Source organism: Petromyzon marinus, unplaced genomic scaffold (assembly GCF_048934315.1).
Source record: "Petromyzon marinus isolate PM22_M1 ecotype Great Lakes invasive population unplaced genomic scaffold, UKy_Petmar_22M1.pri1.0 PM_G_Scaffold_114, whole genome shotgun sequence".
Lineage (NCBI taxonomy): Eukaryota > Metazoa > Chordata > Hyperoartia > Petromyzontiformes > Petromyzontidae > Petromyzon > Petromyzon marinus.
The window spans coordinates 459,298-520,687 of NW_027422667.1; the positions used below are offsets into that span (position 1 = coordinate 459,298).

A 61,390-nucleotide genomic window follows, 5' to 3' on the forward strand; every position below is an offset into this window, starting at 1 on the left:
CCTGCTAACAAAAGAAAATAAAAACTGCGTGAATATTTACAATAAAACAAAGTTACAAAGTGGCGAGCTGGGTGAAGACAAATTAAACTTAAACGAGATAATTAAAGTGAATGCAATCAGGCGAGGTCAGGAGGCAAGGCCCCGCGTGGCTAGGCCCCGCGTTGTAAAGTTCCAACCTGGACATCGATTCCCATGCTCGCTGCTACTCAACTGACATCCCTACGAGAGAGAGGCTCTACCTTGGTAAACAACAACCACCACCACCACAACCACCACCACAACGATGAGAATTTCTCACCTCGGATTTCAGTGCAAGCGCGCACACGGCAGCTTCCTGTTGCCTCGCGACAGCAGGTAGTATGACGTCACTTCCCTCCCACAAGCGGCTCTGTAACTGAATAAATTATGTTAATGTTACCGGACCATACGTCGAGGGATGGGGGCGTGGGCGCTGAACCCGTCGCAATATTATCGCGACGGCTTTAACGGACACATTATGTTAATGAGCCACCAATCACTAGACGTAGCTTTGCCCAAATAAGGATTGCCACTGGAACGATATCGGCAGTGACCCTGGCGGAGGTGACGTCACGCTCAAGAGCGCGGTGGACAGGGGAGGGGTGAATACCTTGGTGACATGACGTCACTAGCGAGGTACACCTCCACCTGGCGTTTCACGCCGATGAGGTAATGCAGAGTGGTGACGTCACAGAGTTGGAGTTTAAGTTGATTTAGATTCATTTTCCATTGCTCCCTCCCTTGGGTGTGTGAGCTCAGCAACAACGTGGACATTATTGTGTGTACACTGTGTGTGTGTACACTCTGTGTGTGTACACTATGTGTATACACTGTCACTGTGTGTCGCTGTGTGTCACTGTGTGTCACTGTGTGCGTGTCACTGTGTGTCACTGTGTGTGTGTCACTATGTGTCACTGTGTGTGTGTCACTATGTCACTGTGTGTCACTGTGTGTGTGTCACTGTCACTGTGTGTACACTGTGTGTATACACTGTGTGTACCCTGTGTGTGTTCACTGTGTATACACTATGTACACCGTGTGTACACTGTGTGTGTGTACACTGTGTATACCCTGTGTGTGTGTACACTGTGTATACCCTGTGTGTGTACACTGTGTGTGTGTACACTGTGTATACACTGTGTATACACTGTGTGTGTGTACACTGTGTGTGTGTACACTGTGTGTGTACAGTGTATGTGTACACTGTGTGTACACTGTGTATAAACTCTGTGCCACTGCGTGTGTGTACACTGTGTGTGTGTATATATACACTGTGTGTGTACCCTGTGTGTGTACCCTGTGTGTATACACTGTATGTACACTGTGTGTACACTGTGTGTGTACACTGTGTATACCCTGTGTGTGTACAGTGTATACACTGTGTGTGTACACTGTGTATGTGTGTACACTATGTATATACACTGTGTGTGTACACTGTGTGTGTACACTGTGTGTGTGTGTGTACACTATGTGTATACACTGTGTGTGTACACTGTGTGTGTGTACACTGTGTGTATAAACTGTGTGTCCACTGTGTGTGTACACTGTGAATACACTGTGTGTGTACATTGTGTGTGTACACTGTGTGTGTACACTGTGTGTGTGTACACTGTGTGTGTGTACACTGTGTGTGTACATTGTGTGTACACTGTGTCGCTGTGTGTGTCGCTGTGTGTGTCACTGTGTCACTGTGTGTGTGTCACTGTGCCTGGCACAAGCGTCGTGGTGACGTCACCACCACTTAGTTGCGAATGGCGATTGTTGTTGTGTCACTGTGCGTCTGTCACTGTGTGTGTGTCAGTGTGTGTACACTGTGTGTACACTGTGTGTGTATGTGTACACTATGTGCATACACTGTGTGTGTACACTGTGTGTGTACACTGTGTGTGTGTACACTATGTGTATACACTGTGTGTGTACACTGTGTGTACAGTGTGTGTGTGTAAACTGTGTATACACTGTGTGTGTACACTGTGTGTGTGTACACTGTGTACATTGTGTGTGTACAGTTTGTGTATACTGTGTGTGCACAGTGTGTGTGTACACTGTGTGTATACACTGTGTGTGTACAGTGTGTGTGTACACTGTTTGTGTGTACACTGTGTGTACACTGTTTGTGTATGTACACTGTGTGTGTACACTGTGTCTACACTGTGTGTACACTGTGTATATACTGTGTGTGTGTACACTGTGTGTGTGTACACTGTGTGTATACACTGTGTGTACACTGTGTATAAACTGTGTGTGTGTATACACTGTGTGTGTGTACACTGTTTGTGTCCACATTGAACCGAACCCCCGGCAAGGCGATCTACTTAATGACGAGAGAAAATTCACACGAAATGTCCCTTTCAATGAAGTCTTCCAGATGTAAATTGATACAAGCTTTTAATGAAGAAATAAAATCATCTAATTCAAAACACAACACAATTTAAAGATGTTTCATTTTAAAACTTCAAAACGGACATGGGGTACTTGTGTGAATGCGTCCTTCGTGTGCAAATGTTGTAACTTTCCTGGCCTGAAGGCCGTCAATGTGTTGGACCCTTATTGGTGCACAGCGTCTCAACAACAGCAGTGGGGTTTGCTTCAAGCGATAGGTAACGAACATCCAGACGTCAATCAGCAAGGAGCATTCATAGTCTTAGACAAAATCTACGTCAACACGTAAGACAAAACTACAATTCGTGTTGTAGAGAATGTATCTCCTCCTATACGTTTAACTTTCAAGTGGTATGCCTTGTAACTGATGAATGATCCGAGCGTGCTCCCTATTTCAAAGACAATGAGTTGCTCCAGAGGCAGACGCTTCGTGAACCACAAAAGTACCCTTTGACCTGTATCACAAGAACAACGGGTCTCACCCGAGTTCTCTGTACAGGTTACTTCCGAAACACACACACACTTTGTCTTAACATCACTTATTCAATATTTGACCCTCAGACAAAATGTTACATGCACGCGCACAATCAGACAAGCATTCATTCTAAATCCTTGACGGGCATATTAACAACATTGAATTACTGCAGCGAAATTGACTGCATCACATAACATCGTATTAATAAGAAGTTATTTTACAAATACGCACCGTCTGCTTAACAGTGTATGTACATTTTGATTTAAAGCTTTCGTGACTGCAGTAATTCATATTCTTAGTTTTTTCGGTAAAGTCACGTTGAAGAGAAACAACAAAATAACAAAATATATATAAAACAATAAAAAAAATTCTCACGACGTTTCGACCATAACTCAAACGGTCATCATCAGGTGTGTCGGTTTGCATAAATTTATTTTGAAAACGGCATATTTATTTATATATATAAAAATAACGTTTGCGTCACGCGCAACGATGGCAGTTTGCCAGGACTAGTCCATCTATTTTTTGAAAAGAGGAGGGGGGAGACGAAATTTGTTTTTATGTATGCTGTCTGAAAGGCACTGTAAGCGTGAACAATCAATCAAGAACTGAAATGATTTATCAAATCTTTCCAATGATTGCTAAGATAGAATCCATCTTCTCGGTTGAAATTGTCTCTGTGTTTGTATATGTGGATAGCCTCATGAACGAATCTCTCATGGAAGCCAGATGGCTTACAAAGAACCTCCGTCTTGGAAAAGTCAATGGCATGTGAGCCTACTGAATTAGAACAATGATCTGCTACGGCCGAGGTGTTGGTCCTACCGTGTTTAAGGTCTGCTTTATGTTCACGAATGCGGTCCGAGATATGGCGTTTGGTTTCTCCAATGTAACTACTACCACAGAGGCAACTTAGTTTGTAGACACCAGGGTATTGTATGTCCGGAATCACATCTTTTACAGACGGAACCAGATCACGGATTTTATGTAATGTGTTGAAACGGACCTGGATCTTGTGTTTATTCAAGATTTTGGAGATCTTTTTTGTGATCCCAGCAATGTAGGGTAAAGTGATGGTTTTGAAAGGCTCCTCAAGAGGGTTCTTCTTCATGGTTTGAGTGATAGCTTTGCGGATTGTATAGTCGGAGTAACCATTAGCCCTAAGAGCTTGGTGTACGTGCTTGAGTTCACTGCTTATGTGTTCCTGGTCGGATATGCATTGGGCTCTATGATACAGAGTCTTGATGAGAGAATTCTTCTGTGATGGATGGTGGTGGGAATCCGGTTTCAGATAAGCATCCGTATGGGTAGCTTTCCTGTAGACAGAGTGGCTCATTGAACCATCAGGTCTCTTTTTAATTAGGACATCCAAAAAAGGTATCATGCCATCTATTTCGACTTCCATGGTAAATCTGATGGCTGGGTGTATGGAATTGATGTGGTCGAAGAATTTGTCTAGAGCAGGCCGGCCATGTGGCCAGATGACAAAAGTGTCATCCACGTATCTCTTCCATAAGGTTGGGCGCAGAGTGGCAGTCTGGATGGCGTCAGTCTCAAATTTCTCCATGAAAATGTTAGCTATAACTGGAGAAAGGGGGGAGCCCATTGGGGTGCCCTCAGTTTGTTTGTAGAAAGTTCCATTCCAAGTGAAGTATGTATTGGTTAAACAGTGTCTCACCAGGGGGGGTACCTCAGTGTTTAGTCCTTGATGAACCAAGTCTTCAATGATTGCAATGGTGTCAGGTACAGGAACCTTGGTGAATAAGGAAACTACATCAAAACTGACAAGCAGGTCGTCTGGGGACAGGGAAATACCCTTGATTGTTGATACCAGGTGAGTAGAATTTTGTACCGCAGAGGTACAAAATAAATAAATATGCCGTTTTCAAAATAAATTTATGCAAACCGACACACCTGATGATGACCGTTTGAGTTATGGTCGAAACGTCGTGAGAATTTTTTATTGTTTTATATATATTTTGTTATTTTGTTGTTTCTCTTCAACGTGACTTTACCGAAAAAACTAAGAATATAGTGTATGTACACCGTACTAATGTTGCGTCATTCAAAACGAGTAGGCCGTTGCATGCTGGCGTCTGGGTCAAAATGTAGCAAATTCTAAACATTACGCTACAAATAATAGATCACGGCGTTTCGATGGCAACACAAGCAATCGTCATCAGGTGGGACAAGCACAGCAGCAATAAGAGGAAACTGCTGGAGTAGGCGCCTACTACTTCAGCAGTTTCTTTTGCTGTGGGTGTCCCACCTGATGATGATTGCTTGTGTTGTGATCTAAACGCCGTGATCTGTTATGTTTCTACCCACGTGGTGACTTTACCGAAAGAACTCAAGAGTGTGGATTCCTGCAGTCACGAAAGCTTCGAATCAAGATTACCTACAAACTACACAACTGAGATGACGCATCAATCATCGCCCCCTACTGACAGGCTCTTGTCCACATGCAGGCCGGTGCAGGGCCACCACCTTGTGCCACACAGGGGCAGCTGCAACTTGGGGATGCTCTTCGAGTGTTTCAGACGAGGTACGACACAAAACTCCGAGTTGCTGAGGCGGTTAAGCAAGCACCGTGTAAATGCAATTATGATAACATAGTGAATGCTTGGGGGCATATTGTCTCTCGCTCCTGGTTAAAGATCTACCCAACCCACAGGTCCACAAAGACTGGCCGCCCTTACTCTGCAGGTTGAACCTAAAAATTGAGTGTCCAACTTCACGTTCTTGTCATTAAAGGCCTGTGACAAAGGTGCATCTATTGGAGCAACATTATATCAAGCTTACACATCTACCGGGTCTTCACTTGACTTTGTATTGTCTAGGAGGAAGTCCACCCACACCTCCACTTCCACAAACTGCTGGGAGTTGCCTCGCTCTGCCTCACAGTGAGAATTCTCCTCCTGCTTCACGTTGCCTCCATCGATGTGAAGGTCCCATTTTGGAGTTGAATCATCTTCACAATTTACCTTCACTCCTTCGCTCTTCACCATCACCTCTTCACATTTCGCCTTCACCTCTTCATATTTCACCTCGATAACTTTAAAAGTGTCTAAGCTGGGATTTTCTTCTGGTTCTTGTTTCATGAGGGATGGGCTCATGGTGGCACTTTGACTTTCACAAGCTGATTTCAGACTCCACTCCTTGTGGATCTTCTGATGCTTCTGTGTTCTCTGGTGTACTTGAAGATTTGATGAATGTGCAAATGCCTTCCCGCACACACTGCACTTGAAGGGTTTCACTCCCGTGTGTGTTCTCCGGTGTGATTTAAGACCAGATGACTCTGAAAATGCCTTCCCACACACACTGCACTGGAAGGGTTTCTCTCCCGTGTGTGTTCTCCGGTGTGATTTAAGAGCAGATGACTGTGAAAATGCCTTCCCACACACACTGCACTTGAAGGGTTTCTCTCCCGTGTGTGTTCTGTGGTGTTTTTTAAGAGTAGATGAATCTGAAAATGTCTTCCCACACACAGTGCACCTGAAGGCTTTCTCTCCCGTGTGTGTTCTCTGGTGTGTTTTAAGAGCGGATGAATCAGAAAATGTCTTCCCACACACACTGCACAAGAAGGATTTCTCTCCCGTGTGTGTTCTCTGGTGTGTTTCAAGAGCAAATGACTGTGAAAATGCCTTCACACACACACTGCACTTGAAGGGTTTCTCTCCAGTGTGTGTTCTCTGGTGTTTTTTAAGAGTAGATAAATCTGAAAATTTCTTCCCACACACAGGGCACTTGAAGGGTTTCTCTCCCGTGTGTGTTCTCTGGTGTGTTTTAAGAGCAAATGACTGTGAAAATGCCTTCACACACACACTGCACTTGAAGGGTTTCTCTCCCGTGTGTGTTCTCTGGTGTTTTTTAAGAGTAGATAAATCTGAAAATTTCTTCCCACACACAGTGCACTTGAAGGGTTTCTCTCCCGTGTGTGTTCTCTGGTGTGTTTTAAGAGCAAATGAATCTGAAAATGTCTTCACACACATACTGCACTTGAAGGGTTTCTCTCCCGTGTGTGTTCTCTGGTGTTTTTTAAGACTCGATGAATCTGAAAATGCCTTGTCACACACAGTGCACTTGAAGGGTTTCTCTCCTGTACGAGTTCTCTGGTGCTGTGTCAAATTTCCAGTCCGATCCGTGCCGTATGCACGCTGGTCGCATTGTTGACTTGTCGTACCGAGCTGCGCTGAGTGCATTTGCTCCATCAGACCAGCGTCAGCTGCAGACAGAAAATAAGAATATCCACACCATCTACACGTCAGTATCGAGGCACAGAGGAATGAATATATACAGTCACATGTGCCTTACACGTCTATACTTATTCATATATTCACGACTAGCTGTACTACCCGGCTTCGCCTGGGACTTGGATCCACCACGTTCGGCCGCCTTTGTCTCCCCAGTGGCGATGTTCACACCACAACAGTTACTCGTTTGAGGCTGAGTCGACCTAGGGGAGGCCCAGAAGCGGTTCAAATAATCGTCGCCGGTGGTGGCCGTGAGCGGGAATCGAACTCGGGTCGCCGGGTTCATAGCGCGGCGTAGCGCTAACCGCTACACTACAATGCGTTACGCTTCCACACACACACAGACACACACAGACACACACACACACAGACACACACACAGACACACACACAGACACACACACACAGACACATACACAGACACAAACACACAGGCACAAACACACAGACACACACACACAGACACACACACACAGACACACACACACAGACACACACACAGACACACACACAGACAACGCTAACGGCTACACTACAATGCGTTACGCTTACACGTGCGCGGGTCACGTGACAGATTTGACGGCACAGCTCACTTGCCGTGCAAAAAATCTATACATTATTGAGCTCCCCTCCCCCCCCCCTAAAAACAACACAAAAGTGTATTTGCATAATGTGTGTACGGTGTACAGTCTGGAAAGTACCCACATGGCAAATTTACAGTTTGTTGCATGTCGGGAAGTACGCTAAACATTGTGAACAGACAACACACACAATCACAACTTTGCCTTTTATATATATTTGGAGATGCAGTGAAAAACTTTCACAAAATTCATCACGCGGTTTTAGTTTTTTGATTTTCAGTTTTATTTATTTTAGTATAGTCCTGTGAGCCATTCGGCTCTTGAATCGGGTGCAACCACAACAAGCAACAAAACAAAAACACGACCAAGAAAAACATCTTACAGTGACTATGTGTGACTGTGCAAACAGCACTGTCATGGCACGCAATGAGAGGGCAAATGTCATAAATATTCCTGTAAGCCCTCGCATCTTCAACATTAATGTTGCCATAGAAACGTTGTGGGGTGTTTTGCTTCATTTAAACAAATAAAATTTATTATGTTATTTTAATTTTATTTTCTATCTACGTGACTTTACCGAAAGAACCAAGAATATTAATTCCTGCAGTCACCAAAGTTAAGTCAAAACATTCACACACGTTGACAAAGCCTCACCTTGTGTTGTTGTGGGCAGGTCGCTTCTGATAAGAGCGGTATAGCAGCTCAAGCGGGTTTGGCCTGGTGAAAAAAATAAAAACTGCGTGAATATTTACAATAAAACAAAGTTACAAAGTGGCGAGCCGGGTGAAGACAAATTAAACTTAAGCGAGATAATTAAAGTGAACGCAATCAGGCGAGGGCAGGAGGCAAGGCCCCGCGTGATAGGCCCCGCGTTGTAAAGTTCCAACCTGGACATCGATTCCCATGCTCGCTGCTACTCAACTGACATCCCTACGAGAGAGAGCGAGGCTCTACCTTGGTAAACAACAAGAACAACCACCACAACCACCACCACAACGACCACCATCACAACAACCACAATCGCAATGAGAAGTTCTCACCTCGGATTTCAGTGCAGTTACATCGTGACGTCACGCAGCAGCAGGTGACATGACGTCACATCCGGGGAACGATACATGCTCCTCCAACAATGAGCGGCTCCGTAACTAAATAGAGAATAAATAAATTATGTTAATGGTACTCGTCCCATGTGTCGTGGGCAATGAACTCGTCGGCTTTAACGAATAAATTATGTTAATGAGTTGCCGTCACTGGGCGTAGCTTTGCCCAAATAAGGATTGGCACTGGAACGCAATCGGCAGTGACACAAGCGGAGGTGACGTCACGCTCAAGAGCGCGGTGTATTACCTTGGTGACATGACGTCCCGAGCAAGGTACACCTCCCCCTGGCGTTTCACGCCGATGAAGTAATGCTGAGTGGTGACGTCACAGAGCGGGATTGGAGTTTAAGTTGATTTAGATTCATTTTCATTTCTCCCTCCCTTGGGTGCGTGGGCGCAGCTACAACAACAACGTGGACATTATTGTGTGTACACTGTGTGTGTGTACACTATGTGTGTGTACAATGTGTGTGTGTACACTGTGTGTGTGTGTACACTGTGTGTGTATACTGTGTGTATATACTGTGTGTGTGTACACTGTGTGAGCACAGTGTGCACACTGTGTGTGTACACTGTGGGTGTACACTGTGTGTGTGTACACAATGCGTGTGTGTACACTGTGTGTGTACACTCTGTGTGTGTACACTGTGTGTTTACACTGTGTGTTTACTCTGTGTGTTTACACTGTGTGTGTACACTCTGTGTTTACACTGTGTGTGTGTGTACACTCTGTGTGTGTTTATACTGTGTGTGTTTACACTGTGTGTGTGTACACTGTGTGTGTACACTGTGTGTGTACACTCTTTACACTGTGTGTGTGTACACTGTCTGTGTACAGTGTGTGTGTGTGTACACTGTGTGTGTGTACACTGTGTGTGTGTACACTGTGTGTGTACACTCTGTGTGTGTACAATCTGTGTGTGTGTACACTGTGTGTGTGTACACTGTGTCTGTGTACACTGTGTGTGTACACTGTGTGTGTGTACACTGTGTGTGTGTACACTGTGTGTATGTGTGTACATTGTGTGTGTGTGTACACTGTGTGTGTACACTGTGTGTGTACAATCTGTGTGTGTGTTTACACTGTGTGTGTGTACAATGTGTGTGTGTACACTGTGTGTGTTTACACTGTGTCTGTGTGTACACACACAGACACAACCTCTACCGTCAGCAGTGGATGGGTGTAGCGAGGTGCAATGCCACCCCCCCCCCACTATCTCTGTGATTAAAACACACAAACACCACTAGCCTATAATAATAAAGTGACCAAAAAGGACAAAGAGTACGTTTGACCTGTCAACTGATATAAATTCCACATTTATATGGCGTAGCCCAGTCTCTCCATTGGATGACTCCTTTTAACCTCACACAGAGTAGTACTGAATTTATTGAGCTCTGATGCCCAAACTGTATTTTGAAATTGCAACCTTTAAAACTGCGAGACAAACGTTTTAACCACATCACTTTCCAGCCAGAAATCTCTGCCCAAGTTGGAGCACTCTACCAATGAATCCAGTCATCTGAAATTAACGTTATTGTAACATGCATTCGGAATTCCTTTGGTCGCCCAAATGAGCCTCCGCACCTTGGCATGGATAGCGAGTCCTGCACTCACGTCAGAAGCAATAACGTCCAGCTATTTTATTTCAGCATGGCAGATTTTAAGCCATGTTGACTTGGAATAAACCTCCCCAGGTACTTGGTCCGATTGAAACTGTAAAAATAAAATTGTACCCTTAGGGGTTAGCCTGAATTGAACCCATGAGATCGGATCCAAGCGTAATGCATCAAAGCAGCACTCCCATCTCACTGGGTTTGTACAAAATATCTGTGCTATACACCATACTACTTTACAGTAATATACTACTATACTTTAGCTGGAATGTAGCATGTTTATGGTAGAGTGGATTATTTGTAAATTTTGATTGAAAATCCGAAGTGTCTTCAGTTATAAGACTCCGTCATTCTTCAAGCTGCATACCAATGTTGAACAAACATTTACATTTTTTATATTGCTAAAGGACATTTGCAGATGATACATTATTAATGTTTGAGACAGAGGGACATGCCAATGCACGTGAATGTTTTTTCAATAAAACATATCAAAACTATACAGTTGCAATAATATTAAAATTAAATCCAAGCAACATTACCATTTTCCCTGCTCCTTGAGTTGTGTACAGGGCCATGGCGGTGTGGGGGCCGACGTCCACCCCACCGCCCTCGCTGGGCAGGTGGGGCGCGACGTTCGCCCCTTCCGCCGCCTCCTCCACCGCGTCGGTCGGCTCCCGCCGGGCCCCCGCCGACCGAGCGATCGGGCCCCCCGCGCCAGCGCCCTCTCCGAGGGACAGACTCGTGCTGCTGGCTCACGGCCGCACGGAGTAAACCCACGCACCCCCGCGCGCACCGCGGCTATCGCTAACGCAGCGGACAGCGGCACGCTAGCGCCTACACCGGCGAGCGATTACCTCCACGAGCATCGGCGCGCACCGCAGCCGTCGTTAACACGGGGCCCGAACGGTCTCGCACCTGCGGGCGATTATCTCAACGCGCGTCCGTGCACGCCGCGCGCCCACTACGGCTGACGCAGCACGCGGCGGCCCACTCGGGTCCACGCCGACGAGCGATGATCTCAACGCGCGAGCTCCGGCCGCGGCTCCGCCCTCGCTCTCGCCGCGCATCCGCCCACGCAGCCGCTCCGCACGGGAATCACACGCGCACCACACCGATGCTCTCTGCTAACTTTTATTCGTGGCGCAAACCCCGCACCGCCCGGAGGGAATATTCTACGAGCGGAGCCTAGGCCTACCGCTACCCAAGTCCGCAAATGCTCGCAGGCCCCATCACGTACCTCGCGGCCGTGCTCACGGCGTCTCGCGGACGCCGTGAGAGTCGGAGGGACGAAGACGAAAGGGAACTTTGCCTATCGCCGCCTCGTAGCGGCGCTCGCCGGCGTCGCAGATGCCGCGAGCGGCTCGAGAAGGCGGGGAGCGTCGCGCGCGACTCGTCGCCGCCGACCCGTCGAACCTTCGCGCGCCCAAACAATTTGAAGCCAACTCAGGGGCGCCGCAATGTGACTCGCTCTGCGAGGGTCGGCCATTCTCCTGGCACCGGGAAACCGCGGGACTTTCATCCCAGAGACCCTTCGGATGAAAACCCGTCGTGACGGGCAAACCCCCGCCAGGACGCTACGTGTGCGCGCTGCAGGTGCGTGCTCGGTGTGGGGGGCCACGGGGGAGTCGAGGCGATGGCGGAGTTGCTCCGAGACCGTGGCACCACAACGGATCGGGAATTGCGTTGAAATCCGGCTCACGCAAAAGCACAAAAGGGGCGACCCAACGGGACCTGAAATCAAATCGATTCGCCGAGTCGACAAATGTGCACATTGCCCCGGGGATGGCAACTGACAGTCGAGTATGGAAAATCGTGATGTGAACAGATTCTGTTTATGTGCGACACAACTTCACGCCACATGGTCGCACGGGGAAAGACGGTGGCATAAGTAAATACAAAAACGAACCAGTAAACCATTGGTGATTGAATTTAGATTTAAAGCTTTCGTGACTGCAGGGATTCATATTCTTGGTTCTTTCGGTAAAGTCACATATAAGGAAAACAATAAAATAATAAAAATATAAAACAATAAAATTCTCACGACGTTTCGACTGCAACACAAGCAATCATCATCAGGTGTGAAAACCACAGCAAGAAAATTTGAAAAAAAATTGGTAATGGATCAAAGCTATGAAGGTGATGATCCAGGAAAATTATATTATGATGCTGTGGGAAAAGGTAATAAGTTACTCTAAAGTGCCTGGCCATGGAAACGTTGGTAATGATTAGGAAAAAGTCTTAAATATGTTGACGTGTAAATCAGCAAATCAAATTAAATCCACAGAGGAGGGAAAGAAGGATCCCAAGCATGCGACACTCAGAACCAAAAGTGGCAGAGACTCGGCCGAGAGAGTGGAGAGAGAGGAAGAGACTTTTCAGGACTTTATTTCCACTAAAAAATGTACAAAAAAACATTACAGGAAAAAAACACCTAAATTGAAAATCAATAAAACATCAAACTCTTAACAGCGGTATGTGCATGAAATACAAATGGCACCGGGATAGAAGCTGTGGAAACGAGGCGGTGCACGGACATCTCCGTGTGCAGCAAAGTTGTTCAAGGGTTTTTCAATTTTATAAAGAATCAAATGTTTTGACATCAGAATGCGATGTGAACAATATATATTTTTCTCCCGTACAAAACGAAATGTCAAACACCTGAATTCGTTTTTTCTTCAAGGATTCTGTTGTCGTAGTTATGTATGCAGTCTGCAAGTTTTTTTAATGTGGGCACGTGCAAATATTGTCTGGGTACATTAAAATATATCTTTGAAAATGTGTCCTAGACACTATATTTGAAAGTTAATAAAAGTAGAATTGAAACATTAGCACAATGTAGATTTGTATATTGTAGGGTAGAAATATATTTATCATAGCGATGATCTAACATTGGTTTAATACAATTTATATTTTTACTTAGAATACTTTAGCCATGCAATAGACTAAATATAATGCTTGTGTTTTAAAAGAACAAAAATATATTTACCAGGATTAAAGTTGCGCGAAAGATTTTATAAAATCTGAGGCTTGGAGAATTGCATGCTGGGAATTAAATTGAGACAGAAAGGGGTTAATGCATGCCTTGCAGAGCAGGCGCACGTTACAGAGATTATTGACAAAACAGAATGCGATGTGAACAAAATATATTTTTCTCCGCTACATTTTCAAAACGAAATGGCGTCGACATGTCAAACACCTGAATTAGTTTTTTCTTCAAGGATTCTGTTGTCGGTTTTCATTAAAGTGTAATGACAGGGTGACACCTGCTGACATCACAGGGTGACACCTGCTGACATCACAGGGTGACACCTGCTGACATCACAGGGTGACACCTGCTGACATCACAGGGTGACACCTGCTGACATCACAGGGTGACACCTGCTGACATCACAGGGTGACACCTGCTGACATGACAGGGTGACACCTGCTGACATCACAAGGTGACACCTGCTGACATCACAGGGTGACACCTGCTGGCCTGGCAAGGGCTTAACAGGTACGGCCACAGAGGTAACAACCAATCAGGGAAGGAGGCGCATCTGGGGCAAAGGCAACAGGTGGGGCTAGCCGAGTTACTCCGGTAACCTGCTCGAAAGGTTCCACGAGAGGGCGTGGCCGGAGGCGGGGGATTCGCATTGTTGAAGATGTTGTAGGCAAGCTGACACGCCACTTCCCGTGCTCCCTCCTCGCTGGAGCTCAGAAATTCGGGGAAGATGCCGGCGCCTCCTCCCACCCCAGGAATCGACATCTTATAGAGGAGGCCCACGGGTATCCCGGGCTCCGAGTAAGCGTGCAGCTCGAAGATTGGGTAGCTGACGCCGGCGGTCTGGCACAGCATCCGCAGCCGCACCTCCCACGACAGCATGGCCGCCTCCGGCAGTGCCTCGAGAGCAATGGGCATGGGCCGCAGGTGGAGAGGTACCCACCACAGCTGCATGCGTGCCCCCCAGCCCCCAAATTGGCTTTGTGCGGCTTTGCCGGTGCCCGTGCACTCCGGCTGCAGCAGGTCTGGCACGGCCGCCTCCATCTCCACCGCCGCGGCCGCAGCCACCCGCTCCGAGATGGCCCAGTCCACCTTGATGGTCCGGCCCCATAGCTGCAAGGTGATTCGAAGGAGCTTCTTCCTGGCCATGGCGGCCGCGCGATGGCTCCCGTACTCGATGAACGCGTAGCCTCGGTTGAGAGTTTTGTCCCAGCGACAGACGCTCATCTTGACGTCCACCACGCCCTCCGTGGCACCGCTCATCGCCATCATCACCTCCGCTCGCTTCTTGTCCTCTGGCAGCCCCCCAATGAAGAGGCGGCGATTGTCCACGCTAAAGTGGACTCCAATGCGGTGTCCGGGACGGATCTCTAATTTGTTGAGTTTCTTGACGGCATCCGTGGCTTCGACGAGCGTCGCGTAGGTAGCGAACGCATAGCCGCGGTTCTCTCCGCTAATCTCCATCATGAGGCGGAGCTGGTAGAGCTTCCCCACCGTCTCCAGCACGGGCACCAGCTCATCCTCGTAGAGGTCGCGCGGGATCCTCCCCAGAAACACCTCGTAGCCACGGGCGGGAGGGGGCCCCTGCCAGTCGGGCGGTGGTCCGATCTTCCTCTGTCCGTTCTCCTGGACGATGTTGTACCCCGTGCGCAACATGCGGTCCAGCAGGACCTTCATACAGGCCATGCCGAGCGCCGATGGTTTGGCTACTACGGTGGTGCCGGGGCGGCGCCTTGGGGCCCGGTGGAGCCCTTGACACTCCGCGCAGTCGCCTCGTGCCGACAAAGCCACGGGGGGAATCAGCTCCTGAAGAGCCAAATCCCCGGCAGGAACTCGCTCGGCCCAAACCTACAGGCCAGCAGTGGAGAGAGGAAGAGAGAGAGAGTGGAGACGGATGGAGAAAGAGAGCCGCGTTTGTTCGGTCCATGGGCCTAAATGTGACGTTAGCGTAGCCTGTGCAGTATGCATACAGCGCTTTTGTCAATCCACTGCTGGATGAAGCCCTCCCGCACATTGCGCAGAGGAAACAAGAAACACAAACTCACACGGTTCCCGGCATGCGTTTGTTTGTCCTCGGAAATGTTCACCGAGCGATGATTTTGCGTTTCGAGCGGCGCTCACGAGGCGGCGTTTGACTTCGCGCGGTGAACTTCGCCCGTGATGACGTCACTGGGCACGACAGGAGAGGTCGGCGCTGACTTTTAGCGCCGGTTTTTTTCTCCCCATCCAATAGTCCATGAGACGCTTCAAAATGAGACCGTTTTGCCGGTATCAAAGTATGACAATATAAGAAGAGATTTGATCCTTTTTTGGCAATAAAACAGGTGTTTAGATGTTCAAACACCAAACAGAAACCTTCTTCAATGAATCTTAAGATCTGTTTTATTGCCAGAAAGGATACAACCTATTCTTATTTTTTCATAGCCCATGAGATGTCTCCTTTGTCGGTACCACGTGAGGTGGCCTACATTGAGCAGTTTCAATTTCTCTATGTGGCCAGTGATAAACAAATGCAATGAGTGAGACTATCAAGTAATTTACTTTCATTTTCCATCCAAATAAATGGGTACGACTGAAGTTTTGCTACCTTAGGTGGTACCGAGTTCTGCTCTGGACCATGAGTGGGCCGTTTAATCAATTTTGGCCAGTTTTCAACATTGTTAGGTCCCTAATAGCAACGTGAGCTGTTGTACTACAATTGTGTTCATATTGGATCATCTTTACAACAGAGCAGACATGCAGACAGAGCTAATGCTTAATGCTTTCAAACCCTCATTGTTGAAATGTGAGTTTACTTGCAAATGGAATCACAGTCCCAAATCATGACCGCAGAATGGTTGGAGCGAGTTGTTGGGGAGGGTGGTGGGTCGGGGGTTGAATTGCCATCATCAAAGCAGCACACGCCCCACCTTATGAACCACACAGAGTAATCACGTGAGACAGACGTTGTATAGAAATGAGTATTGTTGTTGTAGCGTTCACCAAAACGATCCAGGATATCTTCTTTGGTTCTTTCGGTAAAGTCACGTAGAATGAGAATAAAATAATAAATTGATAAAATAAAATAACACAAAAAATCCTCACGACGTTTCGGCCACAACACAAGCGGCCTTCATCAGGTGAAGGGACGAGACTGTCTGGAGGACAGCGCTGGAGCGAACAAAGCCAAGCTCAGATCGCGACCTTTAAGCTGTGTGAGAAGAAACAAAGCGCCTTGACAAAGGAATTAGCTTGGAATTTAGCATTGAAACGGCTGAGTGATTAGCTTGTGACTGGTCACAGAAATGGCTATGTTAAAGTCAGCATACACATTCACAGAGGCATCTATTACAAATCAAACAGGAGAATTTAGCATTGAAATAACTAGGAGAATTTAGCATTGAAATAGCTGAGTGATTAGCTTGTGACTGGTCACAGAAATGGCTATCTTGAAGTCAAAGCCTACACATCTGAGCTATTCATAGTAACTGGGTATACACTACACTATATAATGAATACTATATAGTGAACCAATAAAAAACTAAAATATAAATTACCTCAATGTTATCAATAAACTCTATATATTCTCCAATCAGCTAAGCTACCAACAATAAGTCGTTATATATCACAATTCTATATGGCGAAAAAATGGGTGGATTCTTACCCTCAACTTTAGCACGTACACCAGGCTCTCAGCCTCTCAGGGCTAATGGTTACTCCGACTACACAATCCGCAAAGCCATCACTCCAGTCATGAAGGATCCTCTTGTGGATCCACTCAAAACCATCACCTTATCCTACATTGCAGGGGTCACTAAAAAGATCTCCAAAATCCTGAATAAATACAAGATCCAGGTCCGATGCAACACAGTACATAAAATACGTGATCTGATTCCATCTGTAAAAGATGCTGTTCCAGACATACAGTACCTGGGCGTTTACAAACTAAAGTGCCTCTGTGGTAGTAGCTACATTGGAGAAACCAAACGACATATCTCGGACCGCATCCGCGAACATAAAGCAGACTTGAAACATGGTAGAACGAACTCCTCTGCCGTGGCAGATCACTGTTATAATTCAGTGGGCTCACATGACATTGACTTCTCCAAGACGGAGGTTCTTTGCAAACCAACCGACTACCATGAGAGATTTGTTCATGAGGCCATTCACATATACAAGCACAGAGACAATTTCAACCGAGAAGATAGATTCTGGCTTAGTAACCATTGGAAAGATGTTTCAAACCATTTCCGTTCTTAATTTTGGTACCGCCAAAGGTGGTCTAATGATGTAGATGACTTCCCCACGCTCAGATTTTAATCTGGCTGAAAGAAAAAAATCATCCAATCCAAATCGATGTTATATCTGCCGAGTTTCCAAATCCAGAGGAAGACCCAAAATCTGTTTGCAGTAGTGACCGCAAATATGATTCATGGACCATGCGGAAACCTTAATGTCAATGCAGCAGCATGTATGAAGGACATAGAGAGCAGCAAGAAATATCCGAGACAATTTATTAAAGACACACAAACTGGAGATGATGGATATCTTCGCTATAGAAGGTGAGCTCCAGCAGACGGTGGATACACAGCAAGACTGAAGATTAGAGGCAACACGGAAATCGAAATGGACAACAGGTGGGTTGTTCCGTATTCTCCGCTTCTTTCTAAAATGTTTCAGGCGTAGATGTGTTGACCACGCTCCACCTCCTCCAGTCAGTGTGTGTATCATGGTGTGTCAGTGTGTGTGTCAGTGTGTGTCCGGCAAAACAACCCCCTACCTCCTCGCGGTGCCGGACGGGCAACTCTGTCGTGGACAGTGCTGTGGGGGGAGATCCAATTTTGATTGGCTCCTCCCCTCATGGCATATGTGTCCACCACAGGGGCTAAACGGGGGCTCTGGACGGGTGCGAGGGGCTGGTAACCCCTCCACCTTCAATTAATTACCACGAAACCACGAATTAAACTGAAATATGTAACTAATAAGCTTGTGCCGGAGGCCCCGGGGGGCCAGGCGTCTATGACGTCTCCTGGCCAAACCCCAATTGGCGGAGCCAGGAGATTGAATACCTACCCTCGGGGCTACTCCAGAAACAACGAAAAGCCACTACGGGTGGCCACGTGGAATGTTCGAACGCTCACTGCAGAGGAGAGGCTGCCACTCCTCTGTCGGGAGCTGGACCGGTACCGCCTGGATCTATGCGGCATTCAGGAGGTCCGGTGGACCGGCTCTGGCTCCTGCCACCATGAGGGGTGGACAGTCCTCTACTCGGGGCAGCAGACTGCCAAACAACAGGGTGTGGGTCTTCTTTTGAACAAAAGAATGAAGGGGGCGTGGGAGCGTGGCGGTGAGGTGTGGGAAGCTGTAAGCCCCAGGCTACTTTGGGCTCGCCTTCCCATCAACCGGAGGCGAGGAATGGTGGTCGTGGTTACTTATGCCCCCACCGAAGATGAACATCCGTGGAGGGATGCAGGCAAAGCCGATGAGTCAGATGCCTTCTATGACCTCCTGTCACAGGTGCTGGCTAAAGTGGCCCCTCGGGATAGAGTCATCATGTTGGGTGACTTCAATGCCCGAGTTGGTCATGATACTGGCACCTGGTCTGGAGTGATTGGAGGGCATGGGCCAGATCAGCCCAATAACAACGGTAGGAGGCTGCAAGATTTTTGTGCAGCCCATGGGCTTGTAATTACCAACACGCTGTTCCGGCATCGGCGCATCCACACAACATCATGGATGCATGCCGGGTCCAAGCAAGAACATCTGCTGGACTACATAGTGACGGACCAGCGAATGCGAGCCCATGTCCTTGACACCAGGACCTACCGTGGAGCTGATCTGCCCTCTGACCATCGACTAGTCATCTGTAAGATGCGCCTGCCATTCTTCCACTCCGGTGGTGGGTGTACACCCAGGACCCCATTCCAACATAAAGTGGCCTGGTCTCAGTTATCTGATGAAAGTTGCAAGCGAGAATTTCATCATCGCTTGCGGCTGGGATTGGCATCGTCCCCGACTCCTCCTGATGTCGAGGGTAAATGGGCGAGGTTTAGGACTGTGACTCATGCAGCTGCAATGGCTGCTTTGGGTACGCGGTCCAGACCTCCCCAGAGACCCTGGCTGACAGAGGAGGTGTTCAGGATGGTTGAGAAAAAGCGACAGGCCCACTGTCATCGGCTACAGAATCCCACGTCAGAGAATGAGGAGGCTTACCGCAGCCTTCGCTCGGAGGTTCGGAGAGCCGTGAGGCGCTGCAAGGATGGGTGGTGGTCGCGGGTTGCTGAGGAGATGGAGTCTGCCTCAGTGGCCCGTGATCACAAATCTCTATTTAACTCCATCAAAAAAGTAACCTGCAGCGCCACACCTATTACCATCATTAGGGGAAAAAATGGTGATCCAATCTCCGACCCCCAGGAACAGGTTCGCAGATTTGCTGAGCATTTCTGTGAGGTCCTGGGGGAGGGAAAATCCCTCAGCCAGGAAAACATCGTGGCACAAAGTGAGGATGACCCTGCTGAGGCTGCGGTGCCTCAAATATTGGAAGAAGTCACCCCTGTGAGTGGCTGGCTGAGGTGCCATCCGTTGAGGACAGCAAGTTGGCACAGTAGGGGGCACAGGTGGTGCATCAGCCAGTCGTCTCAGTCAGTCGACCTGTCGCATCTGGGTCTGCCCCGTGACCTCCTGCCAGCGGGCGTTCGACAATTCACGTGGCCTCAAGGTGCACATCGCCTGGCACAAGCGTCGTGGTGATGTCACCGCCACTTAGTGGCGAACTGCGGTTGTTGTTGTTGATAGTGGAGCTGCTGGTAGTATATTTGGAGTGTGCGTGTCTCTGCCTCGTGGTTGCATGGATTTGTTTCTGGTTCCTCCAGTTTCCCCCCCTCCAGATTTAGAATTAACGTCACGCATTTAAAATATTTAACTGCGATACATTTCCACACGATGAAGTCACTTTGTGTTGAGCTTTCATTCGTGATGGCCAGGTCGCTTGTGAAAAAAAGCTACATAGCTCAGTGGGCCTTACCTTGTACAATAAAATAGAAAAACTAGTTTATAGTTTAAGAGAGATTAGTTGGATCTGTCACGTGGGTTATTTTAAAAAAATGTTATTCGTTTCATCAGGTCATGTGCACAGATTACAAAAACATTTGGAGGGAAAAAAAAACATGCTGGCCGTTATGTGACTTCACCGAAAAAGCCAAAGAGTACGTTATGGTCAAGTTTTATCAAAACATTTTTTTTAGGATATTTGCTCTTAATGTGCTTACTTTCCCCCAGCACATTCACTGCATTGTCTTGGTGAATGCGAGGCATCGCGTGGTCATAACCCACCGGGTTATTTTCCCCTTAAGTGTCAAGAGATTGACATTCTCAATGGAAATCATTTCAGGTATTCACTGAAAGTGTCAGAGCTGAATGTTCAGGATAAAACTGAACATTCGTGCTAAAGATTGGTGCCATATTGTACGATTATAATTGTGCAAAATGCAACCAAAACACAATTAGCACGGTTAGCTACGTACCGCTACAGTCTACATTATAGACTGCCAGTACACTCACTCAGCTTAATAACCATTGCTACAGTCAACATTATAGACTGTCAGTACACTCACCATACTTAATAACCATTACTACAGTCTACATTATAGACTGTCAGTACACTCATTCAGCTTAATAACCATTACTACAGTCTACATTATAGACTGTCAGTACACTCACCATACTTAATAACCAGGCTACAGTCTACATTATAGACTGTCAGTACAAACACCATACTTAATAACCAGGCTACAGTCTACATTATAGACTGTCAGTACACTCACCCAGCTTAATAACCATTACTACAGTCTACATTATAGACTGTAGTACACTCACCATACTTAATAACCAGGCTACAGTCTACATTATAGACTGTCAGTACACTCACCCAGCTGAATAAGCAGGCTACAGTCTACATTATAGACTGTCAGTAAACTCACCATACTTAAAAACCGTTACTACAGTCTACACTATAGACTGTCAGTACACTCACCATACTTAATAACCATTACTACAGTCTACACTATAGACTGTCAGTAGACTCACCATACTTAATAACCAGGCTACAGTCTACATTATAGACTGTAGTACACTCACCATACTTAATAACCATTACTACAGTCTACATTATAGACTGTCAGTACACTCACTCAGGTTAATAACCATTACTACAGTCTATATTATAGACTGTCAGTACACTCACCATACTTAATAACCAGGCTACAGTCTACATTATAGACTGTCAGTACACTCACCATACTTAATAACCATTACTACAGTCTACATTATATACTGTCAGTACACTCACCCAGCTTAATAACCATTACTACAGTCTACATTATAGACTGTCAGTACACTCACCATACTTAATAACCAGGCTACAGTCTACATTATAGACTGTCAGTACACTCACCATACTTAATAACCATTACTACAGTCTACATTATAGACTGTAGTACACTCACCATACTTAATAATCATTACTACAGTCTACATTATAGACTGTCAGTACACTCACTCAGGTTAATAACCATTACTACAGTCTACATTATAGACTGTCAGTACACTCACCATACTTAATAACCAGGCTACAGTCTACATTATAGACTGTCAGTACACTCACCATACTTAATAACCATTACTACAGTCTACATTATATACTGTCAGTACACTCACCCAGCTTAATAACCATTACTACAGTCTACATTATAGACTGTAGTACACTCACCATACTTAATAACCAGGCTACAGTCTACATTATAGACTGTCAGTACACTCACCCAGCTGAATAAGCAGGCTACAGTCTACATTATAGACTGTCAGTAAACTCACCATACTTAAAAACCGTTACTACAGTCTACACTATAGACTGTCAGTACACTCACCATACTTAATAACCATTACTACAGTCTACACTATAGACTGTCAGTAGACTCACCATACTTAATAACCAGGCTACAGTCTACATTATAGACTGTAGTACACTCACCATACTTAATAACCATTACTACAGTCTACATTATAGACTGTCAGTACACTCACTCAGGTTAATAACCATTACTACAGTCTATATTATAGACTGTCAGTACACTCACCATACTTAATAACCAGGCTACAGTCTACATTATAGACTGTCAGTACACTCACCATACTTAATAACCATTACTACAGTCTACATTATATACTGTCAGTACACTCACCCAGCTTAATAACCATTACTACAGTCTACATTATAGACTGTCAGTACACTCACCATACTTAATAACCAGGCTACAGTCTACATTATAGACTGTCAGTACACTCACCATACTTAATAACCATTACTACAGTCTACATTATAGACTGTCAGTACACTCACCATACTTAATAACCATTACTACAGTCTACATTATATACTGTCAGTACACTCACCCAGCTTAATAACCATTACTACAGTCTACATTATAGACTGTCAGTACACTCACCATACTTAATAACCATTACTACATTCTACATTATAGACTGTAGTACACTCACCATACTTAATAATCATTACTACAGTCTACATTATAGACTGTCAGTACACTCACTCAGGTTAATAACCATTACTACAGTCTACATTATAGACTGTCAGTACACTCACCATACTTAATAACCATTACTACAGTCTACATTATAGACTGTAGTACACTCACCATACTTAATAACCATTACTACAGTCTACATTATAGACTGTAGTACACTCACCATACTTAATAACCATTACTACAGTCTACATTATAGACTGTCAGTACACTCACCATACTTAATAACCAGGCTACAGTCTACATTATAGACTGTCAGTACACTCACCATACTTAATAACCATTACTACAGTCTACATTATAGACTGTCAGTACACTCACCATACTTAATAACCATTACTACAGTCTACATTATAGACTGTCAGTACACTCACCATACTTAATAACCATTACTACAGTCTACATTATAGACTGTCAGTACACTCACCATACATAATAACCATTACTACAGTCTACATTATAGACTGTCAGTACACTCACCATACTTAATAACCAGGCTACAGTCTACATTATAGACTGTCAGTACACTCACCATACTTAATAACCAGGCTACAGTCTACATTATAGACTGTCAGTACACTCACCATACTTAATAACCAGGCTACAGTCTACATTATAGACTGTCTACATTATAGACTGTCAGTACACTCACCATACTTAATAACCATTACTACAGTCTACATTATAGACTGTAGTACACTCACCAAACTTAATAACCATTACTACAGTCTACATTATAGACTGTCAGTACACTCACCATACTTAATAACCAGGCTACATTATTATTCACAAATTAAATCGTTTGTATTTGGTCAATGTCCCATAGCCTCAACACTGCCCCATAGACCCAACACTGCCCATAAATTCAACAGTGCATATTTAAACTATCTGCGAATCACGGGCTGGACATTTGAGGCCACTTTTTACCTCACGTTTTCCCTCACGAGAGGCGATCTCGCACCCCTGGGGGGTCGTCATCGTCGTTAATTTCTGCTCCGAAATAAAAAAAAATTCAAATCCGCACCTCACGACTCTCAAAATGGCGCCTGGCCGAGGAGGAGTCTCAAAAATTTGGCGGGAAAAAAAATCCCGCGTCACGTGGCTAGGGAGGAACCAAATCTGATTGGCTCCAAGTCGCCGCTTGGACCAATCAGAGAGCTCCAAGCGCCTCGCCTCACAGCAGCTCCGTTCCTGCACTGATAGATCACTGCAGAAGGTCTCTCGTCTATAGTTGAATAGTGTAAGTGTGTGTGTGTATCTGTGTGTGTCTGTGTGTGTATCTGTGTGTATATGTGTGTATCTGTGTCTCTGTGTGTATATCTGTGTGTACGTATGTGTGTGTGATGTGTGTGTCTCTGTGTGTGTGTCTCTGTGTGTGTGTCTCTGTTTGATGTGTGTGTGTCTGTGTGTCTCTGTGTGTGTCTCTGTGTGTGTGTGTCTCTGTGTGTCTCCGTGTGTGTGTCTCTGTGTGAGTGTCTCCGTGTGTGTGTGTACGTGTGTGTCTCTGTGTGTGGTGTGTGTCTCTGTGTGCGTGTCTCTGTGTGTATCTCTGTGTGTGTGTCTCTGTGTGATGTGTGTGTCTCCGTGTGTGATGTGTGTGTCTCTGTGTGTGTGTCTCTGGGTGTGTCTCTGTGTGTGATGTGTGTGTCTCTGTGTGTGTCTGTGTGTGTGTATGTGGGGAGCGGTAGTGTAGTGGTTAGCGCTACGCCGCGCTACGATTCTCTGAACCGGTCCTGGGCCTCCCCTAGGTCGACTCAGCCTCAAATGAGTACCTGGTGTAGTGGTGTGTAGTAAACATCACCACTGGGGGAGATAAAGGCGGTCGGGCGTGGTGTTGGCCACCCACCCCCTCGTGTGCCGTGCCGGCCCTTATAGGTGCTGCTACTCGCTTACAGCACTCGCCCCTACAGATTGTTAAGGCTGTACGGGGGGTCTTTGTGTGTGATGTCTGTGTGTGTCTTGTGTGTGTGATGTCTGTGTGTGTGTGATGTCTGTGTGTGTGTGATGTCTGTGTGTGTCTTGTGTGTGTGTGTGTGATGTCTGTGTGTGTGTGATGTCTGTGTGTGTGTGATGTCTGTGTGTGTGTGATGTCTCTGTGTGTGTGATGTCTCTGTGTGTGTCGTGTGTGTGTGATGTCTGTGTGTGATGTCTGTGTGTGTGTCGTGTGTGTGTGATGTCTTTGTGTGTGTGTGATGTCTGTGTGTCTTGTGTGTGTGTTGTGTGTGTGATGTCTGTGTGTGTCTTGTGTGTGTGATGTGTGTGTGATGTCTGTGTGTGTCTTGTGTGTGTGTGTGATGGCTGTGTGTGTCTTGTGTGTGTTTGTGTGTGTGTGATGTGTGTGTGTGTCTTGTGTGCGTGTGTCTTGTGTGTGTGTGTGATGGCTGTGTGCATGTGATGTCTGTGTGTGTCTTGTGTGTGTCTGTTTGTGATGTCTGTGTGAGTCTTTTGTGTGTGTGTGATGTCTGTGTGTGTGTCTGTGTGTGTGTCTGTGTGTGATGTCTGTGTGTGTGATGTGTGTGTGATGTCTGTGTGTGTATTTTGTGTGTGTGTGATGGCTGTGTGTGTGATGTCTGTGTGTCTTGTGTGTGTCTGTGTGTGTGTGATGTCTGTGTGTGTCTTGTGTGATGTGTGTGTGTGTCTTGTGTGTGTGATGTCTGTGTGTGTCTTGTGTGTGTGTGTGATGTCTGTGTGTGTCTCTGTGTGTGATGTGTGTGTCTCTGTGTGTGTCTGTGTGTGTGTATGTGGGGAGCGGTAGTGTAGTGGTTAGCGCTACGCCGCGCTACGATTTTCTGAACCGGTCCTGGGCCTCCCCTAGGTCGACTCAGCCTCAAATGAGTACCTGGTGTAGTGGTGTGTAGTAAACATCACCACTGGGGGAGACAAAGGCGGTCGGGCGTGGTGTTGGCCACCCACCCCCTCGTGTGCCGTGCCGGCCCTTATAGGTGCTGCTACTCGCTTACAGCACTCGCCCCTACAGATTGTTAAGGCTGTACGGGGGGTCTTTGTGTGTGATGTCTGTGTGTGTCTTGTGTGTGTGATGTCTGTGTGTGTGTGATGTCTCTGTGTGTGTGTGATGTCTGTGTGTGTCTTGTGTGTGTGTGTGTGATGTCTGTGTGTGTGTGATGTCTGTGTGTGTGTGATGTCTGTGTGTGTGTGATGTCTCTGTGTGTGTGATGTCTCTGTGTGTGTCGTGTGTGTGTGATGTCTGTGTGTGATGTCTGTGTGTGTGTCGTGTGTGTGTGATGTCTTTGTGTGTGATGTCTGTGTGTGTCTTGTGTGTGTGTGTGATGTCTGTGTGTGTCTTGTGTGTGTGATGTCTGTGTGTGTCTTGTGTGTGTGTGTGTGATGTCTGTGTGTGTGTGATGTCTGTGTGTGTGTGATGTCTCTGTGTGTGTGATGTCTCTGTGTGTGTGATGTCTCTGTGTGTGTCGTGTGTGTGTGATGTCTGTGTGTGATGTCTGTGTGTGTGTCGTGTGTGTGTGATGTCTTTGTGTGTGTGTGATGTCTGTGTGTCTTGTGTGTGTGTTGTGTGTGTGATGTCTGTGTGTGTCTTGTGTGTGTGATGTGTGTGTGATGTCTGTGTGTGTCTTGTGTGTGTGTGTGATGGCTGTGTGTGTCTTGTGTGTGTTTGTGTGTGTGATGTGTGTGTGTGTCTTGTGTGCGTGTGTCTTGTGTGTGTGTGTGATGGCTGTGTGCATGTGATGTCTGTGTGTGTCTTGTGTGTGTCTGTGTGTGATGTCTGTGTGAGTCTTTTGTGTGTGTGTGATGTCTGTGTGTGTGTCTGTGTGTGTGTCTGTGTGTGATGTCTGTGTGTGTGATGTGTGTGTGATGTCTGTGTGTGTATTTTGTGTGTGTGTGTGATGGCTGTGTGTGTGATGTCTGTGTGTCTTGTGTGTGTCTGTGTGTGTGTGATGTCTGTGTGTGTCTTGTGTGTGTGTGTGTGATGTCTGTGTGTGTGTGATGTCTGTGTGTGTGTGATGTCTGTGTGTGTGTGATGTCTCTGTGTGTGTGATGTCTCTGTGTGTGTCGTGTGTGTGTGATGTCTGTGTGTGATGTCTGTGTGTGTGTCGTGTGTGTGTGATGTCTTTGTGTGTGATGTCTGTGTGTGTCTTGTGTGTGTGTGTGATGTCTGTGTGTGTCTTGTGTGTGTGATGTCTGTGTGTGTCTTGTGTGTGTGTGTGTGATGTCTGTGTGTGTGTGATGTCTGTGTGTGTGTGATGTCTCTGTGTGTGTGATGTCTCTGTGTGTGTGATGTCTCTGTGTGTGTCGTGTGTGTGTGATGTCTGTGTGTGATGTCTGTGTGTGTGTCGTGTGTGTGTGATGTCTTTGTGTGTGTGTGATGTCTGTGTGTCTTGTGTGTGTGTTGTGTGTGTGATGTCTGTGTGTGTCTTGTGTGTGTGATGTGTGTGTGATGTCTGTGTGTGTCTTGTGTGTGTGTGTGATGGCTGTGTGTGTCTTGTGTGTGTTTGTGTGTGTGTGATGTGTGTGTGTGTCTTGTGTGCGTGTGTCTTGTGTGTGTGTGTGATGGCTGTGTGCATGTGATGTCTGTGTGTGTCTTGTGTGTGTCTGTGTGTGATGTCTGTGTGAGTCTTTTGTGTGTGTGTGATGTCTGTGTGTGTGTCTGTGTGTGTGTCTGTGTGTGATGTCTGTGTGTGTGATGTGTGTGTGATGTCTGTGTGTGTATTTTGTGTGTGTGTGTGATGGCTGTGTGTGTGATGTCTGTGTGTCTTGTGTGTGTCTGTGTGTGTGTGATGTCTGTGTGTGTCTTGTGTGATGTGTGTGTGTGTCTTGTGTGTGTGATGTCTGTGTGTGTCTTGTGTGTGTGTGTGATGTCTGTGTGTGTCTCTGTGTGTGATGTGTGTGTCTCTGTGTGTGTCTGTGTGTGTGTATGTGGGGAGCGGTAGTGTAGTGGTTAGCGCTACGCCGCGCTACGATTTTCTGAACCGGTCCTGGGCCTCCCCTAGGTCGACTCAGCCTCAAATGAGTACCTGGTGTAGTGGTGTGTAGTAAACATCACCACTGGGGGAGACAAAGGCGGTCGGGCGTGGTGTTGGCCACCCACCCCCTCGTGTGCCGTGCCGGCCCTTATAGGTGCTGCTACTCGCTTACAGCACTCGCCCCTACAGATTGTTAAGGCTGTACGGGGGGTCTTTGTGTGTGATGTCTGTGTGTGTCTTGTGTGTGTGATGTCTGTGTGTGTGTGATGTCTCTGTGTGTGTGATGTCTCTGTGTGTGTCGTGTGTGTGTGATGTCTGTGTGTGATGTCTGTGTGTGTGTCGTGTGTGTGATGTCTTTGTGTGTGATGTCTGTGTGTGTCTTGTGTGTGTGTGTGATGTCTGTGTGTGTCTTGTGTGTGTGATGTGTGTGTGTGTCTTGTGTGTGTGTGTGATGTCTGTGTGTGTGTGATGTCTGTGTGTGTGTGATGTCTCTGTGTGTGTGATGTCTCTGTGTGTGTGATGTCTCTGTGTGTGTCGTGTGTGTGTGATGTCTGTGTGTGTCTTGTGTGTGTGTGTGATGGCTGTGTGTGTCTTGTGTGTGTCTGTGTGTGTGTGATGTGTGTGTGTGTGTCTTGTGTGTGTGTGTCTTGTGTGTGTGTGTGATGGCTGTGTGCGTGTGATGTCTGTGTGTGTCTTGTGTGTGTCTGTGTGTGATGTCTGTGTGAGTCTTTTGTGTGTGTGTGTGTGATGTCTGTGTGTGTGTCTGTGTGTGTGTCTGTGTGTGATGTCTGTGTGTGTGATGTGTGTGTGATGTCTGTGTGTGTATTGTGTGTGTGTGTGTGATGGCTGTGTGTGTGATGTCTGTGTGTGTCTTGTGTGTGTCTGTGTGTGTGTGATGTCTGTGTGTGTCTTGTGTGATGTGTGTGTGTGTCTTGTGTGTGTGTGTGATGTCTGTGTGTGTCTTGTGTGTGTGTGTGATGTCTGTGTGTGTGTCTGACAGGTGATCCGCTCTTTTGAAATCGGATGAGGTAATCTCGCAGATCCTCATCGTTTGAGCAGCGTTAAGCCCCTCGCACAGATTTGAATATTCCCCAAGCTTCCTAATCACTGCCAGGCTCAGGCGTTAACATCTCCTAGCCACCGTGATGATGATGATGGTGGTGGAACACACGACCTCTTGCTGTATACCAGGTGAGGTAGTCAACATCTCGCTCACCCCCAGGCTTGGTTGCAGGATGTCCACGAAGGGTCCCAAGTACTCGTTTGGCCTACTGCTGGATTCTCCTCCCCGGCGCACAAAGACCAGAGCCAAGCTACACAGCACCACCGCCTCCACCTCCTCCGCCTCCTCGTCTTTGCTCAGCTCCACGCCCGCGGCACGCCACTCCAGGATGCAAGGTCAGAGAGAGTGCAGGAGGGCAATCAGCGGCGGAGCCAGGGGGCGGGGGGGGGGTGACAGGGTTAGACAATTGTCACCCCCGAAAAAAAAATAAAAAATCGAAAAATCTGAAACATTGTGCGTGTAAGTGCACGACACTCGGTCCGGCGGACTTCGTGTAACTGCACCATCAGAGCGTGTCGCCAAACCGATGGCGTCTGGTTCAAGCCTGACTCTCTAATCATCTTCTTTGGTTCTTTCGGTAAAGTCACCACCACGTAGAATGAGAATAAAATAATAAAATAAAACAATAAACTTATCACGACGTTTCGGCCGCAACGCAGGTGGCCTTCTTCAGGCCACCTGTCGTCCCAACAGGTCTGTCCCTTTAAACCTGAAGAAGGCCACTTGTGTTGTGGCCGAAACGTCGTGAGACTTTTATTGTTTTATTATTTTATTCTCATTCTACGTGGTGACTTTACCGCAAGAACCAAAGAAGATGAATCCTTGCAGTCATGAAAGCTTTAAATCGAAATCTCTAATCATTCTTGAAGTTAACATTTGTTGAATGTCACCCCGGGCTGAAAATCCTGGCTCCGTCCCTGAGGGGGATGACGCCTCTCCGCGGATTATTTTGATGTTGACGGATTACCGTACTTTGGCTCCTCTTGCTCCTTATCCTTTGGTTCTTTTGGTGAGGTCACGTGGACTGCTCCTACGTCAGCTCCTACGTCGGCGGTCCACCTGCTGTGTTCGTTTCACACCTGGTGACGGTTGCTTGTGTCGCGATCCAAACGTCGTGATCCATTAAAATGTTTTCGTACCTACGTGAGTTTTTGCCGAAATAACTCAACAACATGAATTCCTGCGGTCACGGCAGGTTTAAGGAACAGATTGCATTTCGCTGCTCTCCGCTCCCTGCGGAGCATTAAGGCCCCGACAAGCCCACGGCTTTCCATTCCGGGCACCGTTCTGTGATGTTGCGTCGAGCGAATGTGTGGCCCTACGCAGCCTCTCCCCCCCCTCCCTTTAGAAAATCAGCTCGCTCCCTCCACTAGGGTCTTGTAAAGGGGAGCACAATTAATCCTGCCAAACAGGATTTCGCACAAGACCTCGCTGGGGTTGGTGGGCGGTGGGGGGGGGGAGACGAGAGGGAGGCGTCGTTCCTCGCCAGCTGTCGAAGTATGCAAGCTCTCTCGCTTCTGTTTTTGGTGAAGCCTCTCTCTTGAACGATGTCGGCCTTCTGGTGCCATCGCGCTCCCCCCGTGCCGCGTTGGAACAGGGCCGTGAGCGCGAGGAGCCCCGAAGAAAACGGACCGCTTTAATTAAGTCTCCGTCCGCCCCCCCCCCCCCCCCCGTTTCTCTTGTTCCCAGAGTCGGGATTGGCCGACCGGAGCGGCAACGCCGACACCGCCACAACCACCAGCGGCGGCGGCAGGGCCCGCGGCGGTGGTGGCGGTGGCGGCTGCGGTGATGCTCCCACCGTGGTGATGCCAGGCTTCTCCTCCTGGGCCCCGCGGGCGCCCCTCCCCTCTTCCCGGTTCCGTGCGGCGCCAGGCGGCTCGCGGCGGCAACGCCAGCGGCATGCGCCCGGCAGCAGCAGCAGGGCCACCACGTCCACCGGTAGACTCACACAGAGACCCGTAGACTCACACAGAGACCCGTAGACTCACACAGAAACCCATAGACTCGCACAGAGACCCGTAGACTCACCACCCTTCATAGACTCATACAGAGACCCATAGACTCACCACCCTTCATAGACTCACACAGAGACCCGTAGACTCGCACAGAGACCCATAGACTCACACAGAGACCCATAGACTCACACAGAAACCCATAGACTCACACAGGACCCATAGACTCACACAGAGACCCATAGACTCACACAGAAACCCATAGACTCACACAGAGACCCATAGACTCGCACAGAGACTCGTAGACTCACACAGAAACCCATAGACTCACACAGAGACCCGTAGACTAACACTGAAACCCATAGACTCACACAGAGACCCATAGACTCGCCACCCTTCATAGACTCACACAGAGACCCGTAGACTCGCACAGAGACCCATAGACTCACACAGATACCCATTGACTCACACAGAGACCCGTAGACTCACACAGAGACCCGTAGACTCACACAGAGACCCGTAGACTCACACAGAGATCCGTAGACTCACATAGAGACCCGTAGACTCACACAGAGACCCGTAGACTCACACAGAGACCCATAGACTCACACAGAGACCCATAGACTGACACAAAAACCCATAGACTCAGACAGAGACCCATAGACTCACACAGAGACCCGTAGACTCACACAGAGACCCGTAGACTCACACAGAGACCCATAGACTCACACAGAGACCCATAGACTCACACAGAGACCCGTAGACTCACCACCGTTCATCGACTCACGACAGGAGGCAGCACCCCGTCTCTCTTGTGGCCCCGCAGCGACCTCGTTCTCCACGACTGACGACGCCGACGCCGGCGACGAGGAGGAGGAGGAGGAAGTGGAGGCGAGGTCGGTGGTGGTGGCGTTGGCAGAGGGCCGAGGTATCGCTCGGGGCGAGGTCGGCCTGGCCAGCATCGACCTGCGCTGCCCCGAGCTGGTGCTGTGTCAGTTCCCCGACAGCCAGCCCTACGTCAAGGTCAGCCTCCGCCCCTCCTTCTCTCTCCGTGCACGAACACAAAGGGCCCCCCCCCTCCTGTGCAGTGCGTGTTATGAACCGGGCCCTGAATTAAAAACTAAAACACGCACATTCTTCACCTGCGCGGTAAAGCGATTGTCATTTTTGTCACTTGCTGTACGGCCGGATAATGCGACACATCTCTAACCTAAGTTTTCTTTGTGGTTGTGGTTGTTTTGATTTGAAGCTTTCGTGACTGCAGCAGTAATTCATATTCTTAGCTCTTTCGGTAAAGTCACCACGTTGAAGGGAAACAATAAAATACTAAAATATATATAAAACTATAAAAATTCTCACGACGTTTCAACCATAACACAAACGGTCATCATCAGATGTCAAAACCAACGGCAAGAAACATTTGAAAGAAGTGGCGGTTCACATTAATTTATTTATTTATAATCGGTGCATTTATTTATTTATAAAAATACGTTGGCGCCACGATTTGTCAGTTTATTTAGAATGACGAGTCCATCTATGTTCTGAAAAGAGGAGGGGGGAGACGAAAAATTAATGTATGCTGTCTGAAAGCCACCGTAAGCGTGAACAATCAATTAAGACCTGAAATAGTTTATCAAATCCTTACAATGATTGCTAAGCCAGAATACATCTTCTCGGTTTAAATTGTCTCTGTGCTTATTATTTTATTGTTTCCCTTCAACGTGACTTTACCGAAAGAGCTGAGAATATGAATCACTGCAGTCACGAAAGCTTTAAGTCAAAATTTGATGCTTTTCTTGGTCGTGTTTTTGTTGGTTTGTTGGTTTGTTGCGGTTGCACTCCGATTCAAGAGCCGGATGGCTCACAGGGCTATACCCAAAATAAACTGAAAACTGAAACTGAACCTTCAACACACTCGGCCGTTCGTAAAAGCTGAAGGGTGGTTTCGTACTCTGGTAAGAGAGCAGAATCACCGAACCGGAATTGATCGCTTGAAAGCGTTTAGCGCGGGGCCCTTGAAAGTGCGGGACCCAGTAGCCACGTAAGTAGCTACGTGCCAATGTGTGCGTGTCGTTATTCTGCAGGTATGCAGTATATTTATATACATTGACAGGTTAAGTTAGTATTAAACTATTAAACACTAGTTTTTTAATTTTACCTTACCTCATGCACCTAGCTTGGCACAGCAGTCAACCCACTGCACCTGGGTCTGTCCCGTGACCTCCTCCTGGTGCACCTAGCCTGGCACAGCAGTCAACCCATTGCACCTGGGTCTGTCCTGTGACCTCCTCCTGGTGCACCTAGCCTGGCACAGCAGTCAACGCACTGCACCTGGGTCTGTCCCGTGACCTCCTCCTGCTGCACCTCAGCCTGTTATTCTCGTTGCTGGCGCTGCTGCTGCTGCTGCTGTTGCTGCTGCTGCTTGTTCAGGCGATCACCAAGCTGCAGGTGCTACGCCCGCTGGAGGTGGTGATGCCCCAAACGGCCTGCAACCCAAACGCCAGCAAAATGTTCACCCTGCTGAGGGACTACTTCCCTGTGAGCACGCACGGAGGGCATCGCCACTACTCACCACGCGGAGACTCCTAGACTCATCACACAGAGAGCCATAGACTCACCACGCAGAGACCCATAGACTCATCACACAGAGACCCATAGACTCATCACACAGAGACCCACAGACTCATCACGCAGAGACCCACAGACTCATCACGCAGAGACTCCTAGACTCATCACACAGAGACCCACAGACTCACCACACAGAGACCCATAGACTCATCACACAGAGACCCATAGACTCATCACATACAGAGACCCATAGACTCACCACACAGAGACTCCTAGACTCATCACACAGAGACCCACAGACTCACCACACAGAGACCCATAGACTCATCGCACAGAGACCCAAAGACTCACCATACAGAGACCCATAGACTCACCACACAGAGACCCACAGACTCACCAGAGACCCACAGACGCACCACAGTGGGTGCTGCCACCTCGTGGTGAGTGCGTGTGCAGGAGGCCCACGTGACCACGGTGCTGAGGAAATATTTCAACGAGGAGCGGGGCATGGACGCCGTGCGAAGGCTCTGCGTGCCCCACATGGCCACCGTACTCATGGACGTGCAGGGGAAGTGAGTGGGTGTGTGTAGGTGTGTGTGTGGATGTGTGTGTGGGTGGGTGAGTGGGTGGGTGAGTGGGTGAGTGAGTGTGTGGGTGAGTGTGTGGGTGAGCGGGTGAGGAGCTCACCGGTGAGCTCCTCCGGCAGGCAAGGCTGCGTTGGCTGGGCCATGTAGCCCGCATGCCCAGCCACCGCATGCCCAAACAGCTTTTGTTCGGCCGCATCGAGGGGGCTAAACGGGCACGGTACGGGCTAGAGAAGAGATGGAGTGGTTAGGGTTAGGGTTACCCACTCACTCACCCACCCACCCATCCACTCACCCATCCATTCATCCACCCACTCACCCACCCCCCTCTCACCCTCCCCCCTGCCGACCACCCCCAGATACTACTGCCTGGCTTCGCCGGCGGCGCTGCTGCAGTATGTGGAGTTCATCCAGGGCGTGGTGCTCGCCCCGGCCTCCGTGCGCGTCTCCTTCTGCGGCAGTGAGCGCACCGCCATGATCGACGGCACAACGGCCGCCAACCTGGAGCTGCTGCGCAACTCCCACGACCCCCGGTAGACGATGCCTCCTCTTCCCTCGCTAGCGGGGATAGCCGCTCCCCCTTCTGTGTGTTGGTGTGTGTGTGTTGGTGTGTGTGTTGGTGTGTGTGGTGTGTGGGTGTGTGTGGTGTGTGTGGTTGTGTGTGGAGCCAGGAGATTGAATATCTACCCTCGGGGCTCCTCCAGAAACAACGAAAAACCACTACGGGTGGCCACGTGGAATGTTCGAACGCTCACTGCGGAGGAGAGGCTGCCACTCCTCTGTCGGGAGCTGGACCGGTACCGCCTGGATCTATGTGGCATTCAGGAGGTCCGGTGGACTGGCTCTGGCTCCTGCCACCATGAGGGGTGGACAGTCCTCTACTCGGGACAGCAGACTGCCAAAAAACAGGGAGTGGTTCTTCTTTTGAACAAAAGAATGAAGGGGGCGTGGGAGCGTGGCGGTGAGGTGTGGGAAGCTGTAAGCCCCAGGCTACTTTGGGCTCGCCTTCCCATCAACCCGAGGCGAGGAATGGTGGTCGTGGTTACTTATGCCCCCACCGAAGATGAACATCCGTGGAGGGATGCAGGCAAAGCCGATGAGTCAGATGCCTTCTATGACCTCCTGTCGCAGGTGCTGGCTAAAGTGGCCCCTCGGGATAGAGTGGCCCCTCGGATAGGTCATGTAACCCGCATGCCCAGCCACCGCATGCCGAAACAGCTTTTGTTCGGCCGGATTGAGGGGGCTAAGCGGGTGCGGCACGGGCTAGAGAAGAGATGGAGTGATGTGGTACAGGAGGACGTGGAGCTGAGTGGACTTGCCGATGACTGGTACCAGCGGTGTCAAGATCGGCCTCTGTGGAGGAGGCTCATGAAGGACGCTACTGGGCAGTTGGAGGCAGTCGCCCTCCAACAACAATGGAGGGCAGAGGAGCGACGCTCACAACAACGAGCGGAGCGCCGGGTGGCTAAAGCACAGCAGGTTGCCACAGTAGGGGGCACAGGTGGTGCATCAGCCAGTCATCTCAGTCAGTCGACCCGTGGCACCTGGGTCTGCCCCGTGACCTCCTGCCAGCGGGCGTTCGACACTTCACGTAGCCTCAGGGTGCACATAGCCTGGCACAAGCGTCGTGGTGATGTCACCGCCACTTAGTGGCGAATGGTGGTTGTTGTTGTTTTGTGGTTTGTGTTGGTGTGTGTGTGTTGGTGTGTGTGTTGGTGTGTGTTGGTGTGTGTGGGGGTGTGTGTGGGTGCAAGTGTGGTAGTGTGTGTGTGTTGGTGTGTGTGCGTGTATGTGTGGGTGCGAGTGTGGTGTGAGTGTGTGTGGGTGTGTGTTGGTGTGTGTGTGACCCTCCTCCACCCGTGTGTGTGTGTGTGTGCGTGCGAGCGTGCACCCAGGAGCTCCCACTCGCTATTCGGGGTGCTCAACTACACGAGGACGCGTGGAGGAGCGCGCCGGCTCAGAGCCAACATCCACGAGCCGCTGGTGGACGAAGAGACGCTCAGAGGCCGTCTCGACTGTGTGGATGAGCTGATGCAGGAAGACAACTTCTATAGAGTGCAGGCCGGTGGGTGGGTGGGTTGGTGGGTGGGTGGCTGAGTGGGTGGGTGGGTATGTGGGTGGGTGAGTGGGTGAGTGAGTGGGTGGGTGGGTGAGTCGGTGAGTGAGTGGTTGGGTGGGTGGGTGAGTGGGTATGTGGGTGATGGGGCAGTTGTGGAGAGAGTGGAGAGTTTCCCATACCTGGGCAATGTGCTCATGACCGGCTCCGGTTTAACAGCAGAGGTCTCACTCCGAATCAGTCGAGCGGCATTATCTTTTAATCGGTTGCGTAACGCTGTGTGGAAGTTACCTGGTCTGTCGCTCCGCACGAAGCTTCGGGTCTTCCCTCCCTTCTCTACGCTTGTGAAACGTGTACCCCCCTAATGGAACATCTTCGCCGGTTAGAAATATTTAGGCTGGCCTGCCTACGATCAATCCTGGGTTTAACCAGGCTGGATTGTGTAAGGAGCTCACAAATCCTCGAAAAATTTGGACAAAGTCCCATCGGTGAGCTCCTCCGGCAGGCAAGACTGCGTTGGCTGGGCCATGTAGCCCGCATGCCCAATCACCACATGCCCAAATAGATTTTGTTCGGCCGGATTGAGGGGGCTAAACGGGCGCGGCACGGGCTAGAGAAGAGATGGAGTGATGTGGTACAGGAGGACGTGGAGCTGAGTGGACTTGCCGATGACTGGTACCAGCGGTGTCAAGATCGGCCTCTGTGGAGGAGGCTCGTGAAGGACGCTACTGGGCAGTTGGAGGCAGTCGCCCTCCAACAACAACGGAGGGCGGAGGAGCGACGCTCACAACGACGAGCGGAGCGCCGGCTGGCTAAAGCACAGCAAGTTGGCACAGTAGGGGGCACAGGTGGTGCATCAGCCAGTCATCTCAGTCATCTTAGTCAGTCGACCCGTGGCACCTGGGTCTGCCCCGTGACCACCTGCCGGTGGGCGTTCGACACTTCATGTGGCCTCAAGGTGCACATGGCCTGGCACAAGCGTCGTGGTGACGTCACCGCCACTTAGTGGCGAATGGCGGTTGTTGTTGTTGTGTATGTCTGTGTGTGTGTGTCTGTGTGTATATGTGTGATGTCTGTGTGTATGTGTGTGCAGCTATCAGTCAGTTTCTGGATGTAGACCACCTGCTCTCAATGCTGATTCAAATCCCTAAGACAGAGACGGTGAGATGATCACTTTAATCATCATCAGCATCACCTCGCTCAGCACCACACAGTACCCCTTCATCACGTTAAACAGGGGTGGGGAACGTCCGGTCTCTGGCCCTGCCAAGGCAACCGCAGGCAGGACTCGAAATTCAATAAATCTAGGTAGAGCAAACCTGGAAGAGCAGTTGCGAGTAGCAACAACATCGTCAATACCGGCTAACATCACCAAACGCTTCGCCAAAGAGAAGCAGTTCCAGCCCATCGCATTAGGGGCGAGTTAATTAAACGTTTGACCGGATATAACGGGCTAATTTTTAAGTTGATCAATTTTGTATGGCCCGCGAATGATGTTGTAAATATCCAAATGGCCCTTGGTAGAAAAAAGGTTCCCCACCCGTGATGTAGAGAGAGAGGCTATTTAGTGATCTATTTATTTGTCTATATTTATCTCTACATGTATCTATCTATATTCGGTAAAGTCACGTAGAAGGGAAATAATATAAATATAAAACAATACAATTTTCTTGCTGTGGTTTTCACACCTTGATGATGATTACTTGTGTTGCAGTCGAAACTTCGTGATAATTTTATTGTTTTATATTTTTATTATTTTATAGTTTCCCTTTCTACGTGGTGACTTTACCGAAAGAACCAAGAATATGAATCCCTGCGGTCACGAAAGCTTTAAATCAAAATGTATCTATCTATGTATCTGTCTATCCATCCACCCTGTTCCAGTTGAGAACTTCTGAGTCTAAGATCAACTACGCCATCCACCTCAAGCATGTCCTGGAGTTGGTGTCTCCACTGCAGGTTACATCGCCTGCCCAAGATCACTGTCATCACTAATTATTGTTAATCACTACCATCACTAATTATCATTAATCACTGTCATCACTAATTATTGTTCATCGCTATGATCACTAATTATCATTAATCACTGTCATCACTAATTATTGTTAATCACTACCATCACTAATTATCATTAATCACTATCATCACTAATTATTGTTAATCACTATCATCACTAATTATTATTGATCACTGTCATCACTAATTATTGTTAATCACTATCATCACTAATTATTGTTAATCACTATCATCACTACTTATTGTTAATCACTATCATCACTAATTATTGTTAATCACTGTCATCACTAATTATTATTGATCACTGTCATCACTAATTATTGTTAATCACTGTCATCACTAATTATTATTGATCACTATCATCACTAATTATTGTTAATCACTGTCATCACTAATTATTATTGATCACTATCATCACTAATTATTGTTAATCACCATCATCACTAATTATTGTTAATCACCATCATCACTAATTATTGTTAATCCCTGTCATCACTAATTATTGTTAATCACTGTCATCACTAATTATTGTTAATCACTGTCATCACTAATTATTGTTAATCACTATCATCACTAATTATCGTTAATCACTGTCATCACTAATTATTGTTAATCACTATCATCACTAATTATTGTTAATCACTATCATCACTAATTATTGTTAATCACTGTCATCACTAATTATTATTGATCACTATCACCACTAATTATTGTTCATCACTGTCATCACTAATTATTATTGATCACTATCACCACTAATTATTGTTAATCACCATCATCACTAATCATCGTTAATCACTATCATCACTAATTATTATTAATCACTATCATCACTAATTATTGTTAATCACTATCATCACTAATTATTGTTAATCACTGTCATCACTAATTATTATTGATCACTATCACCACTAATTATTGTTCATCACTGTCATCACTAATTATTATTGATCACTATCACCACTAATTATTGTTAATCACTGTCATCACTAATTATTATTGATCACTATCATCACTAATTATTGTTAATCACTGTCATCACTAATTATTATTGATCACTATCATCACTAATTATTATTGATCACTATCATTATCATTAAGCTGCCACTGGGGGTGCCCCTAGGCCACAGCAGACTCACACACAGAGACAGCTGCCACTGGGGGTACCCCTAGGCTACAGCAGACTCACACACAGAGACAGCTGCCACTGGGGGTGCCCCTAGGCTACAGCAGACTCACCCACAGAGACAGCTGCCACTGGGGGTGCCCCTAGGCAACAGCAGACTCACACACAGAGACAGCTGCCACTGGGGGTGCCCCTAGGCAACAGCAGACTCACACACAGAGACAGCTGCCCCTGGGGGTGCCCCTAGACCACAGCAGACTCACACACAGAGACAGCTGCCACTGGGGGTGCCCCTAGGCAACAGCAGACTCACACACAGAGACAGCTGCCACTGGGGGTGCCCCTAGGCAACAGCAGACTCACACACAGAGACAGCTGCCACTGGGGGTGCCTCCACAACACCCACAGGTAGGGTGAGTGGCAGGTGAGGTGAGTGGTGAGGTGAGGGGTTGGTGAGGGGTGGGTGAGTGTTGAGTGAAGGGTGAGGTGAGTTGAGTGGTGAGGTGGTGAGTGGTGAGGTGGTGAGTGGTGAGTGACAGGTGCAGGTGTCACCCTCACCTATCTCTCCCCTGCTGTGTTCCCAGCGAGCGCTCAGCCCCTGCAAGACTCCACTGCTGACAGCCTACCAGAGCTCCCTGTTGGACTGCAGGTGACGAGGAGACCAGGCTGGTGGTGGTGGTGGAGGTGGTGACTGTGGTGACGGTGGTGGGGGTGATGGTGGTGGAGGAGGTGGTGGTGGTGGGGGTGGTGGTGGGGGTGGTGGTGGGGGTGGTGGTGGTGGGGGTGATGGTGGTCGAGGAGGTGGTGGTGGTGGTGGTGTGGGTGGGGGTGGTGGAGGAGGTGGTGGTGATGGTGGGGGTGGTGACGGTGGTGGTGGTGGTGGTGGGGGTGGAGGTGTGGGTGGTGGTGGGGGTGATGGTGGTGACGGTGGTAGTGGTGGTGGTGGTGGTGGTAGTGGGGGTGGTGGTGTGGGTGGTGGTGGTGATGGTGGTGATGGTGGTGACGGTGGTGAGGGTGATGGTGGTGATGGTGAGGGTTGTGACGGTGGCAAAAACAACCCCCTACCTCCTCGTTGGTACCGGATGGCAACGCTGTGGTGGGCAGTGCCATGGGGGGAGGGCCTATTTAGATTTTTGGCTTTTCCCTTAATGACGTTTGTAGCCACCACAGCAGCCAATTGGGGGCTCTGCATGGGTGCGAGGGGCTGGTAACCCATCTACGTTCAATTAATTATCACCAAACCATGAATGAAAAATGTAATTAATAAGCTTGTGCCGGAGGCCCCGGGGGGATAGGCATTTATGACGTCTCCTGGCCAAACCCCATTTGGCGGAGCCAGGAGACTGAATCCTTCCCCTCGGGGCTCCTCCTTTAACAACGAAAAGCCACTACGGATGGCCTCGTAGAATGTTCGAATGCTCACTGCGGAGGAGAGGTTGCCACTTCTCTGTCGGGAGCTGGACCGGTACCGCCTGGATCTCTGTGGTAATCAGGAGGTCCGGTGGACCGGCTCTGGCTCCTGCCACCGTGAGGGGTGGACAGTCTTCTACTCAGGGGAGGAGACTACCAAACAACAGGGAGTGGCTCTTCTTCTAAACAAAAGAATGAAGGGGGCGTGGGAGCGTGGTGGTGAGGTGTGGGAAGCTGTAAGCCCCAGGCTACTTTTTGGGCTCGCCTTCCCATCAACCAGAGGTGAGGAGTGGTGGTCATGGTTAGTTATGCCCCCACCGAAGATGAACATCCGTGGAAGGATGCAGGCATAAGTCAGATGCCTCCTATAACCTCCTGTCACAGGTGCTAGCTAAAGTGGACCCTCGGGATAGAGTCATCTTGTTGGGTGACTTCAATGCCCGAGTTGGTCATGATGCTGACACCTGGTCTGGAGTGATTGGAAGGCATGAGCCAGATCAGCTCAATAACAACGGCAGGAGGTTGCTAGATTTGTGTGCAGCCCATGGGCTTATAATTACCAACACGCTGTTCCGGCATCGGCGCATCCACACAACATCATGGATGCATGCCGGGTCTAAGCAAGGCCATCTACTGGATGTCATAGTGACGGAACAGCGAATGCGGGCCCATGTCCTTGACACCAGGACCTACCGTGGTACTGATCTGCCCACTGACCATCGACTAGTCATCTGTAAGATGCGCCTGCCATTCTTCCACTCCGGTGGTGGGTGTACACCCAGGACCCCATTTAAACCCATAGTGGCCTGGTCTCAGTGTGGCTGGGGTTGGCATCGTCCCCCACTCCTCCTAATGTCGAGGGACAATGGGCGAGATTTAGGACTGTGGCTCATGCAGCTGCAATGGCTGCTTTGGGTACACGGTCCAGACCTCCCCAGAGACCTTGGCTGACAGTGGAGGTGCTCAGGCTGGCTGAGAAAAGCGACAGGCCCACTCTCATAGCCTACAGCATCCCGCGTCGGAGAATGAGGAGGCTTACCGTAACCTTTGCTCGGAAGTATGGAGAGCCGTGAGGTGCTGCAAGGATGGGTGGTGGTCGCGGGTTGCTGAGGAGATGGAGTCTGCCTCAATGGCCCGCGATCACAAATCGCTCTTTAACTCCATAAAAAAATATAACCTGCAGCGCCACACCTATTACCATCATTAGGGGAAAGAACAGTGACCAAATCTCCGACCCCGAGGAACAGGTTTGCATATTTGCTGAGCATTTCTGTGAGGTCCTGGGGGAGGAAAAATCCCTCAACCTGGAAAACATTGTGGGCCAAAGTGGGGATGACACTACTGAGGCTGCGGTGCCTCAAATATTGGAAGAAGTCACCCCCTGTGAGTGGCTGGCTGAGGTGCCATCTGTTGAGGAAGTACTGAAGGCAATCCAGAGTCTGAGACCAGGAAAGGCACCGGGTAGAGACGATCTCCCATGCAAAATGCTGAGGAAGGGTGGCGTTTGTGCACAAACTGTCCTACATGACATCATAACAACAGTCTGGACCACTGGATGGGTTCCGCAGGATTGGAAGAATGCCCTGGTGGTCCCCCTCTTTAAGAAGGGGGACCGTACAGACTGTAACAACTACAGGGGTATCTCACTCCTCAGTGTGCCGGGAAAGGTCCTGGCAAGGATTATTCAACATCGCCGTGCAAGGCACGCTTAGAAGAGGCATGCGGAACCCCAATGCGGTTTCAGGAAAAGGCGTTCCTGCACATGTCATATTTTCTGTCTGTCTGCTACAGTATAGGTATAGGGAATTCCAACAAGACCTACATCTCTGCTTTATTGACCTGACCAAGGCCTATGACACCATCAGTAGGCCTGGGCTCTGGGTTGTTCTTCGTGCTTTCGAAGTCCCTGACCCTCTGCTCATGATCATTAAGGACCTTCATGATAGTGAGCGGGCCCAGGCAAATCTACGTGGCCGGGAGTCGGAGCCATTCCCTGTACACCTTGGGGTGCGGCAGGGATGTCCTCTGGCTCCCACATTATTAAACATCTATTTTGACCACGTAGTTCGTGAAGTCTTCAGTAGCTGTACCGGAGGAATTCCCATCTGGTACAGATAGAATGGGAGGCTGATCGATGCCCGGGTGCGGTCAAGGGATGGCTCCCGATTGTTCAACCATGTAATGTATGCCGATGATCTGGGAATTGCTGCTCACTCAAAGGAGGAGTTGGAGGCACTGCTGCTGAACCTGGAGCTTGCCACTAAGAGGTGGAGCCTTACCCACTGAAACTAAGCACTTGCCTGGGTATTTTGTGCCATCGGACACTCCACCCCCACAACTTCCAATTGGTGATGGGATAGTTGTGGGGAGAGTGGAGAGTTTCCCATACCTGGGCAGTGTGCTCATGACCGGCTCCGGTTTAACAGCACTCGGAATCGGTCAAGCGGCATTATCTTTTCATCGGTTGCGTAATGCTGTGTGGAAGCTACTTGGTCTGTCGCTCCGCACTAAGCTTCAGGTCTTCTCGGCCACAGTCATTCCCTCCCTTCTCTATGCCTGTGAAACGTGGACCCCCCTAAGGGAACATCTTTGCTGGTTAGAAACATTTAGGCTGGCCTGTCTACGATCCATCCTGGGTTTAACCTGGCTGGATTGTGTGAGGAGCTCACAAATCCTTGAAAGATCTGGGCAAGGTCCCATCGGTGAGCTCCTCCGGCAGGCAACACTGCGTTGGCTGGGCCATGTAGCCCGCATGCCCAGCCATCACATGCCGAAACAGCTTTTGTTCAGCCGGATCGAGGGGGCTAGAGAAGATGGAGTGACGTGGTACAGGAGGACGTGGAGCTGAGTGGACTTGCCGATGACTGGTACCAGCGGTGTCGAGATCGGACTCAGTGGAGGAGGCTCGTGAAGGATGCTACTGGGCAGTTGGAGGTAGTCGCCCTCCAACAACAACGGAGGGCGGTGGAGCGACGCTCACAACAACGAGCGGAGCGCCGGGTGGCTAAAGCACAGCGGGTTGGCACAGTAGGGGGCACAGGTGGTGCATCAGCCACTCATCTCAGTCAGTCCCCCCCTGGCACCTGGGTCTGCCCCGTGACCTTCGTGCCAGCGTGCGTTCAACACTTCACGTGGCCTTGAAGTGCACATGGCCTGGCACAAGCGTCGTGGTGACGTCATCGCCACTTAGTGGCGAACGGCGGTTGTCGTCGTCGTTGTTGTTGTCGGCGACGGTGGCGGCGTCGATGGCGGCGGCGACACCACAACCCCCACCGCGTCTCCTCCCCCGCTGTCCCCGTGCCAGGTTCCCTGCGATCCTGGGCAAGCTGCGCACGGTGCTGACCGACGATTTGCCCTTCCGCAAGGGCAACCTCCTCTCGGCCAGGACACGGCGCTGCCACGTCGTGCGCCCCGGCCTCAACGGCTTCCTGGACCTCGCTCGGCGCATCCTCTCCGAGGCTGTCGGAGACATCGAAGGCACGGCACGGCTCACCCACCCGTAGCCCTCCCCGGCCGTCTTTGTATCTCTCTCTTCCTCTCTCTCTCTACCGCCTGCTGCTGTACGTTTGGAGTTTGCGTGTCTCTCTCATCATCGTCATCATCACGGTGGCTGCGAGATGTCAAGTACCTCGCCTGGTACGCAGGAGGTCGTGGGTTCCACCATCATCTCCCCCCCCCTCTCCTCCTTTCTCCCCCACTCTTCCCCCTCTCTCCCCTGCCCATTCTCTCTCTCAGAGATCATCAAACAGCTCTCCGTGATTCACAGCCTGCCCATTCTCTCTCCCAGAGACCATCACACAGCTCTCCGAGATTCAGAACCTGCCCATTCTCTCTCTCCCAGAGATCATCAAACAGCTCTCCGTGATTCACAACCTGCCCATTCTCTCTCTCCCAGAGATCATCAAACAGCTCTCCGAGATTCACAACCTGCCCATTCTCTCTCTCCCAGAGATCATCAAACAGCTCTCCGAGATTCACAACCTGCCCATTCTCTCTCTCTCAGAGATCATCAAACAGCTCTCCGTGATTCACAACCTGCCCATTCTCTCTCTCCCAGAGACCATTACACAGCTCTCTGAGATTCAGAACCTGCCCATTCTCTCTCTCCCAGAGATCATCAAACAGCTCTCCGTGATTCACAACCTGCCCATTCTCTCTCTCCCAGAGATCATCAAACAGCTCTCCGAGATTCACAACCTGCCCATTCTCTCTCTCCCAGAGATCATCAAACAGCTCTCCGTGATTCACAACCTGCCCATTCTCTCTCTCCCAGAGATCATCAAACAGCTCTCCGAGATTCACAACCTGCCCATTCTCTCTCTCCCAGAGATCATCAAACAGCTCTCCGTGATTCACAACCTGCCCATTTTCTCTCTCTCCCAGAGATCATCAAACAGCTCTCCGAGATTCACAACCTGCCCATGTCCATGAGCTACAGCGCCCTGCGTGGCTTTTACATCCAGACGTCCGCTCACTCCCTGCAGCCCGAACAGCGTCTGCCAGAGGTCTTCATCAAGGTCAACGCACAGAGACTCACAGACTCATCACACAGAGACTCACAGACTCACCACACAGACTCATAGACTCATCGCACAGAGACCCATAGACTCATCGCACAGAGACCCACAGACTCACCACACAGAGACTCATAGACTCATCACATAGAGACTCACAGACTCATCGCACAGAGACCCATAGACTCATCGCACAGAGACCCACAGACTCACCACACAGAGACCCATAGACTCACCACACAGACTCATAGACTCATCGCACAGAGACTCACAGACTCATCACACAGAGACTCACAGACTCACCACACAGACTCATAGACTCATCGCACAGAGACCCATAGACTCATCGCACAGAGACCCACAGACTCACCACACAGAGACTCATAGACTCATCACATAGAGACTCATAGACTCATCGCACAGAGACCCATAGACTCATCGCACAGAGACCCACAGACTCACCACACAGAGACCCATAGACTCACCACACAGACTCATAGACTCATCGCACAGAGACTCACAGACTCATCACACAGAGACTCACAGACTCACCACACAGACTCATAGACTCATCACACAGAGACCCATAGACTCATCGCACAGAGACCCACAGACTCACCACACAGAGACCCACAGACTCACCACACAGAGACTCATATACTCACACAGAGCCCATAGACTCATCACATAGAGACCCATAGACTCATCACACAGAGACCCATAGACTCACCACACAGAGACCCATAGACTCATCACATAGAGACCCACAGACTCACCACACAGAGACCCATAGACTCACCACACAGAGACCCATAGACTCACCACGCAGAGACGCATAGACTCATCACACAGAGACTCAGACTCACCACTCACAGACTCACCACTCATAGACTCACCACTCACAGACTCACCACTCATAGACCCAGAGTCTATGTGTGAGTTTATGTGTCTAGGTGTGAGACTATGTGTGAGTCTGTGTCTATCTGTGAGTCTATGTGTCTTTGTGTGAGTCTATGTGTCTATGTGTGAACTATGTGTGAGTCTATGTGTCTACGTGTGAGTCTGTGTCTATGTGTGATTCTATGTGTCTATGTGTGAGTCTATGTGTCTATGTGTGTGTCTACGTGTGAGTCTATGAGTCTATGTGTGAGTCTATGTGTCTATGTGTGAGTCTATGTGTGAGTCTATGTGTCTATGTGTGAGTCTATGTGTCTATGTGTGAGTCTCACCCCTCACCCCACCACTCACCACACCCCTCACTCACCACCCCTCACTCACCACTCAGCGCACCACTCACCACACCCCTCACTCACCCCTCACCACCCCTCACTCACCACCCTCACTCACCACTCACCACCCCTCACTCACCACTCACCACCCCTCACTCACCACCACTCACCACCCCTCACTCACCACTCACCACCCCTCACTCACCACCCCTCACTCACCACTCACCACCACTCACTCACCACCACTCACTCACCACTCACCACCCCTCACTCACCACTCACCACCACTCACTCACCACCACTCACTCACCACTCACCACCCCTCACTCACCCCTCACTCACCACTCACCACCCCTCACTCACCACTCACCACCACTCACCCCATCACTCACCACTCTCACTCACCACTCACCACCCTCACTCACCACTCACCACCCTCACTCACCACTCCCCACCACTCACTCACCACTCACCATCCTCACTCACCACTCACCACCACTCACTCACCACTCACCACTCTCACTCACCACTCACCACCCTCACTCACCACTCACTCACCCCTCACTCACCCCTCACTCACCACTCACCACCCCTCACTCACCACTCACCACACCCCTCACTCACCACTCACCACCCTCACTCACCACTCACCACCCCTCACTCACCACTCACCACCACTCACTCACCACTCACCACCCCTCACTCACCACTCACTCACCCCTCACTCACCCCTCACTCACCACTCACTCACCACCCCTCACTCACCACTCACCACACCCCTCACTCACCACTCACCACCCCTCACTCACCCCTCACCACACCTCACTCACCACTCACCACCCTCACTCACCTCTCACTCACCACTCACCACCCCTCACTCACCCCTCACCACACCTCACTCACCACTCACCACCCTCACTCACCCCTCACTCACCACTCACTCACCACCCCTCACTCACCACTCACCACCCCTCACTCACCACTCACCACCACTCACCCCACCACTCACCACCCTTCACTCACCACCCCTCACTCACCACCCCTCACTCACCACTCACCACCCCTCACTCACCAGGTGAGCAAACGTGGGAACCTTCTCAGCTACACCACCATGGACCTCATGAGGCTGAACTGCCGCAGCCAGGAGGCCGTGGAGGAGATTTACCTCATGTCCAACGTGTGAGAGAACACCCCTACCCCAGGCAGAGTGTGGTGGACTAATCTCCATCTGTTCCTCCACTCACTGCCCCGTCTACCTGTGGGGGTTGCAGAGGAACCCCCTGGCTATGCCCTGCACTACTATACACTACACTATACACTACACTATACACTACACTATACACTACACTATACACTACTATACACTACACTATACACTATACACTACACTATACACCACAATATACACTACACTATACACTACACTATACACTACACTATACACTACAATATACACTACACTATACACTACACTATACACTACACTATACACTACACTATACACTACTATACACTACAATATACACTATACTATACCCTACACTATACACTACTATACACTACACTATACCCTACACTATACATTACTATACACTACACTATACACTACACTACTATACACTACACTATACACTACACTATACACTACTATACACTGCACTATACACTACAATATACACTACACTATACACTACACTATACACTACTATACACTACACTATACACTACACTATGCACTACTATACACTACACTATACACTACTATACACTACACTATACACTACTATACACTACACTATACACTACACTATACTACTATACACTACACTATACACTACTGTACACTGTACATTACACTATGCACTACACTATACACTACTATACACTACACTATACACTACTATACACTACACAATACACTACACTATACACTACTACACTATACACTACATTATACACTACTATACACTACACTATACACTACACTATACACTACTGTACACTATACACTACACAATGCACTACACTATACACTACACTATACACTACTGTACACTATACACTACACTATACACTACTGTACACTATACACTACACTATGCACTACACTATACACTACACTATACACTACTGTACACTACACTATACATTACTATACACTACTACACTACACTATGCACTACACTATACACTACACTATACTCTACTGTACACTACACTATGCACTACACTATACACTACTGTACACTACTCTTTACACAACACCCTTTGGGGAGGGGAGGGTGACCCCCGCTCTGTCTCCGTGCCCAGGGTGTTGTCCAAGCTGTTTGCGGAGATCCGGGAGGACATTGTGTGTCTCTACAAGCTTGCTGACGCAGTGTCCATGGTGGACATGCTGCTGGCATTCGCTCACCGCACCACGCTCACCAAGTCCGGTACGCGGTGGGTGGGTGGGTGAGTGGGTGGGTGAGTGAGTGGGTGGGTGGGTGGGTGAGTGGGTGGCTGAGTGGGTGGGTGAGTGAGTGAGGGAGTGAGTGGGTGAGTGAGTGGGTGAGTGAGTCGGTGGGTGGGTGGATGAGTGAGTGGGTGAGTGAGTGGGTGAGTGAGTGGGTGAGTGAGTGGGTGGGTGAGTGAGTGAGGGAGTGAGTGGGTGAGTGAGTGGGTGAGTGAGTCGGTGGGTGGGTGAGTGAGTGGGTGAGTGAGTGGGTGAGTGGGTGGGTGATTGAGTGGGTGAGTGGGTGAGTGAGGGAGTGAGTGAGTGAGTGGGTGGGTGAGTGGGTGGGTGGGTGAGTGAGTGGCCTTCACCCCCCGTGACCTCCCCCCGTGATCGTCACCCCCGTGACCTCCCCCCGTGACCTCCGCCCCCGTGACCTTCACCCCCCGTGACCTCCGCTCCCGTGACCTCCCTCCTGTGACCTCCCCCCCTGTGACCTCCTCCCCCCCCGTGACCTCCCCCTCCGTGACCTCCCCCCCGTGACCTCCCCCCCGCTGTCTGTGGTGAGCTGCAGTCCGTCCGGAATTCTCTGACACGCTGGCCCTCAAGGGGGCTCGCCACCCCATCCTGGAGCGGGTGCTGGGCTGGCCGCTGGTGCCTAACGACGTCTTCCTGTCGGACGCCTCAAACTTCCTCGTTGTCACGGGGCCCAACAACAGCGGCAAGTCCACGCTGCTGAGACAGGTGGCACTCTGCCAGGTGATGGCACAGATCGGTGAGTGGGTGGGGGGGGGTGAGTTGGTGAGTGAGTGAGTGGGTGGGTGAGTGAGTGAGTTGGTGAGTGGGTGAGTGAGTTGGTGAGTGAGTGAGTGGGTGAGTGAGTGAGTTGGTGAGTGGGTGGGTGAGTTGGTGAGTGAGTGAGTGAGTGGGTGGGTGAGTGAGTGAGTTGGTGAGTGGGTGGGTGAGTTGGTGAGTGAGTGAGTCGGTGGGTGAGTGAGTTGGTGAATGGGTGGGTGAGTTGGTGAGTGAGTTGGTTGGTGAGTGGGTGGGTGAGTTGGTGAATGAGTGAGTTGGTGAGTGAGTGAGTGGGTGAGTGGGTGAGTGATTGGGTGAGTGAGTCAGTGAGTTGGTGAGTGAGTGGGTGAGTGATTGAGTGGGTGAGTCAGTGAGTGAGTGAGTGAGTGGGTGGGTGAGTGACTGTTTGAGTGAGTGGGTGAGTGAGTGATTGAGTGGGTGGGTGGGTGAGTGAGTGGGTGAGTGATTGAGTGGGTGGGTGAGTGAGTGGGTGAGTGATTGAGTGGGTGAGTAAGTGGGTGAGTGATTGAGTGGGTGAGTGAGTGGGTGAGTGAGTGAGTGGGTGAGTGAGTGAGTGAGTAGGTGAGTGAGTAGGTGAGTGAGTGAGTGGGTGATTGAGTGAGTAGGTGAGTGAGTGGGTGAGTAAGTGAGTGAGTGGGTGATTGAGTAGGTGAGTAAGTGAGTAGGTGAGTGTTTGAGTGAGTGAGTAGGTGAGTAAGTAAGTGAGTGAGTGTTTGGGTGAGTGAGTGAGTAGGTGAGTAAGTAAATGAGTGAGTGTTTGAGTGAGTGAGTGAGTAGGTGAGTAAGTAAGTGAGTGAGTGTTTGAGTGAGTGAGTGAGTAGGTGAGTAAGTAAGTGAGTGAGTGTTTGAGTGAGTGAGTAGGTGAGTAAGAAAGTGAGTGAGTGTTTGAGTGAGTGAGTAGGTGAGTAAGTAAGTGAGTGAGTGTTTGAGTGAGTGAGTGAGTAGGTGAGTAAGTAAGTGAGTGAGTGTTTGGGTGCTACCACTGCTTCAGGTTGTTTCGTACCAGCCGACTTTGCCTGCGTGAGGATCGCTGATCAGATCTTCACTCGCATCGGTGTGGACGACGACATCCAGCCACTCTCCTCCACCTTCACCATCGAGATGAGAGAGGTGGGTGGGGAGTGAGAGGGTGGGTGAGTGGGTGGGTGGGTGAGTGGATTGGTGAGTGGGTTGGTGGGTGAGTGTGTGAGTGGGTGGGTGAGTGTGTGAGTGGGTTGGTGAGTGGGTGGGTGAGTGGTTGGGTAGGTGGGTGAGTGGGTTGGTGAGTGGGTGTGTGAGTGGGTGGGTGAGTGGATGTGTGAGTGGGTGGGTGAGTGGGTGGGTGAGTGGTTGGGTAGGTGGGTGATTGGGTTGGTGATTGGGTGTGTGAGTGGGTGGGTGAGTGAGTGAGTGAGTTGGTGAGTGGGTGGGTGTGTAGGTGGGTGAGTGGGTGGGTGACCCCCGGTGACCCCCATGACCCCAGGTGAACTACATAGTTCGCACAGCCACCGACCGCTCTCTGGTGATCATCGACGAGCTCGGGAGGGGCACCGGGGTCCACGAGGCCCTGGGGATCTGTCACTCGGTCTGTGAGTGTCTCCTGCAGCGCAAGGTGGTGACCACTCACACTCACCACAAACACTCACCACTCACACTCACCACACTCACCACTCACACTCACCACTCACCACTCACCACCCTCACCACCCTCACCACCCCTGTGTGTCTCCCCCCCCTCCCCCAGACGTTCACCATCTTCGCCACCCACCACCTGGAGCTGAGCCACCTCTCCACCCTCTACCCCAACGTCTCCAACAGCCACTTCCTGGTGGAGTCGCGCAATCAGCAGCAGCAGCAGCTGCCCTGGGCCGGCCGTCGTGACGGTAAAGCCGCTGGTGCCGACGACTCGCGGACGGTGCCACGTGTGACGTGCACGTACAAGCTGGTGCAGGGGCACACGCCGGACACGCACTACGGTACTACGCGTGTGTGTGTGTACGTGTGTGTGTGTGTACGTGTGTGTGTACGTGTGTGTGTGTGTGTGTGGTCCGGAAAAACAACCCCCTACCTCCTCGCGGTGCCGGATGGGCAACTCTGTCGTGGACAGTGCTTTGGGGCAGATCCAATTTTGATTGGCTCCTCCCCTCATGGCAAATGCATCCACCACAGGGGCTAAACGGGGGCTCTGGACAGGTGCGAGGGGCTGGTAACCCTTCCACCTTCAATTAATTACCACGAAACCACGAGTTAAACTGAAATATGTAACTAATAAGCTTGTGCCGGAGGCCCCGGGGGGACAGGCGTCTATGACGTCTCCTGACCAAACCCCATTTGGCGGAGCCAGAAGACTGAATATCTACCCTCGGGGCTCCTCCAGAAACAACGAAAAACCACTACGGGTGGCCACGTGGAATGTTCGAACGCTCACTGCGGAGGAGAGGCTGCCACTCCTCTGTCGGGAGCTGGACCGGTACCGCCTGGATCTCTGTGGTATTCAGGAGGTCCGGTGGACCGGCTCTGGCTCCTACCACCATGAGGGGTGAACAGTCCTCTTCTCACGGCAGGAGACTGCCAAACAACAGGGAGTGGCTCTTCTTCTAAACAAAAGAATGAAGGGGGCGTGGGAGCGTGGCGGTGAGGTTTGGGAAGCTGTAAGCTCCAGGCTACTTTGGGCTCGCCTTCCCAACAACCGGAGGTGAGGAGTGGTGGTCGTGGTTACTTATGCCCCCACCGAAGACGAACATCCGTGGAGGGATCCAGGCAAGGCCGATGAGTCAGATGCCTTCTATGACCTCCTGTCACAGGTGCGAGCTAAAGTGGCCCCTCGGGATAGTCATCTTGTTGGGTGAATGCCCGAGTTGGTCATGATGCACCTGGTCTGGAGTGATTGGAAGGCATGGGCCAGACCAGCTCAATAACAACGGCAGGAGGCTGCTACATTTTTGTGCAGCCCATGGGCTTGTAAATACCAACACGCTGTTCCGGCATCGCCGCATCCACACAACATCATGGATGCATGCCGGGTCCAAGCAAGAACATCTGCTGGACTACATAGTGACGGACCAGCGGATGCGAGCCCATGTCCTTGACACCAGGACCTACCGTGGAGCTGATCTGCCCACTGACCATCGACTTGTAATCTGTAAGATGCACCTGCAATTCTTTCACTCCGGTGGTGGGTGTACATCCAGGACCCCATTCAAACCCTTAGTGGCATGCTCTGCCGGCTGGGATTGGCATCGTCCCCCACTCCTCCTGATGTCGAGGGTAAATGGGCGAGGTTTAGGACTGTGACTCATGCAGCTGAAATGGCTGCTTTGGGTACGCGGTCCAGACCTCCCCAGAGACCCTGGCTGACAAGAGGAGGTGTTCAGGATGGCGACAGGCCCACTGTCATCGGCTACAGAATCCCACGTCGGAGAATGAGGAGGCTTACCGCAGCCCTCGCTCGGAGGTTCGGAGAGCCGCGAGGCGCCGCAAGGATGGGTGGCGGTCGCGGGTTGCCGAGGAGATGGAGTCTGCATCAGTGGCCCGCGATCACAAATCTCTATTTAACTCCCATCAAGAAAGTAACCTGCGGCGCCACAACCGATTACCATCATTGGGGGAAAGAACGGTGACCCGATCTCCGATCCCCAGGGAACAGGTTTTCAGATTTGCCGAGCATTTCCACGAGGTCCCGGTAGTGGGAGGGGGGAAACCCCTCGGCCCGGAAAAACGCATCGCGGCACAGAGCGGGGATGGCCCTGCCGAGGCCGCCGGCGCCTCAAACATCGTGAAGAAGAAGCCGTCGCCTTCCCCCCCCCCTCCTCCTCCCTCTCCCCCTCCTCCTCCCCCTCCCCCTCCCCCCCCGCGTGCCCCGCGTCCAGGTCTGGAAATGGCCACGCTGTCATCGCTGCCGCCCTCCCTGCTGCGCGACGCCACGGGGCTGCTGGCGCGGATCGGCGGCAAGAGCTGGGTAACGACGCTGACCCCCGCTGACACCCCCGCCGCGACCCCCCCGAGACCCGCCCGTGACCCCCCGCCGCCCGTGACCCCTCCGCGACCCCCCCCAGATGGAGCGTCAGGCCGACTCCGCGCCCGTGCTGCACCGAGCGGCCGTCCACCGCCTCGCGACGAGGCTGGGCCAGGCGGCGCGACACTCGCGGCTGGACGGAGCCGGCCTGGCCTCGTACCTGGGGTCGCTGAGACAGCGGTACCTCGACGAGCTGGAGCACATCGCTGACGCCACCGCTAACACCCACTGAACAACACCACCACGAACACCACCACCGCTAACACCCACTGAACGACACCACCACCACCACCACCGCTAACACACACTGAACAACACCACCAACACCACCACCACCGCTAACACCCACTGAACAACACCACCAACTTCACCACCACCACCGCTAACACCCACTGAACGACACCACCACCAACACCACCACCGCTAACACCCACTGAACGACACCACCACCAACACCACCACCGCTAACACCCACTGAACGACACCACCACCACCACCGCTAACACCCACTGAACGACACCACCACCACCACCGCTAACACCCACTGAACGACACCAACACCACCACCGCTAACACCCACTGAACGACAACACCACCAACACCACCACCACCGCTAACACCCACTGAACGACACCACCACCAACACCACCACCGCTAACACCCACTGAACGACACCACCACCAACACCACCACCGCTAACACCCACTGAACGACACCACTACCAACACCACCGCTAACACCCACTGAACGACACCACCACCAACACCACCACCACTAACACCCACTGAACGACACCACCACCAACACCAACACCGCTAACACCCACTGAACGACACCAACACCGCTAACACCCACTAAACGACACCAGCACCAACACCACCACCGCTAACACCCACTGAACAACACCACCACCAACACCAACACCGCTAACACCCACTAAACGACACCAGCACCAACACCACCACCGCTAACACCCACTGAACGACACCACTACCAACACCACCGCTAACACCCACTAAACGACACCAGCACCAACACCACCACCGCTAACACCCACTGAACAACACCACCACCAACACCAACACCGCTAACACCCACTGAACGACACCACCACCGCTAACACCCACTGAACGACACCACCACCAACACCACCACCGCTAACACCCACTGAACGACAGCACCACCACCACCGCTAACACCCACCCACTGAACGACACCACCACCAACACCACCACCACCAACTGAACACCACCACCAACACCACTAACACACACTGAACGACACCACCACCACCACCACCACCGCTAACACCCACTGAACACCACCGCCATGATGCACCAGCAACACCACCACCAATGCCACCACCACCAGCAACACCACCACCAATGCCACCACCACCACCAACAACACCACCAACAACGCCACCACCACCAAGAATGCTACCACCACTGCCACCAGCTAAACACCACCACCACCACGATCCACCACAAACACCACCACTACCGCCGCCACCAACTGAACACCACCACCACGATCCACCACCAACACCACCAACAACGCCACCACCACCATGATGCACCAGCAACACCACCAACAACGCCACACCATCAATGCTGCCATCACCACCGCCACCACCACCACCAAGAATGCTACCACCACCACCGCCACCAACTGAACACCACCACCACCACCACGATCCAACACCACCAATGCTACCACCACCAATTCCACCACCACCACCACCACGGTGGAGGGGTAAGCGTGTGGGTACCATTGTGTGGTGTGGGGTAGGCTGACGGAGGTCCCGATTAGCCAGACGATGATGTTATTTCGTGCTGTGTTGTTGGATATATAAACAAAAAGTTTACTGTCAAACTGGCTCAGTGATTGAGTAATTTAGTGAGCAAGCGACTGAGTGAGCAGCTGAGCTCCTGAGTGAGTGACTGGCTGAGTGAGTGAGTGACTGGCTGAGTGAGTGACTGGCTGAGTGAGTGAGTGACTGGCTGAGTGAGTGAGTCACTGGCTGAGTGAGTCACTGGCTGAGTGAGTGAGTGAGTGACTGGCAGAGTGAGTGACTGGCTGAGTGAGTGACTGGCTGAGTGAGTGGCTGGCTGAGTGAGTGACTGGCAGAGTGAGTGACTGGCTGAGTGATTGAGTGACTGGCTGAGTGAGTGAGTGACTGGCTGAGTGAGTGAGTGACTGGCTGAGTGAGTGACTGGCTGAGTGAGTGACTGGCTGAGTGAGTGAGTGACTGGCTGAGTGAGTGAGTGACTGGTAGAGTGAGTGACTGGCTGAGTGAGTGAGTGACTGGCTGAGTGAGTGAGTGACTGGCTGAGTGAGTGAGTGACTGTCTGAGTGAGTCACTGGCTGAGTGAGTCACTGGCTGAGTGGGTGACTGGCTGAGTGAGTGACTGGCTGAGTGAGTGACTGGCTGAGTGAGTCACTGGCTGAGTGAGTGAGTGACTGGCTGAGTGAGTGACTGGCTGAGTGAGTGAGTGACTGGCTGAGTGAGTGAGTGACTGGCTGAGTGAGTGAGTGACTGGCTGAGTGAGTGACTGGCTGAGTGAGTGAGTGACTGGCTGAGTGAGTGAGTGACTGGTAGAGTGAGTGACTGGCTGAGTGAGTGAGTGACTGGCTGAGTGAGTGACTGGCTGAGTGAGTGAGTGACTGGCTGAGTGAGTGACTGTCTGAGTGAGTCACTGGCTGAGTGAGTCACTGGCTGAGTGGGTGACTGGCTGAGTGAGTGACTGGCTGAGTGAGTGACTGGCTGAGTGAGTCACTGGCTGAGTGAGTGAGTGACTGGCTGAGTGAGTGACTGGCTGAGTGAGTGAGTGACTGGCTGAGTGAGTGAGTGACTGGTAGAGTGAGTGACTGGCTGAGTGAGTGAGTGACTGGCTGAGTGAGTGAGTGACTGGTAGAGTGAGTGACTGGCTGAGTGAGTGAGTGACTGGCTGAGTGAGTGACTGGCTGAGTGAGTGAGTGACTGTCTGAGTGAGTCACTGGCTGAGTGAGTCACTGGCTGAGTGGGTGACTGGCTGAGTGAGTGACTGGCTGAGTGAGTGACTGGCTGAGTGAGTCACTGGCTGAGTGAGTGAGTGACTGGCTGAGTGAGTGACTGGCTGAGTGAGTGAGTGACTGGCTGAGTGAGTGAGTGACTGGCTGAGTGAGTGAGTGACTGGCTGAGTGAGTGACTGGCTGAGTGAGTGAGTGACTGGCTGAGTGAGTGAGTGACTGGTAGAGTGAGTGACTGGCTGAGTGAGTGAGTGACTGGCTGAGTGAGTGACTGGCTGAGTGAGTGAGTGACTGGCTGAGTGAGTGACTGTCTGAGTGAGTCACTGGCTGAGTGAGTCACTGGCTGAGTGGGTGACTGGCTGAGTGAGTGACTGGCTGAGTGAGTGACTGGCTGAGTGAGTCACTGGCTGAGTGAGTGAGTGACTGGCTGAGTGAGTGACTGGCTGAGTGAGTGAGTGACTGGCTGAGTGAGTGAGTGACTGGTAGAGTGAGTGACTGGCTGAGTGAGTGAGTGACTGGCTGAGTGAGTGAGTGACTGGCTGAGTGAGTGACTGTCTGAGTGAGTCACTGGCTGAGTGAGTCACTGGCTGAGTGGGTGACTGGCTGAGTGAGTGACTGGCTGAGTGAGTGACTGGCTGAGTGAGTGAGTGACTGGCTGAGTGAGTGAGTGACTGGCTGAGTGAGTGAGTGACTGGTAGAGTGAGTGACTGGCTGAGTGAGTGAGTGACTGGCTGAGTGAGTGACTGGCTGAGTGAGTGAGTGACTGTCTGAGTGAGTCACTGGCTGAGTGAGTCACTGGCTGAGTGGGTGACTGGCTGAGTGAGTGACTGGCTGAGTGAGTGACTGGCTGAGTGAGTCACTGGCTGAGTGAGTGAGTGACTGGCTGAGTGAGTGACTGGCTGAGTGAGTGAGTGACTGGCTGAGTGAGTGAGTGACTGGCTGAGTGAGTGACTGGCTGAGTGAGTGAGTGACTGGCTGAGTGAGTGAGTGACTGGTAGAGTGAGTGACTGGCTGAGTGAGTGAGTGACTGGCTGAGTGAGTGACTGGCTGAGTGAGTGAGTGACTGGCTGAGTGAGTGACTGTCTGAGTGAGTCACTGGCTGAGTGAGTCACTGGCTGAGTGGGTGACTGGCTGAGTGAGTGACTGGCTGAGTGAGTCACTGGCTGAGTGAGTGAGTGACTGGCTGAGTGAGTGACTGGCTGAGTGAGTGAGTGACTGGCTGAGTGAGTGAGTGACTGGTAGAGTGAGTGACTGGCTGAGTGAGTGAGTGACTGGCTGAGTGAGTGAGTGACTGGCTGAGTGAGTGACTGTCTGAGTGAGTCACTGGCTGAGTGAGTCACTGGCTGAGTGGGTGACTGGCTGAGTGAGTGACTGGCTGAGTGAGTGACTGGCTGAGTGAGTGAGTGACTGGCTGAGTGAGTGGCCGAGTGAGTGACTGAGTCCGTAATAGAGGTTTTGTTGGTTTAGATGGCGTAAATATATAAATGTTGTGTCGTTAAAACCAACCAGGCTAGGTGCATGAGGAGGTCACAGAGACAGACCCAGCAGGTGACGTGGGTTGTACTGCTGTGCCAGGCTAGGTGCATGAGGAGGTCACGTGACAGACCCAGCAGGTGCCGTGTGTTGACTGCTGTGCCAGGCTAGGTGCATGAGGAGGTCACAGAGACAGACCCAGCAGGTGACGTGTGTTGACTGCTGTGCCAGGCTAGGTGCATGAGGAGGAAGTCACGTGACAGACTCAGCAGGTGCTGTGTGTTGACTGCTGTGCCAGGCTAGGTGCATGAGGAGGTCACAGAGACAGACCCAGCAGGTGCTGTGGGTTGTACTGCTGTCCCAGGCTAGGTGCATGAGGAGGTCACGTGACAGACGCAGCAGGTGCCGTGTGTTGACTGCTGTGCCAGGCTAGGTGCATGAGGTCACAGAAACAGACCCAGAATGTGGCATGTGTGTTGACTGCTGTGCCAGGCTAGGTGCATGATGAAGTCACGGGACAGACCCAGCAGGTGCCGTGGGTTGTACTGCTGTGCCAGGCTAGGTGCATGAGGAAGTCACGGGACAGACCCAGCAGGTGTCGTGTGTTCTACTGCTGTGCCAGGCTAGGTGCATGAGGAAGTCACGGGACAGACCCAGCAGGTGCCGTGGGTTGTACTGCTGTGCCAGGCTAGGTGCATGATGAAGAAGTCACGTGACAGACCCAGCAGGTGACGTGTGTGTGGTGTTGAACAAGGCGTGGTCGTCAACAGCTGTGGTGGGATCGCTGTGGCTCCGTGCCCTCTGTGCTGGTCACCCCTGACTGGGGGTCAGGGGTCAGCGCCACACACACACAGCTCGGACAAAGCGCCGTGACGAATATTTATTAACTCTGGGCTTGCACAGTATCACAGAAACAAGTTGGGTTATTAAATGCATGTTTAAACGATTTAAAACAATGTTTTTTGTTTGACCACCAATAGCAGCAGGAGCAGCAGTAGTAGCAGCAGGAGCAGCAGTAGTAGCAGCAGTAGTAGTAGCAGCAGTAGTAGCAGTAGTAGTAGCAGTAGTAGCAGCAGTAGTAGTAGTAGCAGTAGTAGCAGCAGTAGTCGTAGTAGTAGTAGTAGCAATAGTAGTAGCAGCAGTAGTAGTAGCAATAGTAGTAGTAGTAGCAGTAGTAGCAGCAGTAGTAGTAGCAGTAGTAGCAGCAGTAGTAGTAGTAGCAATAATATTAGCAGCAGTAGTAGTAGCAGTAGTAGTAGCAATAGTAGTAGTAGCAGCAGTAGCAGCAGTAGTAGTAGCAGTAGCAGCTGTAGTAGTAGCAGTAGCAGCAGGAGCAGCAGTAGTAGTAGTAGCAGTAGTAGCAGCAGTAGTAGTAGCAGTAGTAGTAGCAGTAGTAGCAGCAGTAGTAGTAGTAGCAGTAGTAGCAGCAGTAGTAGTAGCAGTAGTAGTAGCAATAGTAGTAGCAGCAGTAGTAGCAGTAGTAGTAGCAATAGTAGTAGTAGCAGTAGTAGCAGCAGTAGTAGTAGCAGTAGTAGTAGCAGTAGTAGCAGCAGTAGTAGCAGTAGTAGTAGTAGCAGTAGTAGCAGCAGTAGTAGTAGTAGCAATAGTAGTAGCAGCAGTAGTAGTAGCAGTAGTAGTAGCAATAGTAGTAGTAGTAGCAGCAGTAGCAGCAGTAGTAGTAGCAGCAGTAGTAGCAGCAGTAGCAGCAGCAGTAGTAGCAGTAGCAGCAGGAGCAGCAGTAGTAGTAGTAGCAGTAGTAGCAGCAGTAGTAGTAGCAGTAGTAGTAGCAGTAGTAGCAGCAGTAGTAGTAGTAGCAGTAGTAGCAGCAGTAGTAGTAGTAGCAATGGTAGTAGCAGCAGTAGCAGTAGTAGTAGCAATAGTTGTAGCAGCAGTAGTAGCAGCAGTAGTAGCAGCAGTAGTAGCAGTAGTAGCAGCAGTAGTAGTACCAGTAGTAGTAGTAGCAATAGTAGTAGCAGCAGTAGTAGTAGTAGCAATAGTAGTAGCAGTAGTAGTAGCAGCAGTAGCAGCAGTAGTAGTAGCAGCAGTAGTAGCAGCAGTAGCAGCAGCAGTAGTAGCAGTAGCAGCAGGAGCAGCAGTAGTAGTAGTAGCAGTAGTAGCAGCAGTAGTAGCAGCAGCAGTAGTAGCAGTAGTAGCAGCAGTAGTAGTAGCAGTAGTAGTAGCAGCAGTAGTAGTAGCAGCAGTAGTAGCAGTAGTAGCAGCAGCAGTAGTAGCAGCAGCAGCAGTAGTAGCAGTAGCAGCAGGAGCAGCAGTAGTAGTAGTAGGAGTAGTAGCAGTAGCAGCAGTAGTAGTAGTAGCAGCAGTAGTAGCTGTAGTAATAGTAGCAGTAGTAGCAGCAATAGTAGCAGCAGTAGCAGCAGCAGCATTAGTAGCAGCAGTAGTAGCAGCAGCAGTAGTAGTAGCAGCAGCAGTAGTAGCAGTAGTAGTAGAAGCAGTAGTAGCAGCAGTAGTAGCAGTAGTAGTAGCAGTAGTAGCAGCAGTAGTAGTAGCAGTAGTAGTAGTAGCAGTAGTAGCAGCAGTAGTAGTAGTAGTAGCAGTAGTAGCAGCAGTAGTAGTAGTAGTAGCAGTAGTAGCAGCAGTAGTAGTAGCAGTAGTAGCAGCAGTAGTAGTAGCAGTAGTAGTAGCAGTAGTAGTAGCAATGGTAGTAGCAGCAGTAGTAGCAGTAGTAGTAGCAATAGTAGTAGCAGTAGTAGTAGCAGCAGTAGTAGTAGCAGCAGTAGTAGCAGCAGTAGTAGCAGTAGTAGCAGCAGTAGTAGTACCAGTAGTAGTAGCAATAGTAGTAGCAGCAGTAGTAGTAGCAGTAGTAGTAGCAATAGTAGTAGCAGTAGTAGTAGCAGCAGTAGCAGCAGTAGTAGTAGCAGCAGTAGTAGCAGCAGTAGCAGCAGCAGTAGTAGCAGTAGCAGCAGGAGCAGCAGTAGTAGTAGTAGCAGTAGTATCAGCAGTAGTAGCAGCAGCAGTAGTAGCAGTAGTAGCAGCAGTAGTAGTAGCAGTAGTAGTAGCAGCAGTAGTAGTAGCAGCAGTAGTAGCAGTAGTAGCAGCAGCAGTAGTAGCAGCAGCAGCAGTAGTAGCAGTAGCAGCAGGAGCAGCAGTAGTAGTAGCAGTAGTAGTAGTAGGAGTAGTAGCAGTAGCAGCAGTAGTAGTAGTAGCAGCAGTAGTAGCTGTAGTAATAGTAGCAGTAGTAGCAGCAATAGTAGCAGCAGT

General features: G+C 50.2%; 3 protein-coding genes across 3 annotated transcripts; 1 reads left to right on the forward strand and 2 right to left on the reverse strand.

The window, feature by feature from the left end:
• Positions 1–3,815: 3,815 nt before the first annotated feature.
• Positions 3,816–8,414, reverse strand: LOC142909282 (uncharacterized). The gene is made up of 2 exons (XM_076059713.1): positions 8,364–8,414; positions 3,816–7,100 (listed from the first exon to the last, which is right to left on the reverse strand). The coding sequence occupies exon 2, from the start codon at positions 7,084–7,086 to the stop codon at positions 5,674–5,676; it is 1,413 nt and encodes a 470-aa protein (XP_075915828.1). The 5' UTR covers positions 7,087–7,100; positions 8,364–8,414; the 3' UTR covers positions 3,816–5,673.
• Positions 8,415–13,856: 5,442 nt separating this feature from the next.
• LOC142909283 (dead end protein homolog 1-like) lies at positions 13,857–24,042 on the reverse strand. Its single transcript, XM_076059714.1, has 2 exons — positions 23,915–24,042; positions 13,857–15,254 (listed from the first exon to the last, which is right to left on the reverse strand). Exons 1-2 carry the CDS (start codon positions 23,963–23,965, stop codon positions 13,857–13,859), a joined length of 1,449 nt encoding a protein of 482 aa, XP_075915829.1. The 5' UTR covers positions 23,966–24,042.
• A 2,023-nt stretch (positions 24,043–26,065) lies between these two features.
• Positions 26,066–55,561, forward strand: LOC142909271 (mutS protein homolog 4-like). The gene is made up of 21 exons (XM_076059698.1): positions 26,066–28,952; positions 29,159–29,322; positions 30,677–30,925; positions 31,766–31,962; positions 33,370–33,477; positions 33,964–34,079; positions 34,451–34,624; positions 35,987–36,156; positions 37,241–37,308; positions 38,032–38,106; positions 39,874–39,938; positions 44,004–44,181; positions 45,088–45,216; positions 47,518–47,621; positions 48,753–48,877; positions 49,451–49,651; positions 50,684–50,802; positions 51,155–51,283; positions 51,416–51,647; positions 53,541–53,629; positions 53,727–55,561. Exons 1-21 carry the CDS (start codon positions 28,948–28,950, stop codon positions 53,916–53,918), a joined length of 2,889 nt encoding a protein of 962 aa, XP_075915813.1. The 5' UTR covers positions 26,066–28,947; the 3' UTR covers positions 53,919–55,561.
• The last annotated feature ends 5,829 nt before the right edge of the window (positions 55,562–61,390 follow it).

Coding starts and splice junctions, on each gene's coding strand:
- LOC142909282 (XM_076059713.1), bottom strand. CDS start 7,086: ATGGAGCAAATGCACTCAGCGCAGCTCGGTACGACAAGTCAACAATGC.
- LOC142909283 (XM_076059714.1), bottom strand. CDS start 23,965: ATGACGACCCCCCAGGGGTGCGAGATCGCCTCTCGTGAGGGAAAACGT. Junction 15,255..23,914: donor CTCGTGAGGGAAAACGTGAG/GTAAAAAGTGGC, acceptor GCTGGCCTGTAG/GTTTGGGCCGAGCGAGTTCC.
- LOC142909271 (XM_076059698.1), top strand. Junction 39,939..44,003: donor AGCTCCCTGTTGGACTGCAG/GTGACGAGGAGA, acceptor TCCCCGTGCCAG/GTTCCCTGCGATCCTGGGCA. Junction 47,622..48,752: donor ATTTACCTCATGTCCAACGT/GTGAGAGAACAC, acceptor CTCCGTGCCCAG/GGTGTTGTCCAAGCTGTTTG.